We start from the raw sequence: 72,089 nt of genomic DNA, 5'->3' as shown, positions 1-72,089 counted from the left end.
CCTTTCTATAGCCACTAATAATTATTTTGCATTGTATGATCTACAGTTGGCAACATGCTGCTTCCCGTGTTTACCAATAGAATATTTTAAAGCAATTTGCCAGTCTTTGAAGGTTCTGGTGGTGGCATACAGCCCTATAGTTTCGATATCAACTTTGTGATAGTTTATTTTTTGTGCCGCTCCTGTTTATTTTTTGAGCGGCACCAAAAACTGGAATTCCATTTCATAGGAAAAGAGGTAGTTTTGAAAATCTACCTCCCCCTTAAATGTGATGAAAAGATAAAATAGTGAACTCTAAAAAAAATATATATTTTTGAATAGTCAAAATATGTTTTCTTGTTTTATTGCTCATCTACCATTTAGGAGCTCAGGAACATGAAAACTTCCCATGTAATGCTGAGATGCTGTGCTGTCCACTAAACTGAGGGGTCAGGCACAACCTTAAATGAGGTGCTAAGAAGTTGAATAAACTTAGTGATCTGCCAGGAGGAAGCTGAGGAGCTTTAAAATACAGACAAACCTGCCAGGTGAGCAGCTTGGTTTCCACAAAAGTTACTGCTAGAACTGGCAGGTTCCCTTGAAATATCTCAATTCCATTAAATCAGTGTTTTTCCTGGAAAAAAAAAAAAAAAAAAAACCTGTTTAACTGGAAAATTTTCAACTAGCTCTATCAACTTGTACCTAGCAGCAAAATCACCTTGGTTTACTACAGACAGTGAAAAGTGATACTAGCAGCATTCCAGCTCCAGCAACAAAGAGACTTAAAACAATCTCCCTCAAAGTATCACCTCCCCTCCCCTCCTCTTCTTCTTCCTTTTATCATTTTTTCATTCCAACTTTATTCTAATTTTATTCTATTCTATCAAAACTTCCAGAAATTTTGCACAGCGTGACTTTGGAAAGCTGAAGACTTAAAACTTATCTAACACCTATAGTAAGCTGAATTAACTTGCTGTTTTGACTTCGCATTACCTAGTTTTGGCAACACTTTAACCAGCCTCTATAACAAACTGAAGACTCAAGTAGAAAGGAGGAAATTCTGTACCGGCGATGTTGCCAAGGAATTGTAAATTCACAGAATGGCTAAAGATAAAAATTTTTATGGAAAAAAAATCTTCCCCTCTCCAAAGCCAGATGATGATGATGATAATAATAATAGTTATTATTATATGTATATATTTTATATTATATTTATGGAAGCTTTCTATATTTTTATATATATTACATATTATTTATTTTAATATATTTATATATGTTATATATTTTATATTTTATATATTTTAAATATCATTATATATACTAATAAGATATTAGTATATATTTATATACTTTTAACATAAATATATTATAATATATAATAATTAATAATTATTAGTGTATTTATTATAATATAATATAATATAATATAATATAATATAATATAATATAATATAATATAATATAATATAATATAATATAATATAATATAATATAATATAATATAATATAATATAATATAATATAATATAATATAATATAATATAATATAATATAATATAATATAATACAACATATAGTATATATAACATAACATTACATAACATAACATAAATTATAATATATAATATTATAATAATTAATATTATATAATAGTAAATAATAGTAATAAATTATTATTATTATTATCATCATAATCATCATTATAATTATAATTATCATTATTCTTATTCCTGTGTATTACATATAGTGCTGCAGTTAAATCTCCAGGTACACTTCCAACACACAAGGTAACGACCATAGAGTCACTGGTACCTCTTCCATAGTGCTGATGAGGTTCTGAGTGGACTTGCTGATCTCTCCACCTGCCGTCGGCAGACCACTGCCATGTGTGAAGAAAGGCGATCCCGGAGCTGCGTGCCCGTTCATGTCTACAGTATAACTTGCTTTGACAGGGCAGCAAAGTTGGTTGTGCAGGATGAAATACACCACAAAGACATAAAGACCCTGAAACAGAGGAAAAGTGTAGATCAGAGTTTGAAGGTGGTCATGGCGAAGTCCTATGTGATGCCTTCCCTTCGCCAGCAGTTCATGCCTCAAAGGGCTGCAGCGCGTTTCTATGGAAAACAAGAGATGATGCCACTGACTGTCAGAGACCTGGAAGTTATAAGAAAGTTCATATCCTGAGGCCCACAGCTGAACACACAAACACACAAAACCCAATGCAAAAGAGTTATTGAAAATGATTATTTGGTTGAACCCACACGGTTGCAAAGCAAAGCCAAGATCTCAACAATAATAAAACCAACTTTAGTTTCACAGTTGTCATAATAGTGAAAATGTGGTTAAGCGCCGCCCTCACAATAGGATTTGGCTGCTGGCCCCTAGCCACAATTCTTTATTTCCTTACTGACCTGTTGGCTCTTTGAATTCTTGCCCCAATTTCCATCTTGTGCAAACTGCACAGCTGCCGTCACAGCTACCAAGTTGTGACTATAAATTAGGTTCTCTACGATATCCACAAATTCAGCACTGTCTTTCATTTGTGATTACTACAAAGCCCTTGCTGTATCTCTCTGCAGTTCTTCTTTAAAACTTGCTAATTCTGACCTTTAGACTTAGTCAAGAAACAAATTATAACCATGGCTTTTATTTTTTTCTTTTTTTTGCAAAGAAATACAGTAATTGAACTTCTGATTATGACATCTGACTTTCTCGAATTTTTAAGTTGCACTAATACCGAGTGAAAAGAATCCATTTCAATTGATAATCAACCAGTTCAACAATTACTAAAGAAGGGGTTAACCAAAAGAGTACAGAAAGAAGACTTCTGAATTCTTCCCAATTGCTGCAATACAATTACATTTGAATTGGGTTTTTTTTGTACTTCACGTTGTTTTCTAGAACCCTGAAACCAACTGCCCTAAACAGAACAATTTATTGGAAAGGTACTCATTGGCATGAAAGCAATAAATGGGATTATAAACAGTAAGGAGTTTCATCTAATTGTATTTGAGAACTCCTAATGAAAGGAATTTTGAAGATACACAGGGAGTACAAATACCCAAGAGGTATGCTTATTTCCATCCCTCTAGGACAGGCAGCAGCACTTCATGATCCACAGATTTATAATTTCTGATTCCAAAACTATATGACAAAGCATTGTGATCCAAAGTGACATATAACAGAAGTTAATGGGATTTCAGTCTCAGATGGTCAAACACTGGAAATATCCTCATACAGTTGCTATTAAGACATAGAGATCCATGTGCACCTTTTTTTTTAACAGTGGACCAACAAAAAAGTGTTAAAAACAACTATTTTGAGAAAACATTTTTCAATTTTTCTAGAGTATTGTGGTTTTTTGTCACAAGTACCCACAGCAGTTAACTGAAATTTATTTTTGATACATGTAAGTGAATACATTCGAAAAATCTGATGCAAACACATGTTGCACTTAAAAGACACTAAAAAGGAACAAAGATTTCCTTTCATTCTATAAACAAATCCAGTGACTCTGATGTAGGTCAAGCATAATGGGTTCAGCAAATGTATTTCTTTTAATTTAAGATGTTTAATGGATGTGAAAGGATAAAACCCCCAAGAAGAACAGATAACAGTGATGACACTGAATTCAGAGCAGCCTCTGGCGTTTTGGTCCCTGAGGACCTAGCCACAAAAGTTGCACACACATTTCAAGCGATTTTGTACTTTTCAAGAAAAGCCATTAGCTGAAAATGCTGCACAGCCCTGTCTTTCAGAACCACAGGGACATGAGGCACTGGCGTGCAAGGCCCACGCTGTGTCACGCTCCTGAGCAGCCCCGAGTGTGGACACTCACTCTTTTAAAACAAATAAACATGAAATAAAATGCTGTAATTAATAGAATATTTTGAGTTGGAAGGGACCTTCCCAGCTCCCCCAGTGCCACCCCTGCCATGAGCAGGGACATCTTCACCAGCTCAGGTTGCTCAGAGCCCCGTCCAGCCTGGCCTGGGGTGTCTCCAGGGATGGTTCATCCACCACATCTCTGGCCAACTTGGCATAGGCTCTGACCACCCTCAGGGACAACAATTTCTCCCTCGTGTCCAGTCTGAATCTCCCTCCTTTAGTTTAAACCATCACCCCTTGTCCTGTCACAACAGGCTCTGCTCAAAAGTCTGTCCTCATCTTTCTCATGGGCCCCTTTTAAGTAAGAAAAGGCCACAATAAGGTCTCCCTGGAGCTTCTCTTCTCCAGCTGAACACCCCAACTGTCTCAGCCTGTCCCCCAGCAGAGCTGTTCAGGCCTCAGATCATTCCTGTGGCTTCTCTGGCCCCTCTCCAGAAGGTCCATGTGTGTCCTGTGCTGAGGACCGAGAGCTAGACCAGCACTGCAGGGGGTCTCACCAGAGCAGGTATCTCCTTCAGCAGCATCTCCCTAACTCAGCCTGGACTCCTGATTTAACTCTCTGTGTGCTTCAGACATTGCTATTTCTGAGGAACCTACCAGAACAACAGAAATGCATTTTGATATGCAAAACATCCTTGCTGCCACTCCCCCTGCTGCCACCACTTCTGCCCCTCGCTGTCATGCAGAGACTAAGACCCTTGTCCTGGGCAGCACTCTTTGAAAATATTACAGCAATGTCTTACAAACAGAAGCTTATACCTAACAAAACCCAATGCTGCCAAGGAGGTTAGTTGGAAAAAAGATGGAACCTTCTTTGACTCATTCCCATCCAAATCTAGAGTCTCAAGAAGACACACTCTGTAGAGCTGACTTCCTGCGTGCCACCACTGCGGTTTTGTTTGAAGTATCTAAAGGGGTTTGTGGTTTTATTCTCATCACCCTGCATCTCTATTAGAAACCAGTGCAACTGAATGTTGGGAAATCAAAACAAGGCAAATGGTCCTGCCCAAACAATACTGAGTTACCAGCGATCATACACATGAAGATGCCATGGATCAAGTCATATTGATCCATTCTTATTTTATCACCAGCAGCTACCGGGCTGTTTATTCTCAAAGAGCATGGGCAGGATGCAGACACTCGGGTTGTGTCACTGCAACCACAGCTTTCACAGTCTCAGCGGGTTTTTTTTTTTTCAAAAGCACTAGTTTGAGAATTGAATTGTCCTTCATCACACTTTTGACAGTTGTGTTCTTTTTCATTTCGACCTTTAACACTGTAAAAATAGTCCTAAAGCACTATGAAAACAAGACTGTTGGTATTGTAATATTTCTCTGTGTTTATCATATAAACAACTTTGGCCAAGTTGGCACCACTTTATTTTTCCAGAGACACACAGACATCGTCCTCGCCAGTTGCAGCAAGTATGAAATGCAGAGAAATGTCACGTTCTGTTGACAGGTCTGCCAGACCTGCGAGATGTTAAGAGAAGAAACATACACACTCCAAAGGGATTGAAAGAAGGCAGGTCTGGGTATTGAAGTTAGTAATACAGGCAATGACACCTCCGTTAAAAATGTGGTAAATATTAATGTTGTATTCTTAAGAAGATTTCATTAAAATACCCACAAAACCTCAGCCTAGTACTAACAGCCTCTGCTGTTGCATATAAACCCAGAGCCATTTTCTTCAGCCCACAAGCATGCACGGAAAGGCCAAAATAAACTATTGGGTCTCAGAGTGAAATGACTGACCTGAGAGCTTGACCTGGGCTCTGTGGAAGCAGACTGAATGACTAAGCTAAAGAACTAAGGCTCTGGAGGATTTAATTATAATACTACACAATTTCTCTGCACTGAGCCCACAGGGCCGCTCACAAAATATTTAACCCCATGTCATTTACAGTTATGTTATGATAGTACATTTAATACAACATCACAGTAAAAGATAAGAGGAAAAATCGTTAGTAACGCACTTCCCTTGGAAGAAGGTGAGAACTGCTTCAAGCAGACAATTAGGCTGTCCCAAAGGTGGGAGCACAGACAGGCAACATAAAGTTCTTCTCAGATGCGGTGGCCTCTTGAAAAACATCTGTAAGATATTGTTGTTAAAGGCTGTTGGTTATTTTACTGATATGTGCTGATGGAAGACAATTTAAGCTTTTGTTACTTCACCTCAGCAAGCTGCTCTGTACATCTGCTCTTTTGCACTGTTACGTTAAGAAAGAAAATGCCCAGAAAACCCACACCTACATCTGTTTGAAGGAAAGCTCACATGCAAAAGAGTCCACTGGGATCTTTTCAGCCAGCGAGGTGGGAACCCTAACAAGGTATCTTTTCCTTTTAAATATTTAGTAACTTTAGGCTTTAAAAAGTAATTTCCAACATCTAGTAATAAAAGCTAGTGAATAATGTGCCATTAAGTCTGAAAATTCAGGCAAAGGGTAATAAAAGTTTTTTAAAAATTGAACTTGATTTCTCCATAGCTGTTTGAGTTGGCGCTACAGACCTCCATGTTTTTAATTTAAAATATTAAGCAGGAAGAGAGTATACATTATTACGGAATTATCACATCTCCTTTCAAAAAAGGAACATTTATTTTATATTCGAGGTTTTACAGATTCTCTAGGGCTAGGAATAGCAAAAGATAACACCTTTCTCCTTTTGATGTGGAAGACCAATATTGATGTAATTAGGATAGAATAGGGATGATAACCATTGGTGAAGCTGTTGCTCAGGCTGGCAGAGAGTTAAAAGAAGAATTATGGGCAGGACAATGTAGCATCACCATGGGTTTGAAATTAGGGCTCTGCTCCATGCATGCGGTTGCACAGCGGCGATAACGACGGAACACAAGGATTCCTAACGAAGTTTCTGAATATACATTTCCCAGCTGTCCAGTTGAGAGTGGAGACGTATTTGGGGACATGCCTCTGAAAAATTAGAAATGCACCTGCCCACAGAGGTTATTTGATCTTTGTGCATGACCCCATGCTGCTGCAGCATAGAGCCCATGGACAAACAGAGCTCTTGATAGTTATTTATGTTGGGTCCTTGAGTACCAAAATACCCACAGAAACATGAATTCATGGGTTGCGTGGAACTGCGGTAGAAATATTTCTGACATTACAATACCCACTGAAAAGTTCCATCAGAAGCACACAGGAGTTATGTACATGTCTTATTGTTATATACCTTTTGAAGGGACAAGCAATGCTGATAAGAGACCAGACAGCTATCAAAGAGGAGGAAACGGAAGGAAAGGGAAGGGAAGGGAAGGGAAGGGAAGGGAAGGGAAGGGAAGGGAAGGGAAGGGAAGGGAAGGGAAGGGAAGGGAAGGGAAAGGGAAGGGAAGGGAAGGGAAGGGAAGGGAAGGGAAGGGAAGGGAAGGGAAGGGAAGGGAAGGGAAGGGAAGGGAAGGGAAAGGGAATGGAAGGGAAGGGAAGGGAAGGGAAGGGAAGGGAAGGGAAGGGAAGGGAAGGGAAGGGAAGGGAAGGGAAGGGAAGGGAAGGGAAAGGGAAGGGAAGGGAAGGGAAGGGAAAGGGAAGGGAAGGGAAGGGAAGGGAAGGGAAGGGAAGGGAAGGGAAGGGAAGGGAAGGGAAGGGAAGGGAAGGGAAGGGAAGGAAAGGAAAGGAAAGGAAAGGAAAGGAAAGGAAAGGAAAGGAAAGGAAAGGAAAGGAAAGGAAAGGAAAGGAAAGGAAAGGAAAGGAAAGGAAAAGAAGGAAGGAAGGAAAGGGAGGGAGAAAGGGAGAAAGGGAGGAAGGAAGGAAGAGAGAGAGGAAGCAATAAAGAAAGAGAGAAAGAAAGAGAGAGAGAGACAGAAAGAAAGAAAGAAGGAAAAAGAAAGAAAGAGAAAAAGAAAAAAAGAGAAAAAGAGAGAGAGACAGAGAGAAAGAAAAAGAAAGAAAACAAACTTCCTAAAACTTGATGATTTTTGAGTGTATGAATGGAAATAAAACTATATAAAGAGCAGTAAATTTAAGTAACTGAAAAACCTCACATAAATTGAGAAAATATTTCATCTCACTTTTAGCTGTATCTAAACAAAATCCTAACTTTGGAGTGGTGCATCACAAGCAGCAGTCATGACTTAAACAAAATTCTAGGCACACTTTTATATCTGTGTTTTTCATACCACCTGCTATCCTATTGAACCACTGACACAATAAATCCCCGCAGACCTTGTGGGTCTCATATGTTACACGACTTGCTTTCAACATCCTGTTTTACTTCTTGACCCTATTGCGTGAATTGGCGTCTTGAAACTGGCAACATTAATATACACAGAATAGTTATATGGCAATATGTAATGAATAATTAAATGTATTGCAAGGAGAATAAGCTACTTTTTTTTTTTTTTTCTCCATTTAAAAAAATACTTCTGACATGTACATTTTGGAAATGTTTAGATTTCTCCTCAAGGAAACTCCCACCTTTTGAATTCAAATCTAAAATAAATCTGTTATGTGAAACTATATCTTTTTAATTCATCTTTATTTGATGAGGTGTAAGAATTTTTAATACAGGTAAATCAAACATGGTAACACACCCATTTCTCTTGTAAAAACGGCAGAGGAACTTGCACACGATGAATTTGGATACATCTATTTTTATTTCCTCATCATTTCCCTGTTTCCAGACATAATTTTGTCATCTGTGATATACTATCCTCTGTTCTATAAACAGTTCCATAATGTGCAGTATAGCATTGAATGCAGTGTCGTGCAGCACTGAGTCCAGCTGAAGCACTTGCACGTTTAAAATTCTGCAAAAGGCTATTTGCTTTTTTTAAAACTCATAATCAACATCTAGTCTGTATTTGATTTTTTTTCCGACGAAAAGAGCTTTGCTTTATCAATACTGTCACGGAATATTACCCCGAGGTTAATTTAAGGGACAGCAGGGTCCAAAACAACTTTTATTAAACCGGTGAGAACAGGGTTTTAGTATTCCAAAAGTGACTTAAATACAGGTTCAAATATCAGCTGAGGAAACTTATTTAGGGTCAGCAACCACTACCGCAGGCGGTCCACAGAGTGCATGCACGTGGCTTCACTCAAAACAATGCCGGAGTCGCCCCTGAGTCCCGGAGAAGCACACACTTGCCCAAGCCCGTAGCAGAATTATTTTAAAGAGATACGCGTACTTGTAATGAGTACGGAAAGTGTACACTCGTGATTCTGCGAGTGTAAATTTGTAATACACTCGCAATTGTGCGAGAGTTAGTTTACTTACACGTGCAAGTGTGCACGGAATATTACACGTGCTTACGTGGAAGCACAGGAGGAAAACACACTCGCGGTCGTGCGAGGAAATAATTTAAAGTATGTGTGCAAACGTGCACAAAAAGTATAAATATACTCGCAATCCTGCGAGAAGTTTTACTCACAGCCGTGGCGGCGAGGCAAGCGGAGTCTCCATCCCGGGGAGCTGCGGGGGCCGTGGCTCCTGGGGGCAGCGGCCAAGCTCGTTCTCCGAGAAAACTCCAAGGCCAAAGGGAAGTTTTCGATGAGAGTCCCGTTTTATAAGAGACCTTGACCTGACTGCAGTCATTCCTCCTATTCCCGGAAGCCCCCCGAAAACATCCCCCACCCTGGGTGTGGGCGCCCAGCGGCTTTTGCCACTAACGACTCTGGTATGGGTGCTCTGGGGCCAGACAAAGAAGCTGTTAGGCCCACGGCAGCCAGGAGAGAGGGGATGTGCCCACTCCTCCATACTGAAGGAAGGAGGGGGAGAGTGGAGGCAGAGAGGGGGAGAGAGGCGGCGGGGGGGGTTGCATTCTGCCACAAATACGTATACTGCAAGAGAAAACCTAAGCTTTGAGGGTCACCTCTAATAACAACAACAACAACAAATCAATATTATGGTTATATATATGCTTTTTTCTTTTAAGTAGAGTTAACAGATACAGAAAATTGAAATACACAATATTTTTGCAAAGGCTGCAGATATTTCAGTTTTACTGCTATTACTATCCCAGTAATGTATCACATACAAAAGCAAGCGACTTTCCCAGTGTATTAGCTATGAAATTAAGTCTATGCAATTGTACTGCTATTGTTTCAAAACAATGCATCCCTTGGTTTAATTTTATAATTAAATATATTATAATTGCATTTATTTCAGAAATAAACAGAACACAAAATTAATGCTTCTGCTGAAGCTGAGATGCCCAATATATGAGTGAGGGAGACAACCCCCAGCTCTGCGAAAGCACCGAAGGAAAAGGTGCCATCTCTTACCTGCAGGCTGTTGAAGATGATGAAGAAGACCAACATCCAGAGGTGCCGGTAAGCCAGGTGCAGTCCTCACCACAGCCAGGTGACAGAAATCAGGGCAAAGAGGTACAAGACCAAGGGGATCTCTGAAAACCACAAACACAGAATTTCAGCTGTCTGAGCCCTGGGGAAAAAACACTACTTATTTTTAAGCATCACCATTGCAGGACCCAGTTTCGCTGTTTCTGGCCAACCTTGGAGTTTGTTCTGCAGCAATGGGCAGCCCTTCACCTGCCCCAGCAGTTGGGGTTCCCAGGGCTTTAGGGAACCCAAAGAGGACCAGGAGACCACCAGAAGGGCATGGCCAGATATAGGACATGGAGATGGAGGGGCCAGGGGGGCACAGCCCAGCTCGGCAAACTAGGCGTGTGTGGTTTGCAGGTGGGACGAGTACACGTGGGGTCAGAAAACACGCTGACCTCGGGGGGAGCATGAGAGGGCTCCTGGCAAGCACTGGAAATGTCGGGACGAAACACTTTTTCAAGAATTGAGAGGAAAAAGGAAAGGAAAAAAAACCTCCAAACCATTATCAATACAAAAACTGCCATGGCTCTGGCAATTTACAGAATTACATGGAAATTACAAGAATAGCTTATTCTCTGATTTTTTTGTTAATTTTAGTGCAAGCTGAACGTGAGAAGGCATCTGGCCCTACAAAACTTTAAAGTGACAACCTCCACTCAGCCAAGTAGCCCCACAACGACAGACTTTGCACCAGTTAACTCCACTCGCCTTCAAAAATACGTGCAGGATCCATCCTTAAGCGCACATAAATACAACGGCATTTTGTATTCCCCACTGTATTTACAACATGAAAGGAATGCTGGCAGGAAGCCACGTCCGCATGGACAAAGTTTGCAGAAAGGGCAGCAGAAATTACCTTTCGCCCCCACGCACTCCTGTTGCTGACCCCACCGTGTTGACCGTATTCCTGGGGATGCTCCAAAGTCCGTGTTTGAGGAGCTCGGCCTCGCACTGCCCCTCTTTTAATTAATTACGTGGCATCAGCAAAGAGTGGGGACGCACTTTTGGCAGACGGCATTCCCGAAACAGCAGTTTGGGGGCACTTTGGGCATTTGTTTAATACTGTACAAATGCCGAGTACATCCTGAATGCAGGAAAAAGCCAAAGTCAGGCAGTAGATGCTTCAGGGCTGTAACTATTTATTTGGCAGAAATGTGTGTGTATATTTTTATAAACAAGGAAATGACTTGAAGCAAAGCACAATGCGAGAAGATACCGTGTTCCTAAAGTTTATTACAGCCCAGTATCGCTCAGTAAAACCTGGGGTGCAAACCTCAGCCTGGGCTGTTTTGCAACCGCTGCTTGATAGTATGACATAATGTTTAAGAAAGACATGTATTTCCTTAATGAATTATAGTGAGATACTGCGTTACGCATATAAATTAATATTAGCGTAGTGGTAGCCTAGGACTAGAGGAAATAAAACCAAAATATTAAAATAAGCGTAGCTCTTTGGAGCAGTTAACAAAGTCATGATTTTTCTATGGAGAAAAAAACAAACAAATAAACAAAGGCAAACAAAAAACCCCATCAACTTACTCGGTTTTACTGGAATAAAAAGGACATAACAGCATTAAGAAAATCAGATTCCCTAAGGAAATGTGTTTGAAAGCTCAGTTTTAATCATTGCTAAGATACTCCTGTTTTCCCACTGATGTCTGAGGACACGATGTAAATCCTTTGTGGTTTGGTCATTTGTAAATGGTGCTGTTTCTGTGGTCTCCATGGATGGAGGATGCAGCACTGTGAGCAGCTGGGAACCTCCAGTAGGACATGAGGAGGCATTGTAGTGTGTATCGGTGCATTGGAATGGCATTAGAGTCACGTATTTCATGTCACGGGAGATCTAAAGTATCTGTACGTGATCATTACATACAACACAGGACCTGTGGAAGATCTACTACTTATGAAGAGATAGATGGAGGCCAGAACGGATAACCGTGGTTTTCTCAAATGACAGCTGATGCTCATTAAGCAGCTGAATCACTTCTCCCACGGGGAGGTGCGGTCTGGCCAAAAACCATTAATGGTCTGAGACTTCCCGAGAATCCCTGATCCAGAACATAACACTAATAATATATTTGGGTTTTTCAGAGCAGCATCAGATTAAGGCTCTGCACCTCTGTTATTTGTCAGGGAGGAACTTGATTTCACTGGATGAGTAGAATGGAAATGCAACGTATTTCTCAAACCTCACTCCAGGGTCACTAGTATTCCTTACATGCAAAGCATCTGTCCCAAAGTCCCTTGGGCACTATCAAAAAACTCCTTGTTGCCTTGACAGATGTTGAAACAAGCTTTTCTCTAACAGCTACTAACATACATGACCAACATCAAAATGCTTTTACAATAATTGAAAGTGCAAAGTGTTCTAAAGTACCAGGTGGTCCAGTAAGGTGCAGAGCATCAAATATTTCTTTTAAAACCACAGCGTGTACACTAATGAATCCAGATACTTTCTAGATATGTACTTAAAAATATTGACAAAAATCAGCAAAGAACTTGTAATCTCAAAGTACTGAGGTTATAATAATTAAAAAAATTACCAAAATAAAAAAAAAAGAAAACATACATCAAGAAATGTTGCTCTTTGTAAATGTAATTCTAAAGGTAAATTCAGCTATTACCTGTGGAGTACCTAATTATTTGTTCACATATATTAATGGAATGACACAATCTTATTGCTTGGATTGCAAATTAATGCGATAAAATTTAGCTGCTTGTGAAGTTCAACTGAAGGAATGGACAGGCAATTAACTATTGGCAATGCACACAATTCTAATACTGTACATAAACCAAAGCTAAGAATTATAAGAATTATCTCAGGATGTTGAATAATGATTTGGCTTTTGCATTACTTTGCAATGTGGTTCAGCTCAGGTGGGTGGCAGGAGAGGGAAGAAAGCAAATTGTGTAGGACAAATTGCAAGCAGTAGAACATGCCAAAAATTAACACCATGATTTCTGCTGATGTAAATATTACCTGAGGAAAAATAACACAATACTAATCAGAACGCAGCACCTCCAGATTGTTGAAACCAGAGCTCACTGAAATAGCTGTGTACACATAGCTAAAGGAAATGGAGCAATATATCTAGATCATATAATTTTGATGTACAATGCTCTGGCTTTGTTATCTTCAAGTGTAGGTGAGGAGGAAAATTGATAAATTCAGAGCCATTTCATTGGAATAAAGTTAGCACGTGTGATACAGAATCAAGCTCACTGAAGCTAACAAGAACTCCATGGAGAGTACCTTCAGTAATTCAGGTAAGAGTTTATGTAATTAATACTACTCAGTACAAAGAAGTCAATTTATGTATGCATTATAACATTAAAGATGGCCTGAAGATACCTGCTTTTTGCCAGATGCTGAATGTATATATAATTTACAATTCAGCTTTTACTCTGTCAGTAACAATCATTTCATTATCAGTATTGTAAAGGGTTAATACAGAGTTGAAACTCTGTCAGCACTTAAAGTCTCAACTATTTGAGTTCTCTTAACCCATTTTGATCAGACAATTTGTTGTAGTTAATAAAAAAAAAGCACAATTAGTAAAACATATATCAGAAAATCAGCAACAATGTCTCTTACATTTGTAAAACCAGGCCTGCATAAAGTAAAAGGATGCCAATAAATAGGCTTGAAATGAACCAAAATAGGCAGTCTAGCTAGAGGTGGTTTCCTTCAATGGAAAGAAAACCAACGGCTCCCTCCCAAACAAACTCAAAGGGTATTTTTGAGCAGGTGAACCTTCACCGACAAGAATTTTGCTCTAAACCCAAGTGCAAGGAGTCACCCTAAGACTATTTGAGCAAACCTTGGAACATAAAAGACCGCTGTGGAGCAGCCAACTCAGCATCAGTGTGATGTAGGGGAAACATCATCAAGCAGCTCTGTTGGGCATTATATATTCAAATCATGCTGATCCACACTTTTTTTTGACACCATTATCACACCTTTTTTTAGTACTAGGAAAGAAGAAAGGTTATATTTAAGCAACAGTCAGTCCACCCACTCCTTAAATATATATAATATATATATGTATGCATGCATACATCACCATCCTGACTGTTCATGTCTCTCGCTGAAATATCTCCCCTTTTGCTTAACTACAAGCTTGAGAAAAATTGTCTGAGTTGACAACTCAATACAGATAAATGCAGCTTATGCAGAACTAGTTGCAGGTTTTTAGAGCTCGAAAACTTACCATAGTCCAGCTCGTTATTTGATGAGGTGAAATTACATACATTCAATTTACCAAACAACTAAAAGTGTCCACTGTTTCTTGTTTCTTACCCATTGCTGAGAAAATAATATTTTCCTTATTAACTTATGTGTAAAATTTATTTTTCTGCAATGCTTACTGTTCTGAGGGCTGCAGTACACTGGAATTGGTTTTTATGGGTGGTAAAACTGTGGTTTTACTACAGAAGGGGAGTCCTTAGAATAAACTCAAGATTTTGTTCAGCAATTTACATAAAAATAAGGCTGGTGAGAATGTGCAAAATAGGCTGCAATATTTTCATGATGGGTTTGGATTAGATTACAAAATTCCTGAACCAGGGAAAGTATTAAAGTGCTGGAAAAACTGGCTTGCCTCAATGGGAACTTAATAGGAGCTGTACTGGATATGAACAAAAGTTTATCTGGCCTTGCCTCCAACAAGGACCAAAAAAGCTGCCCAGATGTGATATTTCTCCCAGCATTTTCCCCATTTACAATTCGGGAGCTTCCTGAGCCAGACATAGTTTCTATTCAGTAATCTTCAGGGGACTTCTCTTTCACAAACTCATCTTGCACTAATTATGGTGAACTTGGATAATTCAGAGTATCTCGTGGCAAGGAACTCCAAAGAAGCAGTGTAAGATTCAGGTAATAAAATGCCAGAGTGCTGGGCTGCTTGCCTTGTGTTTATTGTTTGATTTCTTTATAGCAGAAGCAAGAACAAGAAACGGAAGGAAACAAGAAGACTTAGAACATTTCCAAACAGCTATACTTTCACCTTTAAATCTGTAACAAAATAAACACACAGAATTATGTTTTTGAAATAAACCTTACAATGGAAAACTACGGTGAAGAGTTTTAAGTTCATCTTCTATTGAGCTACCGTGTACTGACCTATGAAGAGAAATAATCTAATAGTGGGGCTCCTGTCTACACCTTCATTTACTACAACCTGCAGGTTGCAGCAGCTCATCGAGGTCCACAGAGAAGTTTACCACCACAGGACTGTGGTCCAGCCACCCTCTTCAACAGTTGTCACATCTATGTGCCCAAAAGGACTGGAAAAATAGTGAGAACTAACTTTTATAACACTGGATGAGAATGCTTAAAATTTATTCATAGCTGGGGCCTGGAATGGATTCTGCCAGTGAGTAGTGTTGGTTTAGACACTGCAGAGAAAGAAGAGTCAAGGAAAAATAATTTTCTAGTGTCAAAAGTACCCTGAACACTAACACTTCATATGCAGGATACACCAATTTTGGTGCATGGGAAGGAGGTACCTGCCAAACTCTGCCCCTGCACCTGACAGCACTAACAACTCTGTGGCCTCTTGGTAGTCCAAGGATGGGATGGTGAGGAGGGATGAAGAAGAAATAAATGGAAGAAGCTGCAAAGAGGAACAAGAAGGCAACGAGGAGCCTTGCAGTGTTCTCCATGCTGATCCACTATCACGCCTTTGATGGTTCACCTAATGGCAAGTTGAAGATTGAGGTGGAATTATATATATGTCATGGTAATTTCAGCTAACGATGGGACAGTTCACATTGCTGACTTCTCTTATCCCTGTGTAGTGCCTGTCAGTTATGAAAGAATAATCTGATGGTGCCTGCCACAACATCTTTTACCAGGGAAGGAAGCAGCAATGAAAATGCTCCTGCACGATTTCAGTCAACAACAGACTGTGGTTCATAGTAAAATATTCTTTAAAAATGCTTTCTTGCTATATATTTTCTACTTTACAGTTAGGAAAAAACAATGGATGAGCACTTGGGCAGAGAGAAAACCTACTCTATGAATGAACCAACAACTCACTTGAACAAAGGCACCAAAACAGAAATAACTCATAAGACCTATGAAATTACATCAGCTCATTGCTCTGAGAAAATCCATAGCACCACTAGGAAAAATAACTGAAATGAACTCAAAACAACACACTGCTTTTATAGATTGCCAGCACTGGAGCTCTCTTTAGGACATCAGGATTAGTCCCTTCAGAACACCGCGTTCAGTCAAGCAGGTGGGTTTTGATGATGTTTTTGTTATTGCTAGCCAGACAAAAGCATAACTTTTCAGTTCAAATTAGATTATTTACTTTGGAGTGTAATATATTACCTTCCTCCTAGAATAGAAATGTAATTCAAAAGAAAATAAACTCCATATTCTGGAATTGAAAATTTTCCATTTTTTGTCAGTAGAGTTAGAACTATTCCTTAACTTTATGTATTCAGACTGTTTCATTACGAAACTGTCAAGCAGACTACCTGAAGGTTTTCTTCAGTCTTCCATATCTGATATCATAGATAAAATTCTCCAGGACAATGACAACGACTCTGAGCAATGAAAAACATTAGATCAAACAGAAATTAATAAAACTGGAAATTATTAAATACTATTAAAACTCTGAAGTGTAATGCTAAGTGTGCCTTCGCAGTAAACACCTAGACAATTTAACTATGGAAAATAATGCACTATGCTTTAATAATTTATCCAAATGCTTGTATTCTCACCACTGTGTTGGACCATATTACGTCTTTTTTTTATTGCCTGAAGTGTTTGTTTTTTTGTTTTTTTTTTCTAAAAATAGGAAAGTCAATAAGAGAAGCAATTGAATAATATGGATTCAAAGATCTCTGAGTTTACCTATAAATATTTACTATGTGCCTTTCCCTTAGGTTGTTAAACTGATAATACACTTTAATTGCTTTTAATTATTCTTGGCTAGGCATGAAGATCTGCTGCAAAAACTGAAAGATCTTAACAAACATTTTTTTCTAGGTGATTGGGGAGAATGTATTCCTTCACAGAATTTCACCAGTTTGTGGGAGACTTAAATTAGTAAAACATTTACAGACTGTTGCTTAAGAAATGATGGGTTAAACTTAGCAACATAACTATGAAAATACCACAAGACCTTTTTTTTTCCCTGATAAACTTGAATAACCATGTTCCAAATCCTGCTGCCTCCATTTTCAATTGCCTTTGACAACTGTTGTAGAAAGGGAGTTTGATAACATGACTTTGTTTCCAAAACAATGTAGCTAACAGATTTCCTCAGAGTTCAAAGGACAAAATACCACCACCACCACCAACGTGTAATCAGTGACTCATGACAAATCCTCTCATTCCAGATTGGGAATGTTAAATATGTGCAGAATTTAACAGTAGCTGATACCGAAGATCAGGAAGCTGGTAGGCACATGTCCATGAAATCCAACTGGACAAAACTATTCATAATTTTTAAAGACAAGAAGCAGCAAAGCTGTTAAAATATTGGGTTTGCTTCTTTTTTATTTTTTGATCTGCTGCTCCTTGTGACAAGGAAGAGTTTGAAACTAAAGAATACCTCCCAAAAAAGAAGCACACCTCCCATTAGGCATAAAGAATATATACATAGAAGACTGACCTCTCTAACCTTTCCACTAAATCTCAGTTTTTTGGCAAACTTTGTCATACATCTTTAAGACACCTTATGGTATAATCAAATGAAAGACCAACCATCTTATTTTAGCTCATGCTATTACTGTTATATAGGGAAATCCCAGAATTACAGAAAAAAAATTTAAAAAAAGGTTTGAATTTGCTTATCTCCATATAATAAAACTATTCAGAAGTATTATGCAAAATATTGAATGAGTGCTAAATTCACAACTGTACAGACATAACTCATGCAAATTAACTTGCTTCTGCAGATTTCTTTAAAGGAAAAAGCTAATTTGGGCATGTGAAACAGTGCAAACAATGTAAATTACATGAGTGCAGATGATGCATTACGTTATTATCCTTCACAGATCTTTGTTCTTTATTTCAGCTTGTAATTATCCTTGTGCATTTTGTCTTAACTGTGTATGTAAAAATCACAGAGCTAAAGATTTATTTTTCTCCTAATTACAAAAAATATTTAAAAGACCCTGGAGCACTACAAAGACTAAAATATTATATCCAATACATGACCGTGATTAATACTGTGAGTACTTTACATAACTCTTAGTTCAGCAGCAGCCAACATCTGGGTCCTGATTTCTAGATGCATGTTGTCATCTCAAGATAAACGCACCCTTGCAACTCACTGTTCCTTCAGTTTTCTCACACATGTGATATGTATCTTATGATGCAAGATAAAGATTTTAGCATATAGATCACAGGAAAAGGAAGACATGTAACTACACGTTTAGATATACATTCTCACTCGGAATTGAAAGCCCTGTCCTCAGCATCATTTCCTGAGCACAGAAGCATGGTTGGAATGTCCTGCACTTGCATTTTGTACAGTTTGTTTCTTGAGAAGATCAGATGGTAGAATTTATCGCTGGACCATCAAATATGTTCTGTCATGATCTGGAATTTTGTGACAGTAAATACATCAAAGAAATACATATGAAGGAACATGCAAAATGATAGTTAATTTTTTATGGCTAAATATCTAAGGCATTCTTTATGAAGTTTTATTTTGGCAACATAAAGTTTGAATCTTTAAATTATTTCTGGCACATTCACAATTATGATATCTGAACCAGGTAAGTTCTACTGCATGTTTATGTGTAGGGCACAAAAATTATGCCACCACATTTTGTTCAATAAATTGAAGTCATCCATTCACAAAGGTATTATCAGAAAAGTAATGCAGGTGATCTTTCAATTCAAATTTTTCTGTTATATTTTCCAATTCTTTTTGTGAAACTATGAAAGGTTAGCAAACAGTTGGAAAATAAAATAATGTGTACTGGATTGCTGTATTTCTCACCTCCAATTTCTGTATTCACATATTAGGACTGTCAAGAGAAAGCAACAATCTCTTATGTATGTGTATTTCACCCTCCAGTTACTTCAGCCAAGTCCAACCATCCTGATTTTCTACCACCAGACTTCTTTCATAAGCAGTCTTTCCTGTTGCAAACTTAAATATTTGTTCACCCAATGCACGCTTCAGACTTGGCTTCTGTCAAGGCTAATTTTTGAGAAGTTGGCTTCTATATATATAGCAGAATAATCAGTCAACAGAGCATGTTTGCTGAATGGCTGGCAAACTGAACCAGTTCAAACTGAAGTCTCTTGTCCGGCAAACTCGATGTACAGCTTTGGAAGGGTTTAGCTAGAGGCAGAGTTGACATACTTCATAAAACAGTATTCACACTATTTTCCAGCACTCACTTTTGAGGAGGAAGAGCTGCCTGATCTAAGAGATGATTAATTATTGATTGTCCCATTGCCCTTTCTTCTAGCCTTCTGCTTGAGGAAAATTCTCTGACCTAAGCAAGCTACATTAGTCACCACGTAGAACAACATAACTAGTAACAGAGCAATTCTGGAGCAGTAAAAATGAACATGAAAGGGAAACCTCATCTATTTGGTGTCCCAGACAGGGTGATGAGAAGTGTGCATATTGCTTAAATTTGGATTTGGCAAATTCTATTTATTTGTGTTTATTCTCCACTACAACTTTGTTTTAATCCTATTCTTCTATAGTAATATCCCAGGAATAAGAAAAGAGTATGACAAGCTCTCTGGGAAGATTGCAGACTACTGCCAAGAGAATTGACAACTATTACTACAAGCAGAGTTTTGCAGGGCTAGCGGTTCTAGGACCATGATGTTTTCCTGAAAACCTGCAAATGACCAGACCAGATGTGACTCTACTCAAGAGTATATACCCAGGATAAATCCGGAGGACTAGGAAAAACATATACATGACAGAAAAGGAGGTACAACTAATAAATGGCTCTGCCACCCTCACCCCCAACAAGTTTCTTCTCCTTTTTCAGTGGAACCTCCTGTGTTCCAGTTTGCACCCATTGCCCCTTGTCCTGTCACTGGTTGTCACCAGAAGAGCCTGGGTCCATCCTCCTGACACTCCCCCTTTCCATATTGATCCCCATGAATGAGTCCCCGCCCAGTGTCGTCTTGTCCAGCTCCAGAGCCCCAGCTCCCTCAGCCTTTCCTCACACGGGAGATGCTCCACTCCCTTCAACATCTTGGTGGCTGCACTGGACTCTCTCCAGCAGTTCCCTGTCCTACTGGAACTGGAACTGAGGGGCCACAACTGGACACAAGATTCCAGGTGTGGTCTCACTGGGGCTGAGTAGAGGGGGAGGACGAGCAGCCGAGCTTTAAAGCAGAGGTTTTTAAAGCAAAACAAAAATAACGTTCATTTACTTTAAAACTGCATGCAGGAAAATGCTGTTTTTATCAACTGTTTGAGACTGAACCAGTGGTAGGCATTCCCTCAGAGCAGATGACCCTGTCAGCTTTTGCAGTGTCAAAGCCTCCTGAACCTGTCAAATTCTCACCCTGAACACATTATATAGTTCCATTCTTTTTTTGTTTTACATTGCCAATAGCAGCCATTTTCCAGAAATGCACTGAGCACCAAGATTAATGTTTATACCATGTTTTGTTTTCTTCTCCCCTCACAGGGAAAAAAAAAAATGTCAACTGTTTTGTTTGTATGTGCTGTTTTTGAAAACATTGTTTACGTTGTTATGAACTGCTTTGAAGAAAACCAGTAGGAAATGGTATGCTCATCTTAAAGTGGGTAATGTTTGAGATGATAGTCACTGGTTCCTGAGGAAATTCAAGCCATGTTCATACCAGATAAATTTCTGTTTCTAGAGCAGATTTTTTAGAGCTTTCTACAAGATTATACAAAAAATGCATGGTGCCAAAGGGACATGGGTTAATCCCATAGCCTTCACTCCACTTCATGCAGTTTTCTAGATACATTAACAGCACATCACACAACATAATGAAAACACGGACTCAACACATATTAAAATTCAGTGGAAAAAGCATTTAAAGAGAGTAGCCCAATCTGATGTGCTTTATGGCAATGGAGGGTGGTGTAGCACCTGTCTGGAGTATTTTTAAGCTTTACTGCACAGATAGGGTTTGCATCTCAGCCAAAAAACAACTGTGTGTGTAACAGATGCCACCTTGCTACCTAAAACCGCAGCAAGTGTTGGGCTGTGATGGTGTCATGGATGCAGCTACGCGATGGTTTAACGTGAGTGAAAATTTGAAAGTATTTTTGAAGTACCACCAGAAATGACTCACTGTCCATGTGAACCTTTTACTAAAGGAAACTGCACTGTGGCAGAGAACTAAAAAGCTTTTCTCTTCATAAAAAAAAAGATTTTATCCCTACCACACGCTACATCATTACTGCCTGATCTCTGTTCAGCCTGATAAAGAACATGCAACCATTCCTTACTGTTACACTTAATCTTCTGTGGTTCGGTTTACACACATTACATCTTGGCATAGCCCATATGGATGTGGGAAACAGATTTTTCCCTTGTTTGCTGCAACATTTCTTTACCTACTTGTAAATTGCTGCAACTTTCCCTTCTGGTCTTTTATTAACTAAAGAGCCCTAGATCTTTCAGTCTGTCTGAGCACATTTTACATTTAAGACCACCACCATTTTGTTGATGTATTTCTTAACTTATGGGGTCAAGTACCTTTGATAGCATTTCATCTCAGTACAGGACTACAGCAGGATTTTATGTGTCCTTAAGACTAAGTTTCTCCATATATAGGCCAATACTACATCTGCCTATTGTGTCATAGCACAAAGTTGTTATCTCAAGCTCAGTTTATCATCCACAATATACAGAATTTTTTGTGAAGAACTGGTAAACAGCTGGTTATTTGCCATCCTATTTTTGCATAGCCGATTATTCTTGGCAAGATACAATTCTTTCCACATGTTCCCACTGAATACCATGCTACATTTTCAGAATAGATCTCAGATGTTTACGTTTGGACAGATTGTCCCAACAATCTTTTGAAAGACAACTCCACATCAGTGCGAAGTGCTGCTAGAAATTTGACCCTATCACCTTTACTATATGTCAGTATTAATTACAAGTAGTACCATATACATTAATAGAGGTGCTCACAGAGTAACCACCAACAATAGAAATGCAGTTGACCATGAACAAAGAATGAAGAAGTGCCAAGATTCTGTTTTGAAACAGCAAAGAACAGGATCTTCACAAGATTCAGTTTGAGTCAGTGACTGCAACAACAGTCTTGTCAATAAACCAGTTCTATTGCATAATAAAGCAAAAAAGCTAATTTCCTTGTTTTTCTCTACTGCTGCTATTATTGTAGAGCTAAACAGTTGGGAAAAGGGGAAAAAATAAAATGCTTAAGCAATGCTTTCCTAAAAAGAGAACCCATTTGCTGTTGTTTTAGAACAACATGGGCCACTATGTTTCAGTCTTCTCACTATATTATCTTATGGAAATTTCTCTGTACAATTTTATACCTACTTATTTTTCTTTATTGCTTATTTTATCCCTCCTGTGAAAGCAAAGACTAAAGACCATTAATACAGTTTAGGCTTCCAAGGCACTGGAAGCTCTGGAGTCCCAGGTATATTGTCCTAGAAGTCCCAGAAACTTGTAGTCCTCAGCATTTGACCAGCAAAACAAGCTGTTAGAAACCAGCTTGAAGTCTCCTGGAGTGTGGTTCTTGCTAACACTGTAATTTTAAAAATATATAAGAAATTATCTGCCTGATTTAAGTTAATTATTTTGTTCCTATTTATATCTAAGGTTTCTTCCTCATGTGTATCAGTCATCATAAATGGCTTTTTAAAAATCATCTATTATTATGGAGTATTTTTGGTTTTTTTTACTATTCAATATTTCTTACATTCAAGAAAACCACAGAATCCCAGAATCCCAGAATGTGAGGGGCTGGAAGGGCCCTGGAGAGCTCATCCAGTGCAATCCCCCCATGGAGCAGGAACACCCAGATGAGGTTACACAGGAAGGTGTCCAGGCGGGTTGGAATGTCTGCAGACAAGGAGACTCCACAACCCCCCTGGGCAGCCTGGGTCAGGCTCTGCCACCCTCACCAGGAACAAGTTTCTTCTCATATTTAAGTGGAACCTTTTGTGTTCCAGTTTGAACCCATTACCCCTTGTCCTATCATTGGTTGTCACCCAGAAGAGCCTGGCTCCATCCTCCTGACACTCACCCTTTATATATTTATAAACATTAATGAGGTCACCACTCAGTGTCCTCTTGTCCAGCTCCAGAGCCCCAGCTCCTCAGCCTTTCCTCACATGGGAGATTCTCCACTCCCTCCAGCATCTTGGTGGCTGCGCTGGACTCTCTGCAGCAGTTCCCTGTCCTGCTGGAACTGAGGGGCCACAACTGGACACAAGATTCCAGGTGTGGTCTCCCCAGGGCAGAGCAGAGGGGCAGGAGAACCTCTCTGACCTACTGATCACCCCCTTCTAACCCACCCCAGGTACCATTGACTTCCTGGCCACAAGGGCCCAGTGCTGGCTCATGGTCACCCTGCTGTCCCCAGGACCCCCAGGTCCCTTTCCCCTACGCTGCTCTCTAATAGGTCATTCCCCAACTTACATTGGAACTTGGGGTTGTTCCTGCCCAGATTCAAGACTCTACACTTGCCCTTGTTCTATTTCATTAAATTTCTCCCTGCTCAACTCTCCATCCTGTCCAGGTCTCTCAATGGCAGCACAGCTTCCAGTGTCACCACTCCTCCCAGCTTGGTGTCATCAGCAAACTTGCTGACAGTCACTCTGTTCCCTCATCCAAGTCATTGATGAATATATTGAATAATATAGGCCCCAGCGCTGACCCCTGAGGAACTGCACTAGATCCAGGCCTCAACTGGACTCTGCCCCACTGACCACGACTCTCTGGCTTCTTCCCTTCATCTAGTTCACAGTCACCTCACTACCCGCTCACCCAGACCACACTCCCTTAGGTTAGCTGTGAGGATGCTGCGGGAGACTCTATCATTTCTCTTACAGTAACAAAGAGCTCAGCATGGGCTAATTTAACCTACTGAGAAGGTGAAAGAATAGTGAAAGGTGAGAAATTGGCCAGTGAAAAATGCAGGTTTTTTATTTTCTTCCCCACTGGTTCACCTGAGCGGTTCACACAGCATTTGGCCTCATATCCAGATGTCCAAGCACCATTCTGCGCTGAGATCTGGCAACTGTGGTTTGCAAAAGCTTTGAAACCCTAGGTGATCTGCCAGTGAACTGAGGAGAAGAGAGGTGGAAAAATCGGGATAATAGGAAGCAGAAGCTGGAGAGGGAGGACCAGGCTTGGAGACACTTCCAAGTCTGTGCAGAATATAAAGCTCAAGCATTAGGGGATGGGAATTCCACTTCCATTCGTCACATAAACCTCTTCCTCTTAGCACGTCTGACAGTTCAATTACAATTCCCGAACGCTTTTTTCTGGCTTTTCTTAGCTATTTTCTTAGCTATTCCTGCCTGTAAAAGTCTGGTGTTTCAAGTATGTTGTTCTAAGGTTCAGGGCTAAATTCAGCACTATTGAAATAATAGAGGAGGAAGGACACAAGAGATTCATCCAAATGTTCGCTGAAGGTTAAAAAGTTCCTGTTATTTGTAGTGTCACAAGCCCTCATGTTTAAGAAAGAGGGCTCCGTTTTTGGGATCTGTGCCCAGAATGTGCATCAGCAGTGAAAGAGTCGTGCAACCTGGGGAGACTCAAAGCAGAACCCACTATTTTGTCTGACTGGGTTCACTGGCAGGTGTTGGGTTAAAGACAAAACATGACTCGACCTGTAACAAATAATTAAGGTTTACAAGGGACTCCTTGTAAGTTCAGCCAGTAAATAACTGGATACTGTGAGTGCTGTAGCCCTTGAAATAAAACTTAACAAAAAAAGTAGCGTCTGGAAAGACACTTCAGAAAGGTTTTATCCTTAAAACAGCATCAAAACAAATGAAGCTTGGAGAAGTACTTAGACAAGACATCACAAATTATCATGTTTTATGTTTTTGTTCAGGTTGAGCCCTGAGCCTAGACTGCTCTCATCCTCCCACCTATCCTCAATTACTACATTGGTGCCCCCGGCCCCACCCCTCCGGGGTTTCAACACCGAACACAGCTCCAGCAGCCTCAGCGCCGCTCTGCGGGACTCGAAACCTGGGCTCAAGCGATCTGACAGACTCTGCCTCCCATGGACAGCTGGGACAACAGGCGCACGCCACTGCCTCTCTCTGCCTGTCTCCTGTGCCCTTGGTGCTGCAGGCAGAGCCCTCAGCCCTGCTGCGTGTGCAGAGGAGCTGCTCCTGGGCAGAGCTGTCTCTCTGCAGCGCTGCCGCTGCCATGAGCTCCCTGTGTCCCAGGAGCCCAGCCCAGCTCAGCAGCACAGGAGCAGCCCATGATGTCCCTTTCTCTGTCCCCTCTGGGCTCCTCCAGGTGTCCCTGGGGCTCCAGGGGCACATCCTTTCGAACAACTTGAAGTAATCAGTGATGTTGATTCTCTCTCCTCTGCACAGACACTTCTTGCCAGCATTATATTCTTCCTCTTAGAAAATAAACTGGTATGAAAATCATCTCTTCCTGTCCCATCATTAGACAGGACACCAGGAAGGTTACAGCAAAGGATCTAATTTTTCCAAGCTGAAGGAGGAATATCTTCAGTTGAATGGATTTAGTAATTTTATTCTGGATTATACTCCCAGGTCCAGAGAGACATTCATCAGTCTTTGGCCATGTCATGTCTGTGCTCTGCAGCAAAGCCTTTGCACACATGGGCTCTTGGACACTTGGTACCAGGTTTCTTGTGGCAGGTCAGAGCTGGGCTGGTGCCACAGCTAGGGTGGTTCAGCCCAGATGTGAGGCCATGTCCTCAGCCAGAGACCTGACTGGGGAGCTGGAGCTGTCAGTGCTGCAGACAGAGCTGTGACACGGATGGAATGAACTGCCAGGCAGGGTGGCAGAAGTGAGTCCATCTGGTCTGCAAGGACAGCAGCTGCCAGGCACAGCTACAGTCCAGATCAAAACTCAGTCCAGACCTGTAAGGCGATTCAGGGGCCCCATAATGAGCTGTTACTACTGCAGGAACAGTTAAATGAGAAAGAAAGACACTGTGTGGCCACTGATGAATTTAATAAGGGAAAGCAGCAATATTCTCTGTGTCTCTTGTCCTCCTGCAGGTAAATAATGGAAAGTGGCTCAGTGATCCCCTCCGCCAGTTCCCTCAGAACACTCGGGTGTATCCCATCTGGCCCCACAGACTTGTGGTGTAGCAGGTTGCCAACCATTTCCCGTTGGATCACTGGGGCTTCACTCTGCTCCCCATGTCTGTCTTCTGCTTCAAGGGGCTGGGTACCTGGAGCACAACTGTTCTGACTGTTAAAGACTGAGGCGAAGAAGGCATTTAGTACCTCAGTCTTTCCACCTTTTTCACCCCCCACCACCTGGATTCCTCCTTTTGTGCTCTGCCCGCTCCAACAGTTTGTCACTTGGTTATATGGCCAGTTTATCCTCAAGCCACTGAGAGCTTCTGTAAGCGGTGAGACAGCACACAACGCCCATCCCCTCTGCTGCCCACCCTTGGAATTCCCTAGAAATCTCTACAAACCCACTCAAGGAGCAGCTTCACTGCTGTTCAGATCAACCAGCAGGTGAACATGGAGCTCTGGAACATACCACAGGGCAACAGGGCAGTCCCGAGGGGACATGAGGGCAAAGGGGGACCTGGAGACACCTGAGAGCACCCAGGTGCCCAGGGCTGAACTGGCCTGTGCCTCCCAACAGGACATGCTGCCCCTCGCTCCCCAGGCGCAGGGTCACAGTGGCGCCCTTTTTGACCTCACACTGTGACACCCACTGCCCTGCATGTGCTCAGTGCAGCTGCAGCCCCAACCCACACTGTCCGGCAGGACGGTGACGAGACAGGGTGTGAGCACGGAGCTGGCGAGAGCCCCCGAGCGTAGCCCACGTCTTTGATTGAGTTTGCGATTTAGAGAATCTTTTTGGTTGGAAGCGAACCTTTAAGATCATTGAATCCAACCATACCCTCACTTTAGCTGCCCCTGGCAGACTCCCCTCTGCCCCCGGCAGACTTGTGCTGAGGACTCCCCAAGTGCAGCCCACGTCTTTCCCGGCTGCCCTTGGCAGACTCGTGGTGTTTCACCAAGTCTTCCCAATTCCTCACCTATACCTCCTTCCCCAAACCCACGAGATGGCAGACAAACACCCCACCTGCCCCATGGTGGCCCTGGAGGAGGACAGGGCTCCCCAGGAGAGCAGCTCTCCAGCAGAGCCCCAGGAGCTGTGCATGGCCCAGCACCTGGAGATGGGTGAGTGAGGGGCCCTGAGTGTCTGGGCAGGGCGGGGGCCAGCGAGCGCTCCCTGCTCAACACCAGGATCACGTTTCCCTGCACGCTGGCAGGGGGGTTCCACAGGTGTTGGCCATGATGCTGCCTCAAGTCCAGGGCTGCTCCGAGCTGGGAGCCGGCCCCAGCACAGCCTCTGCGGGCAGAGGGGACCCCGCTCCTGCTGCAGGGCACGGGCAGCGAGAGGCAGCTGGGCGGGCAGGAGGCAGCCGTGCTGTGGGACGGGGACCTTTCCTGCCCGTCTCAAGCGAGTTCCTCACCCGCTGCACTGGGCGCTTTCCCCGTCCTGCCTGGCTCCAGCACCGCAGCCCGTCTGCCGGGCACCCTGCAGCCCTGACACTCACGAGGAGACTGTGCCGGGGGTTGATCCAGGTCAAGACTCCAGAGGGAAAGGAAGGTTGCTCAGGGCACAGAAGTCAGAGTGCGGATTTGTTGCACTTTTGGCAAAGTGAGCAGAGGGACACGCTATTTTTCAAAACTGTTCCTTGACCAGGAACTTTCAAGAGCAGTGTTAGGCTTCCCCCAGTGTTTCTGCGTGGGAGGTTAGAGCTTGTTTTCCTGGGTGCTCTGTCCAGAACTCAACTTTTCAATCTGCTTTTGTGCAAGAACATGGACTCATCTCTCTTCCAATGTGGTTTCTTGGCAGTCGTTGCTGAGGGAATGGCTCCGCCGCAGAGGATCCTCTTTCCCCCAGAGAAGATTTGCATGGCCTGGCAGCACAGCCAGAGAGCTGGAGCGGGACTGCACAACCTGGGCAACACGTGCTGGCTCAACTCCGTCCTGCAGTGCCTGACCTACACCCCCGCTCTGGCCAACCACCTGCTCTCTGGGGAGCACAGCCGGGCCTGTCAGTACTTTTGGGAACATTCCTTGTACATCTGTTGAGCAGGGCCCAAGGGCTCCCAGAATCTGGAAGCTGATCTAGGAGAAAAGTGGCCCTTCTTTGTCAGGTCCCTGAGTTGGTGTTCTCTGAACACTCAAGCCTAGAAGCAGCTTGTTGTATCTGGATGTGTCCATCTTCAGAAAGGCACCTCTTTCTATCCCAGGCTCTTGGTCCCTGTTCCTGCTCCTTTGCTTACTGCACAGAAAGCTTCCGTCAGTTCAGCATCCCTCTGAAGAAAGCTTTCTGTGCATTAAAATGTCCTGGGCTTGTTGGGACTTGGGCACCTTGGGAGGAATGGAGAATTCTTAGAACTGCAAGACCCCCCTTAGGTTTCCCATCGCTGTGGATATTTTGCAAACCTCAGGAGCTTCCCTCTCCCGTTCCTCCCTCCCTCTCCAGGTCGCCAGAAAGGCTTCTGCGTGATGTGCAGGATGGAAGTGCATGTTCAACAGGTCCTGCATTCCTCAGCCAGTGCCATCGAGCCTTGGGCTGTCATCGATTTTCTCACAGGTGAGTCAGTGCAGGTGCTGTGACATGATTGATGCCGTTCTTGTAGGAGAGAACTAGTAATTTCTTCTTTCTTAGAAATAGGAGAAGATTTCCAGCATGGCAGGCAGGAGGACGCCCACGAGTTCTTACGCTGCACCGTGGACGCCATGCAGAGAGCTTGTCTGAGCGGAAACAGCGAGTAAGCGCAAGCAAATTGTGTTTCCAGCGTTCCCAAACCCCTTGGGGTCCTTGATGTCCTCCCCTCAAGGAGAACTATGCCCAGGGTTTTCAGACAAAGCCAGACTCTTGGAGGAGATAACTCCACCTTCCCATTGGTTTGCAGCTTGGACATGTCCTCTCAAGCAACTACCATCGTCTACCAGATCTTTGGGGGCTTTCTGAGATCCAGAGGTACTTTTCCACTGCTATTGCTCTCCTTGGAATCGTCTGTGCCCTCCTGTTCTCGCATGCCTGCGATAATAGCCGATGGTGTGACTGGCGCAGTGGGTGTGAAGAGCGTAACCCGGCACAGTCAGTCGACTTCCCCCGTCACTGAGCATTTCCATTTGCCTTCCAGTCACATGCTGGAGCTGCCAAGCAGTTTCTGATTCCTATGAGGCCTTCCTGGATGTTCCTCTGGATATCAAAGTAAGAGAGTTTGTAATTGTGCTTCAAGATGTCCCAAGGCCCCTGTAGCATTCCAGATCCCAAACAGTTGGCTTAAAAATGTATCTGACAAGAGAGGTTGGTGGTGGGCGGGAGGTGGAATGGCCTGTGTTCTGCAGAGGCCATGGCAGTGGTCTCCCTGTCGGTGCTGGTTTCAGCTGGCCAGGCACACGTGCCCCTCTCTGCACTGTGACGTACCCACCTCCTTCTTCCCTTGCCCTCCCTCAACACTCGTCTGGCTCCCAGGCTCGTGGGGGTGTTGTTTCCATCACTGGTGACACCCATACCATCGTAGCTGAACTGTGCAGTGCCACAAAGAGGTGGCTCTGGAGAACCCTGGGAATCCCTGGGAAATGAGGGAGATGTTCAGCATCACACCCTCTTTCTGCCTCCTGGGCACTGCTTGCGGGTTCACAGGGGGTCTCCTCAGCGTCATCAAGCTGGTTTTTTGCGTGAACTCCTTGTAAGTGTTTAGGTGTGGGAATTTCCCGGAGCTCAGGGCTCTCCCTTCTCACTCCTCCAGGCAGCCGCATCTGTCACCGCAGCTCTGGAAGACTTTGTGAAACCTGAGCACCTGGATGGTGAAAACTGCTTTAAATGTAGCAAGTAAGGCTATTATTGATGATGTATTCATACTGGATCCTGTGCGAAGGTGTCATTGAGCAGAAGTCATCTTTTCACATTGGATTAAGGCACAGTAATGAGACGCAGGTTTTTTAACAGGGCGTTATGGTACTGAATAGCCTTAAAAGAGCACAAGGATGTGTGAGACAGGAAAGGCTGTCTGGCCTTTGGGGGAAAAAATGGTGTGTTTCAGCCCTTGGCTCTGTCCTGGCTTTCAAGGTGTGACAAGATGACTGCCGTCTCCAAGAGGTTCACAGTCCATCGCGCGCCCAAGGTTCTCACGGTGTGTCTGAAGAGGTTTGAAGCTTTCACCAGCGAGAAGATCAGCAAGGTGTGTGCACAACTGGAGTGCAACGTTCTCTTCCTGGAGCGAGTTTCCCAAAGCCGGACGCTCTGTCACAAGCTGCTCATGTTGAGGTTTTCACGTTCCCTTCTGGGGACAGTTCCCGTGGGAAGACAAGTGTGTCCTCTGCTCCCACAGAGCTGCTTTGGTCCACATGGGCTTCCTGCCACCCAACTCGGGACATATTGCTGTGCCCTGAAGTGTTCCGGGGTCATTGCTGAGCCCTCCTGGTCTCTCCGTAGGTTGTGGAGTATCCCCAGTACCTGGATCTTCACCCGTACATGTCTCAGGCAGCCGGAGAACCGCTCCTCTACTCCTTATACGCCGTCCTGGTGCATGGAGGTGGCAGCTGCCGTGCAGGACACTACTACTGCTACATTAAGGTGAAAAGTGACTTCCTTCTGAACAAAGGAAAAATGTATCCTGGGGAAAACTGACTTTCCTGGCCGTGTTACTGGCAGCCAAGGATTTGAGGGGAGAAGGTTTCCTCAGGGGCTGGAATGCATATGTTTTGAACACTGCTGGTTCAGCAGTTTTTGGCTGTGTTTTGTGGAGAAGCCGTGCCATTCATCTCCAGATATCGACGCTTTTCTTTGCAGGCCAGTGATGGACTGTGGTACCACATGAACGATGAGACTGTGGATCTTTGTGACAGTGACACAGTCCTCACGCAGCAAGCCTATTTACTGTTTTACATCAGGTAATCACAAGTTTTAAACTGTGTTCAGGACACCTTTCCTTTTCTTGGCTTTGCTATTTTTCTTCTTATCCTGTTGAGTGTTTCTGACATAGCAGAAAATTATCACCTGCATCCTTCAGCCCAACCACATTTCCCATTTGTGGTCCTAGTTGCATCTTCTCCCTGTCATATAAACTGTTCCAAGAAAATGCTGGAACCCGGAGGAGGCTGCAGGAACAGCCCTCAACAGAGATCCCTCTTTTTTTCCCCAGGTGCTCTGATTTGGAAGTTGGACAAAGGGCTTCTCCCTCACCAGCACCATCAGAAGCCCGTTCCCTCCTCAGTCAGTGGGCGGCCGGCAGCAAGCAGGTGGGTTCTGTGGGACAGCAGCATCTGCCCCGTAGGACTAAGGTGGCTGTGGGGAGGTGGTCAGGGCAGCAGATGGACAGCGGGGAGCGGAGCAGATCCCCGCGGCGCCGCTATGATCTCCACAGGCAGTTTGTGGAGATCACGGACTGTGACCCCTCAGCATAGAGGAGGAGGACGAGCAGGAAGGCTTCAGTGTCCTGCAAAGGCAGATGAGGAAAACGGTCGGTGGTGACGGGGGCAGATTGCAGCCTGGATGAGGGAGGACACAGCATCTGACGCCTGTGATGCTGGCGAGGAGGAAGAGGAGGAGGAAGAGTCCAGGAAGCAGCAAAGCTGCCCCAGCAGGACCAAGCTGCCCCAAGGGCACCAGCAGCCAGTGCTGCCTCTGGCAGGAAGAGCTCAGAGAGCCCTTCCAGAGCCACGGGCAGCTCTGCCGGCCGGCCCGCCTGCCCACAGGCCCCTGGAGGAAGAGCTGCGACCTGCGTGCCACGGCTGAGATCGCTGCTCAGAAACACTCACTGCGCACCAGCGGGCAGAAAAGCCAAAGCCACGATTAAAAACAAACTCCTGTTGGCCTCGTGTGTGTCATTCATGGGGTGTTTGCTTCTCTGTGGGTTTTGAGGCAATTGGAGAAATCCCCATTCTGAGAAGTGTCTGTGGTGGGTTTTGGGAGCTGTGTGTTGTGTGTGCCCATCTTGCCGTCCCTTCTGTTTCAATGTGGAGTTGTAAGGAGCCACTGGAAGGGGGAATGTTGTTTTTGGAACTGCTCTGGCACCTGACCCCAGCAGGGGAAGGACTCCGAGACACCAGCCTACGAATCCTTAACGTAAAACAAAGTCCATTGGAAATAATCCCAGAATCCAAACTGATTACTGTATTTAAAAAGTTAATCTAGGGGGAAGGGTAACCAAAGAGCCAGGAATCCATATTTTGAATAAATCAATAAGGTTAGAGGGTTGTTAGAATTAGATGGATGAGACAGGTAAACTGAGGCAGGCAGTGGGTAGTCTGTAAACCCTGCAGCACCAGTCGATGGGAGCAGGGGAGGGATGTGCAGCTGGGATCGGCGGATCTGTGAGCGGGGGCTTTTTGTCCTGTTCCCGGTGCCTGTCTTTGGGCAGAACACCTGGTCTTGCAAAACCGTTTATAAAATACGCTTTGCTGAGGGATGCTGCCCGGGCCTGTTCCGTTGGCAAGGTGATTGTTTCCTACAGCAGGATCTGCAGCAGCAGTTTGGCAGGACCAGAGGGCCCATGCGGTCAGAAAGCGCAGCAGACAGCTGGGACGTGGGGTCACGGGCACCAAACCCAGCTCGGGTGGAACCAAGAGGGTCCCCTCGTGTTCAGGCCCAAAGCGCCATCTGTAGCATCTGCCCGTCCTGTGAGTGCCCAGAGCCTCCTTCTTGGGGCCAAATCCTCATGTTTAGGGTCCCGACGTGTCTTTCATCACCCGTGGCCTTTGCTCAGGGCCCGCAGCTTCATTTTCAGGTGGAGCTCGCTGCCCGGCAACAACCGCCCGGAAGTCTGGGGCCAGTCAGGGGATGAAATGCAGCCAATCACATTGGAGGAGGCGGGGCAAGTCATGTGATTGAAATGTAAGCAGCCAATCAAGCTTTGAGACCTGCAGGACAGTTGGCAACAGTGGAACAAACTGGGCAGCGATCAGGGGCGGGCTGTGCTGGCTCCACCAATCACACCTGGTGGGAGTGTGGCACATGGATGATTGACAAACGGTCTGACCAATCATTTGGTGGGGACAGCAAGCGGGAAATCCCAGACAGCCAATCAGAGGAAACAGTGCCTCAGGGAAGGCGGACACTGTGGAGGGAGTGACCCCTCAGGCAGCCAATCAGAGAGAGGATTGCCTCAGGGCAGGGTGAGCCCCAAACCAGGGCAGAGTCACAGCCCAGGCAGCCAATCAGCTGCAGGATCAGCTCAGGGGAGGAGACTGACAGCCCTCCCGCCCAATGGTGGCGCAGCGCAGGCGGTTGCTCTGCAGGCGGCCAGGGTGAGTTTTGCCATGGGCCTGTGGAGCTGCCCCAAGGCTGAGCAGTCCCCGGCCCAGCCCTGGGGCCCTGGGGATGTTGTTGCTGCCTCTGGCTCAGGTGTGCGTGGGCTGCTCTGGCCTTGTTCTCCTGGGTGGGGGAGGGGGCAGGGGGCACTTGCTGGAGAGGAGCTGCTGGGGCTGGAGCTGAAGAGAGCAGGAGAAGGGGAAGCAGCTGGAGGGTGAAGTGCAGGAGATCCCCACAGCTGCTGCTGCAGCTGCACAGAGACAGCTGCCCCTCTGGGTGAGGAAGAGTCCCTGTGAGCAGCCTCAGCAGAGCAGATCACAAACCTGCACCGCAGGGTCTGTGTCAGTGAGGAGAACGACTGTACGGCCGTATAGTGTGTGTGTGTGTGGTGTGTATCTGGGAAGCCACGTGCTGCAAGAGCTGTCAAACACCGATATGTTCTCTTGGGTGCAGGATGGGTGAGCGACTGGAGCTACAGAATAGGAGGGGAGGAAAAGACAGACAGACAGAAGTGCCTGAACTCCACAGCTTGCCTGGCAGTGCAGAGAGCAGGAACTGCGGTGAGTCCTGTGCCCTTGGGGTCATTTCATCCTGTTTTGTGTTCCAGTCCCTCCCTGCTCCCTCCTCTTTCCTGCTGTGCCCTTCTTCCTCTTCATCTCTTCTCTCTCTGTCCCTCTCTGCTGCTTCCTCACCGTTTCCACACCCTTCTCCATCTCTGTGCAGGGTTTCTCGTATCTCCCTCTCCGTCTCCACCCCTCTGTGGTTCTCACCATCCCTGGTTTCTCTTTGTTGTCACTCTGGTCTGTTGCTCTGTCCTGCTCCCTGCCCATCATTTCTCACGGTATCCCTCTGTCCTGCTCCCTGCACCTATTCCTGTCCCTCTTCTTTTTTACTCCCTCTCCATCTTGCTGCCCACCCCAGGATTTTTTCCCCAATCTCTATCCTGCTCCCAACGCTTATTGTTGTTTGTTTCTCCTGCTCCCTTTCTGTCTTTCTGCCTGTCTTCCCTTTCCCTGCTGCTTCTTTCTCCATCTCTGTCCAGATTACTGCCCCTTTTCCTTCTTGATGTCTTTCTGTCCTGTTTGTCTTTCTGTCTTCCTTGCCTGTTCCCAGCCCCATCCTTTCTCACTGTATCTCCCCTGTCCAGCTCGCTCTGCCTTTTATTTTTCTTCTCTTCCTCTTTCCTGCTCCTCAGCCCTCTTTTCCTCTTCCTCCAGCTCATTGCTACGTGTTTTCCCTTTCCAGTCTCTTCATCTGGATCTGAACTTTGCTTTATTTCTCAGACTTTCTTTTTGTCTCTCCATCTGTACATCCCCCTCCCTGTCTTTCTCTACCCCCTTCCTGCTTCTCCTCCTCCCCCTTCCCCATCCCTCTGTCCTGCTCCTCAGCGCTGCTGTTTCTTCCTCCCTGTCTCATCACGGCTCCTTGTCCCTTTCTGCCTTGATCTCTCCATCTCTCCATCCTTTTCCCTGTGTGTTTCTTTCTCTCTCAGCTCCTCTGTCTTCTCTCTTGTCTCATTTGTCTCTCTCTAGTCCTCTGTCCTTCTCCCCAGCAGCTTCAACTGAATGACCAGGTGTCCGTGCACTCTGGTGTTTCCTCATCCCTGCCCTGGGACAGATCTGTGTCTGTAGGGCTGGGGATCATTTAGGAGCTGGTCTCCTTGAGCAGACGGCAGAGCCGGGGGCACCTACAGCAGAGGTTGTTCTCAGCTGCTGCTTATGCAGCTTGTTGGAAGAGCGGCTGTGGGCCTTCTTTGGAAGGGAGGTTTCTTGTTCTGTGCTTCCTGCTCCTCGAGACCCTGCGCAGGAGCGGTGTTGGGGTCTGCAGGGACGGGTGGGACCTGCTGTTGTTCCTGGTGAATGTGAACTCAACTTGTCCTGATGTCCTCGAATGGAACCAGACTGACTGTAGATGGTTTTCTTGCCTGTTTCAGTTCTAAACTACAAGTTTGGCACTGAAGAACATGAGAGTTTGTGCTGCTTTCCAGATGTCAGTGACTGCGAATCAGCTGAGAACATCACTGCCTTAGGTACCAGGGCAGGTGGTCTGTGATCAGGGATGTGGACTTGCATGGCAGTGCTTTTATGAACATTTTAGGGTCTTGCCACTTGAAAGCCCTTCATTTTCCTAGAAATTTTAAGATGATGTTTCTTATTCAGAGGTTCAGACTCTGGTTGGACTTGATGTTGAATGGTCAGTATAATGGGGTCCATAAAATAAGAATCTCGCTTCCTTGTTGTTTTCTTACACTGTCTGAATTTGGTAAGCGAGAGCAAGAGTGGTTGACAGTGTCTGTTTTTTGAGAGTAACGTATTCCTGACTCTCCCTCTTTGTATGGTGAAGGTTTCTGCCTGCACTATGATTTTGCTGGGCTGTGAGGCTGTGTGGAAGCAGCAGAGGTAAGAAGTGGTGGCTTTAAAGGCATTGAAGCTGTGGTAAAACTAGCAGGTAAAGCTCGTTTCTTCCTAGAGAGCTGCCTGACAAAAACAGTTACAAGTAAAGACCCTTGAAGTTGGCCTTTTTTTTTTTTTTTCTAATTTAGTCTTAATATGGAGCTTTTGGTATTGATTGATTGATTGATTGACTTCTGGGAAGCAAGAAGTGAGAGCCTGTGCACTCCCATAGGCAGCGCTGCCTCCCAAATAGGTGCACCCTTCTCCACTTCTGTTCCTCCCATGCTCGTGTAGAACAAGGCCATGCAGTCGTGTGCAGATGTGGTGATTCCAAGGTGACTATGAGGTCACAGCCCCACGGTGACGTGCTGTGCTGTGTCTCGGCAGCAGCAGCAGCAGCATCATGGTGCGAGCGTGGGGGCCATGGTCCTCACCCTCCTCCTCCTGCTGGTGTCCCTGCCAGCCCGGGAGGCCCAGGCTGCTCCAGCCGAGCGCAGGGAGCAGGTGGGCGGGCAGGGGCAGCACCCAGCCCCGAGCAGCTCAGCAGGGCAGCAGTGGGGCCAGGGCTGGGGCTGGGGCCGGGAGAGCAGCCGGGCTGGGCCGGGCAGGGCGAGCCAGGCAGCACCAGGGTGTGGGCAGGGGTCAGACGCCCCGCAGGGAGGGGAGAGGGGCTGCGGCTGCTTCAGGGGCAAGTTGTGGGCAAGCGGGGGCTGGGAGTGGTGGCACAGGGGCAGAAACCAGCACTGAGTCCCTGTGGGGCCCTCCCTGCCCCCCAGCCCCGTGCCACACGGCCCCATCCCAGGGCACGCTTTGAGCCTTTGGGCCCGTTTCAAATCAAAGCTGGGATTGCTTTGGCCCTTTGGGCCAGTTTTGAGCTCAATCTGGGCACATTTGTGCCCTTTGGGGTCGTTTCTGCCTAGATCTGGGAGCTCTTTGGCTTTGCAGTCCAGTTTCTACCCAAATCTGGGGGTGTTTGGGCCACTTTTGGCCACTTTTTACCCAAATCTGGGCATACTTTGACTTTTTGGTCCAACTTCACCCCAGATCTGGGGATATTATACCCCTTTCTTGCCACTTTTGATCCAAATCTAGTGGTGCTTTGGTTTTGCTGGCTCTTTTTACCCAATATACTCAGGTGCTTTTGCCCATTTTTTCCTCTAATGGAGGCGCTGTGTTCCCAAATATGGATTATTTTCACCTTTGCCAGCAGTTTTGCTCCCAAATGTAGACATTTTTGCCTCTTTTGGCCACTTTTTGCCCAAATACTCTTTTGCCTGTATTGGCCAATTTAGCCCCCAAATATTTGGAATATTTAGTAATTTTTCCAGTTTTCTCCCTAAATAGGGCTATTTCTCTGCAATATATGGGCATTGTTGTCCTAAATATGTTGTGCTGTGTTTTGTTTTGTTTTTTCTCTCTTCTTTATGTCCTCTTTTACCCGAAATGCAGGAGCATTGCTCTGTGAGCCTGGAAACCTCTCTGATCTGTGATGACTCCAGGCCATGGCATTGGCAGAGCTGATCGAGCTCCTCAGCTGGATCCTGTTTATGAGCCTTGGGCTGTCCCAGAGGTAAGTTTCACTGTCTGTCTGCTTGAAGGAATAAACACTCACGTTTTAATAGGTTATTCACGTGTGATTGTACCCAAGATCATCTCAGAGGCTTTCCAAAAGCTTTTTGTGCCTTGGTGGTGTTACACAGACAAGTAATGAATATTCATTTGCCTGAAAACCTGCTAGGTCTCAGCAAAAAGGTCACCCGTGTTCCATTTCTAGCTGTGGGAACGTACACCTTTGTATGTGTCCTGTGTCATTACCTCACCCCCTCCCATCACTGCAGGTGACTGAGGAAGAAGGAGATCACAACATGCCATGGAAGCTCCTCCCCTGTGTTTGACTGCCTGTTTGGTTCCTGCAGTCCATGGTGATCAAGCCTCTTGGTGTAATCCTGTTCCTGAGCCTGGGGACAATGCCAGGGTAAGTGTTCAGTCTTCATTGGTCACTGGCCTTTTGCATTTGTTAATATTTGGTTTATTATTTGTTAATATTTGTTTTATTATTTGTTAACATTTTCCTGCAATAGCTGCGCCTTGCAGTAGCCAGCAGGCTCTTTGCTAGAGGAAACATGGATGATCATTTTTTGCCCTGGTGCTCCATGCTGCCACCGTAGTGTGGGTTTTCTTTTGTGTGTGTGAGAGGTGTCCTGGTCAGAAGGCCCTGAGAGGCCCCATGTTTGTCCATCTGGTCCTTGAGGGGTGTTGCATGTGGCCTGGACACAGTGGTTTGGAAGCTGCCAGGTCCCAGCCAAGGGGTCTGCAGCCCCTCTGCAGCTTTGGAAATTTCAGCATGCATCTGGGTCCCATGTTATTGCCTGATCCCCGTCCAGGCACTGCAGGTCACTGAGGACAAGGTAGATCACAACGTGAAATGACAACTCTTTTCCTTTCTGCTTGTTTCCAGCCGTCCCTGTAGGCAGCGGCTACTTGACTTCTTGACTTGAGTCTGTCCGTGAGCCTCGGGGCGATCCCACAGGTACGACCTTGGAACAAATGAGCGTTTCCATGTTAATTTTCTGTTCCTGTGAAATTTAGCTTGCTACTTTCTTGGCTGATGCTCGGTCACGCAGAGGGGAAGTGGGTCCGCCTCAGTGCTGTGCCCCAGAGGGCTCTGCCTTGCAAAGCTCTTTGCCACCCGCTCCATCTCTGCGCTGCTCGCAGTGCCGGCTGCCGAGCCAGCGGCAGGTTGGGCTGAGTTTAGAGCTGGGTGAGCTCCAGGGACTCCTTTCTCCTGACAGCTCCAGACCTGGTCAGTGGCCACCGCAAGTGCTGGATAAATGTTGGCAAGATGCTCCTGCCGGGAAGGGAGAGAGGAGCTGCCACTGGGATGGGTTTGGATCCTGAGGATGCAGTGATGGGTGACAGGGGTGGCCGTTGCGGAGGGGCAGTGTGAGCTCTGGTGCTGCTGTCTCCAGGTTGGATCACCAGACCCAGGCCACCATGCTGGTTCACCAGATCTTTGGCGGATCCCTGTGGTTCCGTGGTGAGCGCTGGCTGCCAGGTCCTGGGCCTGTGACTCTCAGGGCAGCGGTTTCCCTGAGAGCCTTGCAGTACAAATCTTTTGGGAAAACTGCTGAGTGTGTGTAACTTATCCAGAGGTGCAGCTGGTCAGTCTTGTGGTTCCTGTGGGTTGTGGCGTGTGTTGTAGTGATGAAAAAAGCTGTTGGCTGGGGCCCCCAGCTCTTTGCCACCAGCTGAGGAACCCATGTTGGCAGTTATGTAGCAGCACTTGCTGTCCCAGCACACAGTGGAATTGCACGCTGTGAATCCTGGTGCCGACATCCCAGAGCCCAAAGCTGGAGAGGGGGAACACGGCAGCTGCCTGTGCTGTGCTGGGGTGGTGTTGGGTGCAGGTGTTGTGCCAGGGTATGCTTACTGCTCTTGCTTTTGCAGGCAAGAGCATCTGGGAGAGCTCTGACCCTTTCCTGGACCTGGTGCTGGAGATCAGGTAGTGGGGCAGGGTGTGTGTGGGGGGAGCTCTGCTCTCACAGGGGATGTTCCTGCAGCTGCACCGTTACTGCTCTCGAGGCTGCTTAACTGCCAGTGTCAGGCAGGGTGCAGGCAAGAGGGAAGCAGCTTCTGTTGTTGTGCTGCCTCTGTCTGGCAGAGCAGAGCCTGTTGCCTGAGCATGAGCCACGACTCCTCCATTGAGGCTCCATGGGACTGGGGACAGTACAGCTGTCCCTCATGGCATGCCGGCCAGTGCATGGCTGGGGGCATGCTCAGGGGTTTGGTGCAGTCTGTGGCCCTGTGCTCATGCTCTGTTTTATCTCTTGGGGCCAGCGTCTCTGATCAGGTGAAAAAAGCTGAGACCAACAGACCCAGGTCTTCAGCAGCGACAGGCCAGGTGAGTCCTGAAGGCTGTTCTGGGCCAGAGCTGCAGGAGCTGCTGCCCCTCTTCCTGCTCTGCGAGGGCAGGTGGGCTGCAGCTTGGCAGGGAGGCAGGCACTGCACCCAGTGGACAGGGGTGAGGGAGGATGGCTTGCAGGAAGGATCCTGCTCAGTTAAGGGTTGCTGTGTGAGCTTGGAGGGGATGGGATTGCAGTATCACCCTGTGTCCTTGGCACAGTGATTCAGCCTGGAGGCCCAAAAAGCTGCTCGCCCTCCTGCAGCTGCCTCCTGTGCCCAGAACAGTTCAGAGCTCCTGCAACAGCAGCAGCACAAGTGGGGCCAAAGCAGAGCTGTCCTGGCAGAGCTCCTGGGAGAGCAAGCAGCCACCTACCTCAGCCAAGCTGCTGCTGGAGCCCATCCCCAGCCAGGAGCCCAGGGGCAGTGGGGAGAATGCTGAGACCCTGGAGAGGGACTCCTGCAGCAGCGGTGCTGCCAGCCCAGTGCACGGCACAGCGGGGATCTGCCCAGAGCGTCCCAGAAGGCCCAGGGTGAAACCAGCAGCTTCTGCACCTCTCAGGAATCAGGCTGTGGCATGGACCTCCCTACTGGCTCCAGCACCAAGATGGCTGCACCCAAAGACTCCAAACTGGCAAAATTGAAATAGTCCCTGTTGGCCAGTACTGCTCTGGAGCTGAACATCATCATGTCTCCACCACCAGCCATGAAGCTGGTGCTTTCTGCCAAAAAGTGAGCCTGAGCTTCTGCCTGGAGTCTTCAATAGGTGCCTTGTGTCTTCTGAGCTGGAGATTGTGTTGGGGAGAGTGTAGACTGGGTGCTGGGTGTCTTACTAAGCTGGAGGCAGACAGGGAGAGCCCCTCAGCCCCAGGGCTGCAGCAGTTGCTCTGGTTTGGGGTACAGGGCCAGGTCCCCGCTGTTGTTCCCATCCCTGATTGAGGCTGGAGAAATGCCTCCTGTCTTCTTGCTCAGGACAGAGGGGCGGCTGTGCCAGTCCCTGGAGCGGGGTGGCCTCACCAATCTTCTCTGAGTGTCTTGTCCCCTGGGGTGATGGGAGCAGGTGACTGCCCAACTGGAGGCTGCAGAGTCTCCTCCTCCCCACACAGGGGCTGGGACCGGCCCTCTGGGCGCCGCTGTGCAACCAGGGCTCAGGACAGTGCGCTGGCGTTTCTGTTGTTTAAATTTCCTTCCGTCCTTTTTTCATTTCTGCTTCTGATAGAAAACACTTCTGATTTGTTGACCACCTCCACTTTCCTCTCCCCTCCTGTGTCTTTAGCCTGCCTTTTTCCCTGGGCTCACCTTCTTATTTTCTTCTCTTGGCTCATGGAAACCTCTTTTCTTTAGATCACCAAGTTTGCTGTGTTGTTTTTCATGTCAATAACTGCAGCGCAGCATCCTGTGGAAGACGAGTAGAAGTGACCATTGCGCACCACCTCATTCACAATTTGCCAACCACGCCTACCCCATGGACACCACCCACCCCAACTCCTTGGCCTTTTGGCAAGTCGAGGTAAGTGGTGCCAGTCGCTCCCAGGCTCCTGCACGGCAGCAAGGCCAGTAGACCAGGAGGCAACTGTCTGACATGGCAGATGGCCCGCGGGAGTGATTTCAGCAGCCACCTGTCCTGTTCTCTTGGATTGGCTAAGATGGGAGCAGTTGGGTGCTGTGCTTGTGCACTGTGGAGTGTGGAGGAAGAGGGGGGCTCCTGCTCCTGACCTGGCCTTCAGATCATGTCAGCCTCTTTTCCTGTTCTGCAGGCCGTCCTCATCTGCTCTCCATTGGCCAAATCCTGAAAAGCCAACCTTCAGCTTCATCCTCAGCTCAGCCCTTTGGCTCCCAGCCTCCCCGTGACCACCTGTTCCACTGCCCACCCTTCGCACCACCTTCCTCCCTGCAGCAGCGAGAAGGAGCCCAGCCAGGTCACCGCTGGTTCCTCCAAAAAGAGGCAGTGTAAGCAGCCCCATGGAGCAGACAGCAGCCCCTGTGCTCTGGCTCTGAAGGACAAGGATCAAGTCTCCAGCCCCCAGGGAAGAAGAAGAAGAATCTCGCAGGAGGGCTCAGTGTCCCCCGGGGGAAGGAGGTGGCAGGCAAGGGTCCCAGCGGTGGCAGGGAGGCACCCAGCTGTCAGCACCGAAAGATCAGGCCCGTGGTGCAAGTGTCAGGCCCCAGGACCTGTCTGGACACAGAGCCCATCTGCCCCCTCAAGAGGAAGAAAAGGAGGAGATGGAGGAGACAGAAGAGTGCTGCTCAGGGTTAGAATGAGGTTTAGCATTAGGGTTACAGACTGTGGGTAAGGGTTACAATGAAGGCTTGGGTTTAGCTTTAGTGTTTAGGGTTTGAGTTAGTGATAGGGTTAAAGTTAGGTTTAGGGGTTAGGATTAGGATTAAAGTTACAGTTTGCTGTTAGGTGCTAGGGTTAGACTTGGGAATAGTGAAGAGTATTATGGTAAGTAGTTAGGGTTAGGGGTAGGGACAGATTTGAGGTTGGGTTTTGGTTAGAGGTAGGTTTATGGTTTAGGTTTAGAGTTAGTGTTAGTGGTTAGGATTAGGTAGGGTTAGGGATGAGGAATTGGCATTGTAGCTAGTGGTATGGTTTGTGGATAAGGCAAATGGTTAGATTTTGGGTTTGGGATTAGGATTAGGCGTCTGGTAGTGCTTGGAATAGTGGTTAGGGTTAAGAGTTAGTGCTAGAGCGATGGATAGAGTAAGGGTTGGAATTTGGGGTAGAGCTGGGGTTAGCGGTTAGGACCAGGATCAGAGTTTTGCTTAGGGTTATCATTTGTTGGTGATTGTTTCTTGGCTAGTGTGTATTAGTTAGGTTTAGAGTTAGGATTATTGTTTAGGGTTAGGTTACAGTGTTAGGATTAGAGGCTAGGGTTAGAGGATATGTTAGGTTGAGAGTTAGTGCTACAGGTTAGAGTTAGGATTAGGTTTGTATTAGCGTCAGAGGGGGCTAGTGTTTCGTCAGATGTAGGGATAGGGCTTTGGGTAAAGCACAGGGTCAGGATTAGAGTTACCAGTTAGGGATTAGGAGTAGTGTTAGGTTGAGATAAGGTGTATGGTGAGGCTTAGATATGGGTTAGGGGTTTGGGTGTAGAGTTAGAGTTAGCATTAGGTAAGGTTTCAGGTTAGGTTTAGATTACAGGTAGGTTTAGGGGTTAGGGTTCTAGTTAAAATAAGGGTTTGCGGTTAGGGTTAGTGGTTAGTTTTCGAGTTCTAATTAGAGGTAGGGTTAGACTTAGCCTTAGGGAAAAGAATTAGTTTTAGGGATAGGATTTGGGTTAGTGTTACGGTGTAGGGGTTATTGTTAAAGTAAGTATGAGGTTTAGAATGAGGCTTGCAGGCTAGGGTTGGGGTTAAGGTTTAGGAGTTAGGTTTAGAATAAGTGTTAGGGGTTTGTTTTTGTGGTTAGAGTTAGAAGTAGAGTTAAGGACAGGGTTATAGTAGGCAGTTAGGACTTAGGGTTATGGTTATAGTTAGGCTTAGGGTTAGATTAGGGTTATTGTTAGGGTTTGGTGCTAGGGCTTTGGTTAGGGCTAGAGTTAGCATTAGGTTTCAGGTTTAGACTTAGGGTTAGGATTTACAGTAAAGGTTAGAGTTAGGGTAAAAATTAGGGCTTAATTTAAGGGTTAAGTTAGGGTTAGATTGAGAGTTAGGGTTAGAATTTGGTTTAGGTTTAGCATTTAAATGAGGGTTAGGTTTTAGATAAGGTTGAGGGTTAGTGTTAGATAAGGTTTTGGGTTAGGGGCTAGAGTTAGGGTTAGAGTTTGGGATAGGCTTATGGAGCATGCTTAGGGTTAGTGTTTGGGGTTAGGGTTTAGAGTGAGGGTTATGGGTCAGGTTTTGGGTTAGAGTTAGTCTTAGAGCTGGGATTGAACTTTAGGCAAGAGGTTAGAGTATAGTGTTAAGGGTTAGGGTTGGGAGTTTGTGTTTGGGTTATATGACGTTTAGGTTAGGGTTACGTGGTAGGATTAATGCATAGGGTTAGATTTAGGGTAAAGGTAAGTGTTAGGAGTTACAGGTAGGGTTAGGCTTAGGAATTAGGGGGTTGGGTTAGATTTTGGGGTTAGGGTTTGAGCTAGGATTAGGGGGAAGGTTTACATTTAGGGTTAGAAATAGGGTTAAAGGTAGGGCAAGGGGTCAGAGTTAGGGTTAGAATTAGTTTGTTTGAGTTAGATGAGGTTGAGGATTAGGGTTATGTGTTAGAGTTAGGCTTTAGGGTTAGGAGTTATGGTTAGTGCTAGAGTTAGGAGCTAGGGATTAGTCTGAGAGGTAGGGTTTGAGGTTCGGGTATGTGTTTGCATTGGGGTTTGGGTTAGGTGTTCAAGTATTAGGGGTAGGATTTGATTAGTGTTGGAGTTGGAGAGTAGTGTCAGTGGAAGTGGTTAGGGTTAGGGGTTAGTTTTAGGAGGTAGGGCTAGGGTTAGGGTTATGTTTAGAGTCAGGTTTAGGGTAAGAGTTAGGGGTAGGGTCAGGGTTTGATTAGGATTAGGGTTAGAATTAAGGTTAGGGCTTTTGGGTTTGGGTTAGGGGTAGAGTTTGGTTTTAGGTTTAGGCTTAGATTTGTGATTACAGTAAGAAGGCTAAGCATTAGGTTTAGAGTTGGAGTTAGAGGTAGGGGTTTGCATTAGTGTTCCATTAGGGTGAAGAGAATTGGGTAGAATTTAGGGTTAGGCTTAGGGTTGAGGGAGTAGCATTAGTGGACATAGTTAGGAGTAGCTTAGGTGTAGGAGTTGGGGCTTGGGGTAAGATTTAGGGGTTGGGGTTAGAGTTAGGGATAGGAAATATAATTAGGATTAGAGTAAGGGTTAGATTAAAGTTTAGAGGTTAGGCAGTCGTGTTAGAAAAGGTGGTTAGGGTTAGGTTTTAGAGTTCTGTTGGAGATAGGGGTTCGGGTTCATGGTTAGGGAGTACTGTTATTGTAAATGGTTAAGATTAGTATAGGAGACTAGGTTTAGGGGTGAGGCTAGAGTTAGGGTTAGAGTTAGGGTTAGGATTCTGTTTAGAGGTCAGGTTAGGGTTAGATTTCATGTTAGGGTTAGTGTTGGGTTAGGTTGGTTTAAGGGTTGTGGTTAAAGTTAGGTTAGTGATAGGGTTATGGTTAGGTTAAGGTTAGGGTTTAGGTTTAGTGTTAGGACTAGGTTTCAAATTAGGGTTAGAGTTAGTATTAGGGTTTAGGCTTACCATTAAGGTTATAGTTAGTGTTAGGCATCAGCATTAGGGTTATCATGTTTATATTAGGGAGTAGTGTTACGGTTAGTGGAACTGGTTAGGGTTAGGTAGGGTTAGTTTCAGGGTTTAGGGGTTATTGCTCGAGTAAGGGTGAGGTTTAGATTGATGGTTACTGGCTAGGGTTAGGGTTAAGGTTTAGGGCTGAGCTTTAGAGTCAGCTTTAGGGGGTTGGTGTTAGGCTTAGGTATTAGGGAGAAGAATTAGGGTTAGATTGAAGATTAAGATTATGGCTAGGATACGTGGTTAGGACTTAGGTTTAGGGTTACAGTTCCTTTTAGGGTTAGATTGGAGTCGGTTATTGGGTAGCATTACCAGTCAGGGAGAAAGGTGAGAGTTAGGGTTTGATGTTAGCCTTAGATTTTGGGTTGGGGATATTGTTAGGTTAGGGTTTGGATTTCTGTTCATGTGATGTTAGTCTTAGGGTTAGAGTTAGGGGTTTGACTTAAATTTTACTATTAGATTTAGGATTAGTATTTAGGTTTACATTTAGGCTTAAGTTTTAGGATTTGGTTTAGGGTAATGGTTGGATTAGGGTTAGCGTTAGGGGTTCCAGAGTTGTCTTAGGGGTAGAGTTAAGTTTTGGGGTTAGATTTAGGGGTAGAGTTAGATTAAGGTTTAGATTTAGAATCAGGGTTAGGGTATTGAATTAGTTGTAGAGTTAGGGTGAGAGGTTGGTCTTAGATGTAGCCTTTGCTTTAGGATTACAGTAAGTGATTGGACTAACATTAGAGGTTTAGATTTAGGGATAGGTGTTAGAGGTAGTGTTAGGGTTATTATTAGGGTTTGATTAGGATTAGGTTTAGGGTTTATGGGTAGGGATGTGGTTAGTGGTAAAGGTTAGTATTAGGGTTAGTGTTAGAGGTAAGAATTAAGGTTAGGGGTTAGGGAATAGTGTTAGTATAAGCAATTAGACTTCATGTTTCGGGGAAAAGGGTAGGAATATGGTTAAGGTTAGCACTATTTGTAAGTATTACAGTTATAGTTAGGTTTAGGTTAGGGGTGAGTGTTAGGGGTTAGAGTTAGAATTAGCGTTAGGGTTAGGGGTAAGGGTTAGAGGTCAGCTTAGGGGTTACCATTATAATTTTGATTAGATTTAGGGATAGAATTAGGCTTAGATTTTAGACTTAGAGTTAAGATTTGAGTTAAAGATAGGGATTAGGATTAGGGTTGGGGTAAGGGGGTTGCATTAGAGTTAGATGTTGGGGTTAGGAGTTTTGTTATTTGGATGGTCAGGTTTAGGTTTTAGATTTATATTGAAGGGTTAGGGATAGGACACTGAGTTAGGGTTAGAGATAGTGTTAATGTTATTTTTGGGATAGCGGTTTAGGGTTAAAGTGTATCATAGAATGATGGGTTAGGATTTAGCATTAGATTAGAGATAGGTTTAGGTTAGGCTTTAGGGTTAGGCTTAGAGGTTGAGTTAATGGTTAGGGTTAGATATTAGGGTTGGGTTAGTGTTAATTTTAGTCTAAGTGCTTACGGTTGGTGGCTGGGTTCATGGGCTAGGGATATGAATGGGGCTAGGATTATATTATGGTTGTGTTTAGGTTAAAAATTGGTTTAGAGGTGAATTTAGGTGTTAGGTGTAGATTTCAGTTTAGAATTAGGGTTAGTGTTGGGTCTAGGTTAGGGTTAGGTTAGGGTGGTTTCGGCTTACCACTAAGGTTAGGTTAGTTTCGGGTTAGAGTTTAGTATTGGGGTTAGGGTTTAGGGTTTCTGTTAGGTTTAGAGTCAGGGTTAGGGCTCAGTTTTAGATTTATGGTTAGAGTTAGTGGTAGAGGTTAGGGGTAAGGTTAGGGTATGGGTTGGAATAGTGTTATGTTTCGGGGTTAGGATGTAGTTTGGATTTACATTTAGGGTCTGGTTAGTGTTCAGGTTAGAGTTAGGGTTAGCTGTTAGTTCTAGATTTACAGTTAGGGTTACGTTTACAGTTAGGATTAGATTAGTGTTAGGATATAGTTAGTGTTAGGGCTAAGCATTAGGTTTCAGAGTTAGGGAATAGTGTTAGTGTAAGCAGTTAGGGTTAGGTTTTAATATTAGAGTTGAAGGGTAGGCCTAGGGTTAGGGTTAGAGTTAGGATTATGGGTAAGTATTAAAGTTAGATTAGGTTTAGAAGAGGGTTAGAATGTAGGGTTGGAGTTAGCGTTAGAGGTTAGCTTTATGTTTTGGGTTAGAGTTAGGATTACGTTTTAGCTTTAGATTTAGGTTAGAGTTAGGGATGGGGTTAGCATTAGATTTATGGTTAGTGTTAGGCAGTAGTGTTAGTGGAATGGTCAGAGTGAGGTTTTAGATTTATATTGGAGATTGAGGGCGGTTTTGGCATTAAGGGTTGCAATTCTGGTTAGTGGTTAGGGGGTAGTCTTAGTGTAAGTCGTGAGGATTAGTGTAAGGGTAAGTTTTAGGTTTAGGGGTTAGGATTATGGTTAGGGTAAGGGATGGATGAGTGTTAGGGTTACGGCTTAGAGAGTTTTGTTATTTGAATGGTCAGGTTTAGGTTTTCAATTTATATTGAAGGGTTAGGGATAGGACACTGGTTTAGGGTTAGAGGTAGTGTTAGTGTTATTTTTGGGATAGGGGTTTAGGGTTATAGTTAGAATGATGGGTTAGGATTTAGCATTAGATTAGGGATAGGTTTAGGTTAGGCTTTAGGGTTAGGCTTAGAGGTTGAGTTAATGGTTAGGGTTAGATAATGGGGTTGGGTTAGTGTTAATTTTAGTCTAAGTGCTTACAGCTGGTGGCTGGGTTCATGGGCTAGGGATATGAATGGGGCTAGGATTAGATTAGGGTTATGTTTAGGTTTAAGGTTTGGTTTAGAGGTGAATTTAGGGGTTAGGTGGAGATTTCAGGTTAGAATTAGCGTTAGGTTAGGTTAGTTAGGGCTTACCATTAAGGTTAGGTTAGTGATAGAGTTAGTGTTAGGTTAGGGTTAGAGTTTAGTATTGGGGTTAGAGTTTAGGGTTACTGTTAGAGTCAGCGTTAGGGCTCAGTTTTAGATTTATGATAAGAATTAGTGGTAGGGGTTAGGATTAAGTTTAGGGTATGGGTTGGAATACTGTTCGGTTTTGGGTTAGGGTGTAGTTTTAGGGTCAGATGAAATGGTTAGGTTTACAGGTTAGGTTTATGGGTTAGGGACAGGGATAGGGTTATGGTTAAGTTGAGATTTAGATTTAGATTTATGATTAAAGTTAGAGGTAGGGTTAGGGTTTGAGTTTAGGCTTAGACTCAGGCTTTGATTTAGGATTAGAGTGAGGGTATGGGTTAAGCATTATGGTTACATTTTTTTAGGGATAGATGTTAGGGGGTAGGCTTACATTTAGGATTAGGTGGTGAATAGGGTTAGGGTTTGGGGATGGGGTAGAGATTAGGTTATGGTTAGAGTTATGGTTTAGAGGTTAGGATCAGGGTTGAGGTTTAGCGATGAATGTTCATATATGTGGTTATGGTTGCGGGTTAGTTTTTTGGGTTAGGGGAAGGGTTAGTGATTAGGGAGATGAGTTAGTATTATAGTTAAGGATAGGGCTAGGGTTAGCAGTTATGACTTAGGGTTAGGGTTTCAGCTAGGGTTAGATGATGGTTAGCGTTAGAGTTCGCATTACCAGTTGGGGGAAGAGTTAGAGTTAGGGTCTGGTGTTACGGTTTTGGTTAGGGGTAGAGTTAGTGTTAGATGTTTAGGGTTAGACTTGGAGTTAGGGTTAGGAATTACAGTTAAGGTTAGTGTTAGGGTACAAGTTAGGGCTTAGTTTAAGGGTTAAGTTAGGTTTAAGAGTTAGGATTGCATTTAGAGTTAAGGTTAGCACTAGGGTTATCATTTAGATAAGGGTTAGTGTTGGATAAGGTTTAGGGTTAGGTTTAGATTAGGGTTAGGGAGTAGAGGTAGAGTCAGGGTCAGGGCTAGAGTACAGGTTAGGTTTAGGGGTAAGGGCCTATGGTTAGTGCTTGGGGTTAGGCATTTGAGATAGGGTTAGGGGTTAGTTTTCAAGATAGGGTCAGGCTTACTGTTAGGGTTAGGCTTAGGGTTAGGAGTTAGGGTTAGGGTTAGAATTGGGTAAGGGCTTGGGGTGACAGATTAGTTTTAGGTTACTGTTAGGGTTGGTGGTAGGGGTTTATTAGTTTTAGGTTAGTGTTAGGGTTGGTGGTAGGGGTTTATTTAGGGTTAGGGAGTAGCGTTATTATAAGTGGTTAGGATTACTGTAAGGGGGTAGGGATAGGGGTGGGTATAGGTTTAAGGTTAGAATGACAGGTTAGGGTTGCAGTTAGGGTTTGGGATTAGGGGGTAGAGTTAGGTTTCGGGACAGGGGTTTGAGGTTCAGATTAGAGTCAGGGTTAGGGTTTAGGATAAGGATTAGGCTTTTGGTAAGTATTGGGTTAGTGTTATGGGTTGGGGGTACAGAGTAGTGGTTAGGAGTAGGTTTAGGTACTAGGGTTAGATTTCGGGTTAGAGTTAGGGTTTGGATTTACATTTTGGCTTTAGTTAGTGTTCAGGTAAGAGTTATGGTTAGTGGTTAGTTTTAGATTTACAGTTAGGATTAGATTTAGGGGCCAGGGAGTTGAGTCAGTGGAAGTGGTTAAGGTTAGGGGTTAGTTTTAGGATTCAGTGTTTGAATTAGGGTTAAGTTTCAGATTAGATTTAGGGTGAGGGTTAGATTAGGGTTAGGGGAAGGTGTTTACAGTTAGACTTATGGTTAGGGCTTTGGATGAGGTTTATAGTTAGGATTAGATTAGTGTTAGGATATAGTTAGTGTTAGGGCTAAGCATTAGGTTTTAGGGTTAGGGAATAGTGTTAGTGTAAGCAGTTAGGGTTAGGTTTTAATATTAGGGTTGAAGGGTAGGCCTAGGGTTAGGGTTAGAGTTAGGATTATGGGTAAGTATTAGAGTTAGGTTTAGAAGAGGGTTAGAATGTAGGGTTGGAGTTAGCGTTAGAGGTTAGCTTTATGTTTTGGGTTAGAGTTAGGATTACGTTTTAGCTTTAGATTTAGGTTAGAGTTAGGGATGGGGTTAGCATTAGATTTAGGGTTAGTGTTAGGCAGTAGTGTTAGTGGAATGGCCAGAGTGAGGTTTTAGATTTATATTGGAGATGGAGGTTGGTTTTGACATTAAGGGTTGCAATTCTGGTTAGTGGTTAGGGGGTAGTCTTAGTGTAAGTCGTGAGGATTAGTGTAAGGGGTTAGGGGTCGGGATAGCTTTAGGGTTAGGATAATGGGTTAGGGTTTGAATTAGGGTTAGTTTAGGGTTAGAGTCAGTCGTAAGAGTGGCAGGTTAGGAGTTCGGGTTAGGGCTTGGTTTAGTGTAGTGTTTGGTTTAAGGCTGGTGTTAGTATGATGGGTTGGGGTTAGTTTTAGGATTAGGCTAGGGTTATGGGTTAGGGTTAGTGGTAACATTAGGGTGATATTTCAGGTAAGAGTTAGGGTAAGGCTAGGGTTAGGTTTAGTTTTAGGGTTAGGGAGGATTTGGTCTAGGTTAGATTTTGGGCTAAGAGGTAGGGTTAGGGTGGTGGTTGGTTTAAAGTTATGATTAGTTTTAGGTGAATGATAGGTGTAGGGTAAGTTTGAAGTGCAGGGGTTAGGATTAGGGTTAGGGTAAGGGATGGGTAAGTGTTAGGTTAGGGCTTAGGCAGTGGTGTCAGTGGAAGTGGTTGGGGTTGGGGTCTGGCTCAGGGTCCCAGGGGGATTTGTGAGGTACCAAGGCCTGGATGAAGAGCTCCCTTCTTGGTCGCACACATCCCAAAAGACAGGGACACGTCTGTGACTGATCTGCCTGGCGCTGTCCCACCAGCAGTGGCAGATGCATCCTGGAGAGGAGTGGAGCTGCCAGGCACTGTCAGAGGATCTCCCTGAGGTGCCACTCGCTGCCCACCCAGACTCACACACTGTCCCTGGCTGGGACAGATACACCAGCTACGAGCTCTGGACACAGGACACAACAGTCCAACAGCAAAGACCATCTCTCCTGTCCTGACAGACTCTTATGACCCCTGGAGCCCAAAGCCATGGACCACATGAACTCATTGGACATTTTAGAGGCGGGGCCTATAGACTGAGGAATGAGATCTGTGTGTATATCCAGAGATAGGAAAAGCGCTGTTGATTAACTGGAATGTATTGGAGAGTGTGGGACCCGGGCACAACACAGATGGTACAGAATAAGGGGGGGGGGGGGGGGGCACTGTCCTGGTTTCAGCTGGGAGAGAGTTAATTTTCTTCCTAGTAGCTGGTAGAGTGCGGTGTGTTGGATTTAATCTGAGAAGAATGTTGATAGCACAGGGATGTTTGGTGGTTGCTAAGCCATGTTTATACCAAACCAAGGACTTTTCATCAAGGAGGTTGGAGATGCACAAGAAGCTGGAAGGGGCACAGGCAGGACAGCTGGCCCAAGTGGCCAAAGGGATATTCCACACCATATGATGTCATGCTTAGCATGTAAACTAGAGAAAAGTTATCTGGGGGACCGCTGTTTGGGATCTGGCTGGGTGTCACTCAATGGGTTGTGAGCAATTGCATTGTGCGTGACTTGGTTTATATCTCCTGTTATTATTATTACCATTTTTGCAATTACTACTATTACTACTGCCATCATTATTATTATAATTACTATTACTATTACTATAATTATTTTATTTATTATCATTATTATATTATATTTGTTGCAGCTGTTGCAACTGTTGCAGCTATTGTTACTGTTGTAGCTATTGTTGCTATTGTTGCTATTGTTGCTATTGTTGCTATTGTTGCTATTGTTGCTATTGTTGCTATTGTTATTGTTTTGCCTTTCTGTCTCATTAAACTGTCTTCATTTTAACCCAAGCTGTTTCTTTCTTTCCTGATTCCATCTCCCATCCCACTGGGCTGGAGGGAGGAAGAGAAGGGCTGTGTGTGATGTTCAGCTGCCCGCTGGGTTAAATAAAACAGTCCTGGTCAAAGGAGTGATCATGCAGGTGTCCCAGAGGAAGAGGTGAACCTGAGGAGGGCACAGGGTAACAAGGGCCCTTCAATGCCAGGACAGGCTGTGAGGAGCCAGGATGCCAAAAGATGTCAGACTGGAGAATGTTTCAGGACACCATCTTGGTTCAGCCCTCCCCTGCCCTTTGTGCCATGAGAGACACCCCATGGTCCTGCCCAGCCTTGTCCTGGGCTCCTGAGCCAGCTGGGAAGATGGAAAGGGCTCAGCAGCAGTGATCCTCCTCCAGCTGGGTCTGTTTCCCAGCCCAACCAGCGTGGCCAGAGCAGAGTCACCCATGGCCCCAGGGCACCACAGCCCCTCGCTCTGCAGAGCAGCATGGCCAGCTCAGGGCCCTGTGGGGAGCACAGGGAGGGAACCAGGACCAGCCGGCCAGGCCAGGCTGGACACCCTCACCTGGGGAAAGGGATGTCCCTGGAGAAGAGCAAGGCAGCATTTCTGTGCCTGCAGGGAGGAATCCAGGAGCAAGAGAAACCTCTTTCTGCAGACACTCATTGGGGTCAGGCTGCTCTGTTGCTGGAGCAGGACTCTTGTTCTGGTCTGAGGAGAGGGGCTGGCACTGATGGACACAGGTCATCTGTGGTGGGGATCTGCTGGAGTTGAATCTGCTTTTCCTGTCTGTCCACACCTCCTCAGGAGACACTTTGCGTCGGTATCCATGGGGGAATTCTTCTATCACATGTTCAAAGTGCTCACTGCTCAAACAGTGTCATCCTGACCAACTTCTCTGTCATCCTCACTCACACAAGATAAATCAACCTGTTGCCCATGTCATTGAGCAGCTCCATAGATCTGAGCTGATCCTTCACACAGGGGGATCCCTCTGTCCTCACTCTCCCTGGGACTCTCTCCAGCAGACCCTGTGTCCTTCAGCTGAAACACCACAGCTCAGCAAGCTGCCCCACCTCACCTCATACAATCCAAAACTGTCACAGTGTTTGACAAGACATGGGGCACCTCCTGGCAGTGGATGTTCGGAAGCTTGTTCAGTGCTACACCACCTGGGTTTCCACCATCCAGAGGGACATAGATTGCCTCTGTGATACCCCTCTTGTAGAGCCAGACCTAATGAACAGCATTTTAAACAATACATCAGACTCTGAGTGCATTTCCTTCTGGGATCATACCAGACCAGCATCAACTGGGGAAAAACACTCTCCCAGCACTCTTGGATGCAAACCCTCTGGTCCCAAGGGCTGGTAAGGCTGCAGTTTGCTCATGAAACCCCTGGCTTGATCTCCATCCACCACAGTTGTTGCCCTCCAGAGTTCTGCCTGGAAGCACAAAGGCCTGGAAGACTTTGCTGGTGACAACTGATGCAAAGACACGGAAACATCTCAGGTCTACCTACACCTTGTCTTACTAAATTCAGTAGTAGTCTCTCAGTATTTAGGATTCTCCTTTAGCTGTTTCTGAATTTGCAACAGCTTATCTTGATGACCTTCAATTCCTTTTGGAGTTTTAATTGTGTTTTGATCTGAACCATTGCTGTGCCTGGAGGACGCTGTCCTTGAAAACTAGATGTATCCAGGCATATTGTGAAAGTATTTGGTCTTTTTGTTGATTGTATCATCAAGAGACTGAGTGAAGATCCGTGTGTGATGTGCTGCTTGTCCATGCAATGCCGGCAGCTGTTGGGTAGAGAAGAGACCAGCCTTGCTTTTCTGATGACATCTGATGACTGATGTCCCTGGGGAAGCAATGGAACAGCTTATCCTTGGTGCCATCTCAAGGCACATCAAAGATAAGAGGGTTATTAGGGGCAGTCAGCATGGCTTCACCAAGGGTAAGTCATGCTTGACCAACCTCATAGCCTTTTATGAGAATGTAACAAGGTGGATGGATGATGGCAGAGCGGTGGATGTGGTCTACCTTGACTTCAGTAAAGCCTTTGATACAGTCTCCCACAGCATCCTCAGAGCTAAGTTGAGGAGGGGTGGTCTGGACAATAGAGTAGTGAGGTGGGTTGCAAGGTTGCAAACTGGCTTAAGGAGAGAAGCCAGAGAGTGGTAGTCAATGGTGCGGAGTCCAGTTGGAGGCCAGTATCCAGTGCAGTGCCTAAGGGGGCAGTACTGGGGCCAGTATTATTCAATATATTCATTAACTATTTAGACGAGGGAATAGAGTGACTGTCAGCAAGTTTGCTGATGACACTAAGCTGGGAGGAGCGGCTGACACGCCAGAAGGCTGTGCTGCCATCAGAGACCTGGACAGGCTGGAGAGTTGGGCAGGAAATAACCTGATGAAATTTAACAAGGGCAAGTGTAGAGTCCTGCATCTGGGCAGGAACAGCCCCAGGTTCCAGTATAGGTTGGGAAATTACATATTAGAGAGCAGCGTAGGGGAAAGGGACCTGGGGGTCCTGGTGGACAACAGGATGACCATGAGCCAGCACTGTGCCCTTGTGGCCAGGAAGCCAATGGTACCTGGGGTGGGTTATAAGGGGGGTGGTCAGTAGGTCAGAGAGGTTCTCCTGCCCCTCTGCTCTGTCCTTGAGAAAGGGTTTAGTTCATATACTGCCAGTATATACTTGGGGAACATACATATATGTAATATATACAGCCAGAGCACCCTGAGAATGGCTGGTCTGGGAAGGGTCAGGTCTGGTCAGTGCTTGGATGGGAGACCATATAAATATATATGTATATATATATATATACACACACAGCCATAGCACCCTGAGAACGCCCCATCTTGTCTGATCTGGAAAGCTAAGCAGGGTTGGGCCCGGTCAGTGCTTGGATGGGAGACCAGCTGGGTGCTGTGGGCTGAGCCAGCACTGGGACCTTGTAGCCAGGAAGCCAATGGGACATGGGGTGTATTAGAAGGGGGGTGGTCAGTAGATCGAGAGAGGTCCTCCTTCCCCTCTACTCCGGCCTGATGGACCCCATCTGGAATATTGTGTCCAGTTCTGGGCCCCTCAGTTCCAGAAGGACAGGGAACTGCTGGAGAGGGTCCAGCGTAGGGCAACAAAGATGATTAAGGGAGTGGAGCACCTCCCTTATGAAGAAAGGCTGAGGGAGCTGGGTCTCTTTAGTTTGGAGAAGAGGAGCCTGAGGGATGACCTTATTAATGGTTATAAATATATAAAGGGTGAGTGTCATGAGGATGGAGCCAGGCTCTTCTCGGTGGCAAACAATGATAGGACAAGGGGTAATGGAATCAAGCTGGAACACAAGAGGTTCCACTTAAATCTGAGAAAAAACTTCTTCTCAGTGAGGGTGATGGACACTAGCCCAGGCTGCCCAGGAGGGTTGTGGAGTCTCCTTCTCTGGAGACATTCCAACCCACCTGGACACCTTCCTGTGTAACCTCATCTGGGTGTTCCTGCTCCATGGGGGGATTGCACTGGGTGAGCTTTCCAGGGCCCTTCCAATCCCAAACATACTGTGATACAGCATCCCAGATACAGCATCCCAGATACAGCATCCTAGATAGAGCATCCCAGATACAGCACCCTAGATACAGCATCCTAGATACAGCACCCTAGATACAGCATTCTAGATACAGCATCCTAGATACAGCATCCCAGATACAGCATCCCAGATACAGCATCCCAAATACAGCATCCCAGATACAGCATCCTAGATACAGCATCCTAGATACAGAATCCCAGATAGAGCATCCTAGATAGAGCAACTCAGATACAGCATCACAGATACAGCATCCTAGATACAGCATCCCAGATACAGCATCTCAGATACATCACGCCAGATACAGCATCCCAAATACAGCATCCCAGGTACAGCATACCAGATACAGTATCCCAGATAAAGCATCCCAGATACAGCATCCCAGATACAACATTCTAGATATAGCATCCTAGATACAGCATCCCAGATACAGCATCCCAGATACAGCATCCCAGATACAGCACCCTAGATACAGCATCCTAGATACAGCATCCTAGATACAGCATCCCAAATACAGCATCCCAGATACAGCATCCCAGATACAGCATCCCAGATACAGCATCCTAGATAGAACATCCTAGATACAGAATCCCAGATAGAGCATCCTAGATAGAGCAACTCAGATACAGCATCACAGATACAGTATCCTAGATACAGCATCCCAGATACAGCAACCCAGATACAGCACCCTAGATACAGCATCCCAAATACAGCATCCTAGATACAGCATCCCAGATACAGCATCCTAGATACAGAATCCCAGATAGAGCATCCTAGATAGAGCAACTCAGATACAGCATCCCAGATACAGCATCCTAGATACAGCATCCCAGATACAGCATCTCAGATACATCACGCCAGATACAGCATCCCAAATACAGCATCCCAGGTACAGCATACCAGATACAGTATCCCAGATACAGCATCCCAGATACAGCATCCTAGATAGAGCATCCTAAATTCACCATCCCAGATACAGCATCCTAGATTCACCATCCCAGATACATCATCCTAGATACAGCATCCCAGATACAACATTCTAGATATAGCATCCTAGATACAGCATCCCAGATACAGCATCCCAGATACAGCACCCTAGATACAGCATCCTAGATACAGCATCCTAGATACAGAATCCCAGATAGAGCATCCTAGATAGAGCAACTCAGATACAGCATCCCAGATACAGCATCCTAGATACAGCATCCCAGATACAGCAACCCAGATACAGCACCCTAGATACAGCATCCCAGATACAGCATCCTAGGTACAGCATAATAGATACAGCATCCCAGATACAACATGTCGAGCTGTGCTCCTCTCCCGCACCAAGTGCTGATCGTGGGGCTCAGGGTGAGGGGGGGCAGGGAGGCGGGGGGGTCCGTGGACTGGACTAGGTTTTGTTTGGGGTTTTACAAACGCCTCTGCTGACACGTCGTATAAAAACCGATTGATGCAGTGCTAAGGAATGAACAGGAGGATGAGCAACAGACTGCAGAAACTGCTTGGGTTTTGGTTTATTGAAAAATTCTTATTGAACTCAAAAAGCAATACGATCTTGCAGTGGTCTTCTAATACCTAGTGACAGCTTTTAATGTACTGGTTTGGAACTTTGAGATGAGATTTCAGATGAAGGGCTGTTCCATTGTGGAATATTGCAGGAGTAAACTCTTGCATTTCAGCATGCCTGGCAGATCTGCAGCTTGATAAAGCCCTCAGGCTGTTTGGTTTAATCAGACTTTTGTAGATCCCACCTTCACTGGTCAAAGCACCGGCTGCCAATGTGTTTTCTGGTGTTGTCACTTCTTTCTGACCAAAGACGGCAGAGGCAGCAGCTCTACTGGTGGTGTCTGTTTTATTGAAACATGGGGATCTACAGGAACTTTAACCCGAAAGCTCAGGAAGCTGTGGTCCGTGGTCTATCTTTGTAATGTTTGTAGATTCTTCTGCAACGTTTGTGAGTGTGAACTGCTGTGCAGGTAGAAGGAAGAAAGATGTGTGAGCTAAAGCAGCAGGAAGGCTGCAGCCGTGTAAGCCGGGGGTGCAAGCGGCACGAAACGGGCTGCAGCGGCGGAGCTCTCGGTCCCGGGTCGTCCCGGGCAGGCGGCGGAGCCCTCGGTCCCGGGCCATCCCGGGCAGGCGGCGGAGCCCTCGGTCCCGGGCCGTCCCGGGCAGGCGCAGCCCGAGCGCTCCCGGCCTCGCTGCCGCTGCCCCGCCGGGGCCGGGGCCGCGCTGCGGGCGGACAGCGCCGCTCTGCGGCCGCCGGCAGCTCCGGGCCGGGAGGGGGGGCGGGGCCCGGTGGCGGGTGCGGACGGGATTGGCTCCTGCGCCGGATGGGCGGGACCACGCTGCGTAAGTGCGGGGGCGGAGGAGTGCGTGTCGTTGGTGCGGCGGCGGGGCCTGCGGTGAGCGAGAGGCGGGCGGACACCGGGGAGACCGGCCGGGGCCGCCCCGGTCCCGGCTGAGGGGGGAGGCTGGAGGGGGAGGGACGGGCTGGTTTGGACAGGAGGAAGGCGAGGGGCAGGCAGCCGCAACAGCGCGGCCCCGGGCCGGGCCGAGCAAGGGGCGAGGGGGAAACACGCGGGCGGCTGTGAGGGAAGGGAGCCCCGGGCTGAGCGCTGCGCGGGGCTCGGGCGGGGCCGTGGGGCGGAGGGGGGAGCCCGTGGTGCCACAGGACAGAGGGAGGAAGGCGAGCGGGAGGGGGCGGCGCCGGGGCGGGAGGGGGCGGCGCCGGGTCGGGAGGGGCCGGGAATGGGGGGAGCGACGGAGGAGCCTGAGGGCGGGACGGCGCGGAAGGAGCTTGGGCGGGAAAGGCTGAGGGACCTCAGGGAGGGGGTGACATCGGGGAGGCTTTGGCAGGAAAGTCTGAGGGACCTCAGGGAGGGGGTGACATCGAGGAGGCTTTGGCGGGAAAGGCTGAGGGACCTCGGGGAGGGGGTGACATCGGGGGGGCTTTGGCGGGAAAGGCTGAGGGACCTCGGGGAGGGGGTGACATCGGGGGGGCTTTGGCGGGAAAGGCTGAGGGACCTCAGGAAGGGGGTGACATCGGGGGGGCTTTGGCGGGAAAGACTGAGGGACCTCAGGGAGGGGGTGACATCGGGGAGGCTTTGGCGGGAAAGGCTGAGGGACCTCGGGGAGGGGGTGACATCGGGGAGGCTTTGGCGGGAAAAACTGAGGGACCTCAGGGAGGGGGTGACATCGGGGAGGCTTTGGCGGGAAAGGCTGAGGGACCTCAGGGAGGGGGTGACATCGGGGGGGCTTTAGTTGGAAAGGCTGAGGGACCTCAGGGAGGGGGTGACATCGGGGAGGCTTTGGCGCGAAAGGCTGAGGGACCTCGGGGGGGTGACATCGGGGAGGCTTTGGCGGGAAAGGCTGAGGGACCTCAGGGAGGGGGTGACATTGGGGAGGCTTTGGCGGGAAAGGCTGAGGGACCTCAGGGAGGGGGTGACATCGGGGGGGCTTTGGCGGGAAAGGCTGAGGCACCTCGGGGAGGAGATGGCGTCGGGGAGGCTGCAGGGGGCAATGCTGAGGGAGCTCAGGACGGGATGGCACTCAGGTCTGGTTTCAAAGGGAAATGCTGAGGTACCTTGAGGAATGGACGCTGGGCTGGGAGCTATGAACACATCAGACTGGTTAAGAGAGTGTTCATGACAGAAATTTGTGCAGTGAAGTATTCCAGCAAAGAGAGGGAGAAGAGCCAAACTTAGATCAGGCCTCCTAGGACGCCTGCAGGTTTGGGGACAGGGATGACGAGGTTGTTAATTCGGTCCAACTGTTTCTTTCTCTGTCCCTCTCTTGCAGCACCTGACTGAATGGAGGAGCAAGTGGACGGGAAGTTCCTGCGCCACACACAGATCACATTTATCGCTCTCGCCCTCAGAGACCCGGAGATCCAAACCGTTTGCATCGTGCCTTGAAGCAGCCTGTGCTCATGCGCTTCTCCCAGGGAGAAGGCGGAATGGCAGCGACTGGCCACGTTAAGCCGCAGGGTGCACACTGTGCAGCTGTCAAGCCCAGCTCTGCGTTAGCTCACACCTGCGGTTTTGCGCCGCACACGCAGATTTGAGTTGTCGCTGGTTGTTGCAGCGTTTGGCTTTGTTGAGGACAGCGTGTGTTTGTCAGCAGTTGGTGTAGGTGGAATCTGGAGGAGAAAGCGATATTTCCGTGCCAGAACTGGTTGGTGTTTGCATGGTATTGTGGCGGTTGTTCCTGCAGGTGATGAGTGCTGGAGCATTATTGCAGGATGAGGGGATTTTGGAGGCTTGTCTGTGAGATGCACTAGAGGCAGCAGTTGAAAGCGAAAGGCTGAGATTTGGAGGGTTTGTCGGTGGGTTTTGGACGGTTGTCAGCTGAAGAGTTGGCTGTTTGCAGGTGAGGTGTAGGGCAGAGGGTGAAGCTGACTTTGCCTGGGCAGTGCAACTGGCTGGGTGTGCAGAGCTGAGGAGAGCGGGCTGCTGCGGGTGACCCTAAAGCTGGAGAACCAGCCGGCAGCTCCAGACGCTCCCGCTGCCGGGCAGGGCCGTGCAGGCCAGTGCCCTGGGGCACAGCGACGTGACCCTCCGCAAGTACCAAAGAGCAGGTGAGGACCGTGGGCATTTGTACTGAGCTGTGACATCTCTAACCCGTGACATTGGGGTCCAGCCTGAGCAGGGCACCTGCGGAAGCTGTGCTGCAGGGAGGGCAGAGCTGAGGGGAAGGGCTATGCGAGGGGCTGGTGCCAAGGCAAGGTGGGCGCGCTGTGGGGTGTGGGGAGGTGTCAGTCCCGGACTCAGCCCCTGTCTGACTGTAGTGCCCTTGGGCTGGTGTAGCTCAGTCCTCTGTGTGTTTCTCTTCAGGGGGAGCAGCGTGCAAAGGAAAAGCAAGGAAGGAGGTGAACCCGTGAGGAAGAGTGATGGATAAAGAGGGTTGGAGCACACCTGCCAGTCAAGAGGGATCAAGAAAGAAGACAGCAGTGGTGGAACCGCAGGTCAGGAGAGCTCAAGGAGGGAGAAAGGTGACTGTGGCTGTATGGGTTTTTCTAGCTCACACACCAGTGAAAACAGTTTGGATAATAAAAGAAATGTATGCAAACCCAATAATTAAAGGCAGAGAATGTTTATATGCTATGTATGGGGTAGACCTGAAGGTATATTTCTTTCTACAAGGAAGGAGAATTTGCAATACATGCTGCTGTCAGCAGCGACCAGTAAGCGACAAGACTGTATTTACTGATGCCTCTGGTCGCTCACGTGAAGTTGTAATTACATGGCTAAACTCAGATACCCAGTGCTGCAAACACAAGGTAGAAAAAGAGACCAAGGGTCAAACAAGTTCTTGAGCTGACAGCTGTTAGGATCGCTTTGAGGTGTTCTGTAACGAGCCTTTGAATGTTGTCACTGGCTCATATTATGCAGCTGGCATACTTAACCGCCTGGAAGCTTCTTTTCTTAAGGAAGAGGATAATGCTCTTTCGATGGCTGAATTGAGAATGCTATGATTTCTAATAAATCATTGACAGCATGGTTATTATGCAATGCACACCCGCTCTCACACGGCCCTTCCAGGACCTCGTGCGGAAGGCAGTAGGAGGGCCGATGCACAAGCTGTACCGCCCACTGTGCCTAAAGCCTTGGAGCAAGCTAAATGATCACATAAATTCTTTCACCAGAGTGCAAAGGCATTAAAACGACAATTTCAAATGAGAGTGGATCAGGCCAGGAGCGTTCTTATGTCCTGCCCTGGTTTCCAACAGTTGGTGCCGGTGCCATCCACAGAGGGTGTTAATCCAGGAGGGGTTACTGCCAATGAAGTATGGCCAGCGGATGTAACGCATTGTTCTGAATTGGGTAAATACGTACGTGTTTCTGTAGATGCTCATTCCAGATTTCTTGTTGCTGCTGCACGCGCTGGTGAAAGAGCACGAGACGTCTGTAACATTGGTTGGCATGTTTTGCTGTTTGAGGAGTTCCATGATCTGTAAAACCAGAGGAAAGCGGAACACACGCTCAATTAGAGGAGCGATCCCCCAGCGCGCTGTAATAAAAGTGCCTGCTTTTTTAACACTTTCAAAACAGTGTTAAAGAGTCTATTTGCCGACTTTTCGGTATCATTTCTGGTGACGAGGATGGGATAATCTGCCTGATCTCCCGTGGATCCCAGGATCTCTGGGACCTTGTGCCGGCACCGGGGAATTCCTGGAAGGGACCACAGCTCCTCGGACCAGCTCGGGACGTGGGTAAAACCCCATCAATGAGATAAGGCACTTTGATTGTTTGGTTTGGTTTGCATACTGCCTACAGAAGACGTGTGGTGAAACCAGGGCCTTGGGTCTTCATTTGCATCTTTGCAGATGTGTAGTACAGGTATGCATTACATGCAATGTATAATAAGATATATATTTTAAATCATATGTTGCCTATTCCATAAGGCATATTACACAATACATAATGTTACATATGCATTGTATTTATCCCCTTCAGATCCATTTGTTTTGAAAAAGGTTAATCAGGGAAAGAAATGGAAACCAGTAAAAGGCTTGTTGAAGAACAGCTATTGGTGTAGAATACACAGAGAACATGAGATCAAAATTGTCCCTCAGTCAGTCCAGGGTGGACGATTTAGACTGTACTTACCGTTGTAAAAACAAAGCTTCCCCCCCTTAATTTTTGTCATGTATTGTAATTAGAATTAATAGAGATATTGGAGCCCGTCCTAGCTAAACTGGAAAAAAGACAGCAGCCATGTGTATTTTTAAATAAAGATTAAATCAAATCTGCTAGCTCATTATCTGTTAGCGTTTTACTGTGATCACCTCCCTCCCAAGGTTTTGTGTCTGTTGTATCAAGGCCTGACACCCACGGCCACAGTGGATGAATCACCATGGGCACAACACCAGGAACCTGCCTGTTTGTCTCCAGGATATCCACTCCAGCAGACACTTTTTAGTAAAAGAGCACATCATGGAACTGAAAAACCATCTAATTGTGTCATTATACACATTCACTGCTCTTTTTTCTGCTTTATACCCATTGTAGCTCTTAAAAATTCAATAGTTTGAAAAGGATTTCTATTTTGGCTCTGCACACGGAGCCTGATTTTCCTTCTCTAGGGCCTTTCACCTGGTTCACCGCACTCATGTGATCATTGCACTGCACGTGGGCAAAATCAGCCGTGCCCTGTGTTTCTCCTGTAAAATAGTAAGAACGCTAATATAATCGTGCCAGGAACTGCCTTCACAGTGAATATTTGAAGGAACCCACTGCTAATGTATTTTCAATTGGTACTTGCATTATGGATTAGATGCAACAAAAATCCATACTTTCTTTTATCCTTTGTATACAGGAGGTGGTTGAACTTTTCTATAGCAGATTCAATCACTTGTTGTAAAGCAATGAAATAAATAACTTAGGCTTTTTCTATGGATAAACAACATTTAATCCAATTCCTTAATTGTATTCCTTAAACATGTGTTCATTAGAGTATAAGCAAAACAGCGCTGGGTGTGCGGGGCATTCGCTCCGCCCAACACGCACACCTTTAAACAATAAGAGGTGTGCTTAAATACAGTAAGGTGTTACATATTCATAATGACCCCAGGAACGCCTGTACATATTCATAACCTTTCCCGCTTCTCATTCAAATGAGTCTCAGAGAACCATTTCCATAGTCTCCTCCTTGACCCGCTCCTGTTGCGCCTGTGCAGTGTCACTTGGTGGCTTTGAGGAGGGATCTCTGTGGTCTCTATGGTCTCTGTGATCTCTATGGGACTCTATGGTCTCTGTGGGTCTCTATGGGTCTCTGTAGTGTCTGTGGATCTCTATGGTCTCTGTGGGTCTCTATGGGTCTCTGTGGTCTCTATGGGCTCTATGGTCTCTATGGGTCTCCAAGCTGCCAAGTCGACCGAAACCAGATTGGCCCCCCTTTTGCTGTAACTCTTGGCTGTCTTGTCTCCTCAAAGTTACAGCTGGTGCTGTAAAACTTCTGATCTCGGCACTCGATGAGGTTCTGGTTTTTCTTAACACAACTGGTTACATACAGCTCTAAACTAGATATTCATGATGTGGCTTCAAGTGTTAGTTCGTTAGTAGGCCCTTTTTATGCGGTTGGTTAACCCTGAAAATGTTAGCTCCCTCTATCAATATAATCTCATAAACAAGTTTCAGAACTTTTTACATAGAACTTACCCACCTTTTCCTTTTTGCAGGTTCAGAGCCCGTATCAGAGTTGTATCTGTAAACATGAAACATCTCAGCACGAATCACAACTGCATTTCTCACAGACAGAAGTGCCTGAACTTCACAGCTTGCCTGGCAGTGCAGGGAGCAGGAAGTGCGGCGAGTCCTGGGCCCTTGGGGACATTTCACCCTGTTTTGTGTCCCAGTCCCTCCCTGCTCGCTCCTCTTTCCTGCTGTGCCCTTCTTCCTCTTCATCTCTTCTCCCTCTGGCCCTCTGCTGCTCTACCTTTTCCTCCACCCTTCTGAATCTCTGTGCAGGGTTTCTCGTATCTCCCTCTCTGTCTCCACCCCTCTGTGTGGAGGTGGTCTGTGATCAGGGCTGTGGACTTGCAGGCAGTGCTTTTATGAACGTTTCCTGGTCTTGCCATTTCAAGCCCTTCCTACTCCTGGAAATTTAAGACGGCATTTCTTACTCCGAGGCTCAGACGGGAGTTGGACTTACTGTTGAACGGCTGATATAATGTGCTCCCTGAGGAGCACATCTTGCTGTTTTGTTGTTGTTTTCCAACACCGTCTGAACTTTGGTCAGCAAGAGGAAGAGTGGTGACAGAGTCAGTTATCTGAGAGCAACGTGTTCCTGTACATTTCCCGTCTTTCTGTGGTGAAGGATTCCTTCCCTTGCAGACAGGACTGCGAGACCTGCGCCTGTCAGGTGGGACTTTCCCTCCAAACGTGGCGCAGCCTCGTCCATTGTGACATCAGCCACTGCCGTTGTGTCACAAAGCAGCGTCAGCGCTGAGGTCGGCACAGCAGGGTATAAGACCAGGGGTCTCCCTGCGCCTCGGTCGCTCTCGATCTTGAGGGAACTGAGATCGCAGAGTTTCTGGCTCACTCCTGAGCGAGCAAGATGCTTGTTACCTGCATCTCAGCAGGTACCAAGAGACAGATGGAGACGGCTGAACGTCGGAATGGGTATGTTTGAAAAATCCTCCTCCCCTTTCCCCAGGTGTGTTTTCCACCTCATGAGCTGGGGTGGGTGGCGGGTGGGCAGGAGAGGAACACGAGGGCAGCCTGAGAGCTGGGTCTGGAGCTGCTGGAAGGCAGCAGCCGCCTTTCAGTCTCTTCATGAACACAAGGGCTGGGCCCAGAAAGCCCTTGATCTCTGCAGAATGAGGGACAGCTCCATTTTGGATGGGACAGAGAGAGTCCCAGGGGTGGCCCAGACACAGCCTGCCGCAGTGATTGTGAGAGCTCAGCCCCGTCCTGTGTTGTGCTCTGCAGGGTGGGTTCTGTCCCTGAGCCTGCTTGATTTTCCTCTCCACGGGGACCAGCAGGACACCAGCGTGTCCTCTGTTGGCCGCGGCTCTGACTTGTGTTCCTGACAGAGGAGGATTCCTTGGGAAACCTGGTCAGCTCCTCACCAGGGCTCTGCCTCAGGAAAGGGGCTCGAGAGCCTCAGAGGGGTGCGAGGAGTTCTCTAGGAGAACAAAAGGGATTGTTTATTCCTGATGAGTGTCACTGTGAGCCTGTTGAGAGCCTCCTGGAACAGGCAGGAGGAATTTCCCCCTTGCAGAGCGGTGTGTGCTGTGTCTTGGCAGATCAGGCTCAGGGCAGCAGGGCCTAGACATCAGAGGGTTTCTTTGGCGCTTCCTTGGTTGCCCGTTGCTTGCCAGCACGCGTTGACATTCAGCCGCCCTCCCTCTTTCCAGTCTGCATTTGTCTGCAGTTCTGCCAAGAGAAGGGCCAGAGATAACCTGGCTACTAAAGAAACGCTGCGAGAGGGGAAACACACACCCCCCTGGCAGCTGTTGAACTGTAGGGGCACAGGCTGAACCTTCTCTTGAGAGGGTGGACAACAGGAGCAGCACAAGTGTCCATCGGATGCTGGGCAGGAGAAACAGGCATTCGTTATGTCCTTCCATTTCCAGAGAATCCCTCTCCAGCCCCACAGACATGAAGTGTGGACACAGCTCTTGTTGCAACTCCTGCTCTTAGTCCGGAGTCAACCTTGAGCCCTTTGTCCCGAAGGAAACAATCTTTGCCGTGACAAATCCCCCACTGGTGCAGCTGGTGACACCTCCAGCAGTGACTGGAGCTGGTGCAGGACCAAGCCAATGCACACGGCAGGAAGGCCAGGCTCCAGGGCTGCAGTCCCTGCTGCTGCTCTCCAGTCTGCTGCTGATCTGCACGGGAACCGCCAGCTTCACCAGCCTTTTCTTTATCTGCTCTGCAGGACGATGAAGGCTCTCAAGGCAACGACCCTGGTGCTGCTTCTCGGTCTATTCTCTTTCGGTGAGTCTCTGCAGATCTTGACCTGAGGACGGTGCTTTAGGAGATACTCGGGGCTCCATCCTGCCCTGTTCCGCTGTGAGCAGAGGAGCTCAGCCAAGAGCAGAAAGTCCCCGCAGAGCTGTGCCGGTCCCTGCTCCAGCAGGACGGGTGTGGGTGAGGAAGGGCTGAGTTGCCTTCCTCAGGAGGGCTGAGCCAGTTCTCTTCAGCCCAGGGAGAGGCCGTGGCTCAGCTCTCCTGCCCCAGGGGCTGAGGATCTTCTGCAGGACAAGGAGCACAGTCCAGGGCAGGGAACGTCCATCTATTGTGGAGCCTGTACGCCATGATGGCCACTGTCAAAGACAACAAGAGGAGAGACAACTATGGCTCTTTGGAGAGACACAGAAAGGGGAGCGGGCAGCCCAAGGCACAGCCCAGCCTTAGACCGAGTTCTAAGCTCTGGTGTGTGTCTGACAGGTGTTTACCATGTGGGACGACTCGGCACCTTAACCTGGAGCACCACAACCGCATTGGGAGACCTCAGCGAAGCCCTGTCCCTGCCCATTCAGCTCTGTAAGCTCCAGGAACAGCTTTATCATCTGCGCTGGAGCACAAAGGATGTCACCGAGCGGGCTCTGCAGGAAGGACTGAAGCAGGCAAAGCTCACAGGCGTTACCGGACGGGTAAGGGCACAAGGCAGAAGGATCTGCTCAGGGGTTTTATCCTCCATCCGCACGTATCCTACTCCATTCCTGTCACAGCCAACAGGCTGGTGGTGCTGGAACAAGTGCTGCCATGGCCACGCTTCCTTTTCCTGTTGCTCCACACTTCCTTATGGGGAAGAGAGAGCGTGACGGGAATGACAGCTGTCTGAGTCGGACCTTCCTCTGCGCCCAGATCTCGGGTCCTCCTCAGGGGAGCGCTGGAAAGAAAGAATGGTCTCAGAGGTCCAGAGTTAAGCCAGGCCTATCTCATGCCCAGAAGGCTTGTCTGTCCGTGCTGCCTGGCCCGGGGCCTCTCCACAGGAACAGCCCCTTCCCACAGCTCCAGCATTCAGAGCACTGGAGTGAGCAGCCCCCCTTTCTGACCCCGACAATCAGAGCAAACCTGGGAGGCTTCCAGGCAATGTGGGCGTTCCCTCCATCTGAAACGGGCCTTGTCCCCGCTCACCTTGGCTGGCCTTGCAGGGGAGCTGCTTGCCCCGGTCCTTCTCCTTCCAACAGGCGCTCTCCTTTGTGTTCCTTCCCAGGCTGTTCACGAGATCATCACTCAAGCCCTGGAGAAGCTGGAAGAAATGCAGGTCTCGATGCCGGATTACGCCCTGAAATCAGCAGGTGCCGTGACATTGTACAAACAAACCAGTTTCAAAGCACGTCCTGTCCAGATTGACAAGATGGGCATTAGAATGTGCCCAGGGGTAGGAGAGAAGGAGCGAGAAGTCACAGGTCACCTCGTGTCCTAAAAGTGCCCCCACTGACAGAGCCTGTAACGGGCCAGACCCCATGGGAGGAACAGAAAGGCTGGTTCACATTCTTGCCTATTTCCACGGTCAAATATGACAGTTTGATGACTCACTACTGTGTGTTCCAGAGGGGTTGTGCCAGCAAGACAGAGGGGAACCCACTGTAGGACATGGATGACAACTGAGAAGCCTTTTCCAAGTCAACAGTGTAATATTCCTTTGACACTGTCTGATGATTGTGCTCATGTTTGAATTTCCAGGGGCAGCCATCATTCGGTCCAAGACTTCTCCATCCCTCCGGACTGACAAAGCAAAGGTGTTCTTGTATTCCCTGCCATTGATGGATTACATGAGGTCTCCTGAGCTGATTCTGGAGGTAGGAGCACCAAGAAGCAGTAACACAAAGGCTGGGAGAATGAACCACACACACTGCTCCGAGTGTCCTTCCCCCCGTCTTTGCTCCTCGAAGCTTCTTTTCCTGCCCCCTTCCCGCATGAACCTGCTCTCCTCCTGTGTCTCCCTGCTGAGTGTTTCTTGTCCTTTCAGCCGGACAATCATCCTGGCAACTGCTGGCCCTTCCCAGGGAGTCAGGGACACGTCTTCATCAAGCTGTCCATGCCGATTGTTCCCAGAGCCGTCACCATGGCCCATGTCTCAGGGACAGCGTTCCATGGAGAAAGCATCTCCGGAGCTCCCAAGGACTTTGCTGTCTACGTAAGTGATTTCTCTGGAGTCGGGGGCAGGGGTTGCACAGCATTGCTAAGCAGGGGGTGAAGATGGGTCAAAGATTCTGGTGGCCTGAAGCTTCCTCCTGTCTCTCAGAACAAACAGGCTCCTTGGAGTTGCTCCCTTCCCATTGTATTCCTCTTTTATTCAATGTACCACTCAAAGCTTCTGGGACAAGATGCTACTCCAGGAGCCACAGGGAAAAGGAGCTGGACAGTGCATGGTCCTAGACCTTCTTGTCTTCCAGTCCCAGTGCATTTGTGATCCTCAGGTCACCTCCCTCTCACTGGGAGCGTCTGCTCCTTTTCTGACAGGCAGCCTGGACTCGTTGAGTGGGCAAGTGTGACGTGCTGCCCACACACAGCTTCTCATCTTGTCCTTGTGCTCATGGTCCTTGGACTCCGTAGCTGAAATAACCCCGTACTTCACCAGCTGAAGTTCAGTCTCCCATGGTGCACCAGACGCTCTTGTTTTCTCCACCGCTGTTGTTCTGTAGGGCTTCAAGGAAGAACACGAGGAGCAGGGAACGTTCCTGGGACAGTTCACTTTCCTGGCGGCGCTGAATCCCAGTCAGACCTTCCAGCTGAAGGTATGGGGACACAGAGGGAGGAGAACTGCAGGAGAGGAGGAGAAATACGGCTGGATAGGGAGAGGCTTCCCTGCCAAAGGGTACAGGCAGCCCTGTCCTTGAGCGAGTGCCACGCTGCCTTTCTTCTGCTTTGACTTCCTGGTGGCGAATGGCTGCACTGCCGTCTTCTCTTTCATTTTGGGGTTAAACTTCAGTGCTTAGAAGCACCACAGTTGAAGCTGGAATCAGCTTGACTGTCTGGACCCCAAGTGCACACAAGCGGCCACATCCCGTAGGATGCGGGACTGCTGGTCTGCCAGTTAGAGACCAGAAATACTGGGCTTCCTGAGGGTTCTGTTGGTGCTGGCAGTGAGCAGTGACAGGGAGGCCATTCTGTTTCCGTGGCTTTCTAGAGAAGGCAATGAGACATGTTGGGGCTGCCAGTTGGGATAAAAGCCATTTTTGGAGCTCCCCATTGGGATTAAAGGCAGTGTTAAGGTTCCCCGTTGATCCCCATTGACTCCCATTGACTCCCATTGACCCCCATTGACCCCCATTGATCCCCATTGACCCCCATTGACTCCCATTGACTCCCATTGATCCCCATTGACTCCCATTGACTCCCATTTGTCCCCATTGACTCCCATTGACTCCCATTGACCCCATTGAGAAATTTGTTGGTTTCAAGCCTCCCCAGAGCAAAATTTGTCAAATTCGAGGTGAAATTTGTCAGTTTTGAGGTGAAATTGTACGCCAGCACTGGGTCCTCTGACTGTGGAAGCCTGTGCCCCAAAGCAGGCGAGAACTTTCCAGTGTATTTGCTGAGGCGTCTGGTCGCTGCTTCTTCCTTTGCTGTTCTCATGGCCCAATGAGGGAACATCTGCACCACGACAGGTCAAAGTCCCCACGGGGCAGCAGGAAGGAAGCTGCTGATCGAGGCCGTCGCTGCGGCACTTCTGTCAGTGCTCACGGGCCAGAGAGGAAAAGGCGACTCATTTCTTCTTGTCCTTGCAGAACGAGCTCCCTGGGGTCGTGAATTACATCAGGCTGCAAGTGCTGAGCAACTGGGGCCACCCGGACTACACCTGCCTGTATCGGTTCAGGGTGCACGGTGATCCGCCCAAAGACGGGGGAGACACAGCAGTTGCATCTGTCAATAAATTCCATTAATGTTCACCCAGTCGAGTTCCCGTCTGCTTTGCCTGTGATGCTGCCTGGTCCTCCCTGAGCTCATTGGAGCTCCCCGGCCTTCTCTACACCCACCAGCTTATGGGAGACTTCAGGACTCCACAGCAAGATTGTCCTTGTTAGGGAAAACAGGAAAACTCAGTCACAAACCTGCAGGAAGCCTGACATGCACACACTTGCTGCAACACAGGAACATCAAGAAGGCCCTGACTGTACACCAAAGATTAAATTAATGGACAGGTTTCCTGTGCAGGAAGCAACTAAGGATCCACTGAATGGAACCATCTGTTGTTACCTGCTTTCACAAGAGGCACGTGCTGCTTCAGCTGCCATCTTTCAGTCTGTTGCCGATGAGAAAATGGAAGTGTGTGTTTTTGTAAGAAGGAAGCCTTAATTGGAAAGTTGGTTCATGGACTTATTTGCCCCTCTGGGCACATCTCGAGTTAATAGCCCAGGAACTGTTACAGAGTGATTAGTAAAGCAATCCCAGGACACTTAAGAGATCCCATACCCACATGAGTCTGTCCTTCCTTTTCACCTGAGTTCCCCAATCCCCAAGGCCACAGAGACCCATAGAGACCCATAGGGACCCATAGAGACCCATAGGGACCCACAGAGACCCATGCAGACCCATGGAGACCATAGAGACCCATAGAGACCCATAGGGACCATAGAGACCTGTAGAGACCATAGAGACCCATAGACACCCATAGGGACCCATAGAGGCCACAGGCAGGACCAGAGGGTCCGTGAGGTCAGAAAGCACATCAGAGCACTGGTACAGTCATGGTGACAGCAGAGGGAGAACAGAAAGAGATGCAGTGACCTGGCTGGGACAATGCTGCTGATGTGCCACCTGCCACACAAACACAGACACAGATGCATCAGCACATGATGCAGAAGGCAGAAGTTAGAACACATGAAGCACCGTGGGTCAGCTAGGGACCTTCCAAACTACATGTGGGAAGGATGATCTACCTGGAGACAAGAACATCACCTGCCAAAGGACGCAACAGGAGAGCACTGGAAAACGAAAGATTAGATAATGTGGAGCAGCAGGTGACCGAACAATATCAAACTAAGTACAAATTCTGGGTGGTTCCCTATGGACACAACAAGACATGCGTAGAAAGAACTGAATAGGGAGAATAAATCAATTGGTATAGTATGTGTGAGATGGCAACAGCGCACAGAACACGCCCTCCTGGTAGAAACTAAAGCTGCACTATTTTAAGGAACATTTAATGAAGAATTGTTGTTTTTACATCACTGAGGATCTGGCACCTGAGCCCAACATGGGGGAAGGACTGAGAGACATCGGACTATGAATCCTTAACGTAAAACACAGTCCTTTCCCAGAATATATACTGACACCTGTATATATACTGATACCTGTATTGACAAGTTAATTTAGGGGGAAGGACCAAGAGACATCAGACTATGAAGTCTTAATGTAAAACACAATCTCTTCCCAGAATATATACTGATACCTGTATATATACTGACACCTGTATATATACTGATACTTGTATTGACAAGTTAATTTAGGGGAAGTGCAGCCAAAGTACCAGGAATCCATATTGATAAGGGGAAGGGTTATTGTCTGCGCCGAGGGAGTCTGTAAACCCTGAAGTACCAGCCAATGGGGAACAGGGAGGGAAATTGCGGCCGGGATTTTGGGGAGATATAAGCAGGGGCTTTTAGTCTCTATAGGGACAGACAGAGGCCTCGGTGGGTCCTGGAGGAGGTGGGAAAGGTGCCTGGGAGGGAGGAGAGCACAGGGAGATGGGCACAGAGGTGCAGACAGAGCAAAGAGCCGGTGCTGGCACTGAGGACACTGCTGCTGTGCAGGTGCTGCTGGGGTCACAGCTCCAGAGCAGTGACAGACATGAAGGGGCCACAGGCTTGTGCTGGTCCCTGGTGGAGCAGAAATGCCCCTGCAGCCTCTGGAGCTCCACGCAGGAGCAGTGTCGCCACCACGACGGTCCTTTCTGCACCCCTTGTTCCACCCCATGGACGTCAGACTCAGGTCCCACACGACCCAACACGTCCTCACCAACCACCACTCCCCTTCCCGCCCTTTGATGTCACACACAGACAGCTGCCCGCAGTCCATGGGCCGCCCCTGTGAAACGTCCATGAAATGTCACAACAGCCATTGAGCTCATGGAGTCCGTGGCTTTGGGCTCCGTCTGTCCCTTGGCCGCTCCGGGCAGCACAGGTGTCTG

Source organism: Nesoenas mayeri (genome assembly GCF_963082525.1).
Source record: "Nesoenas mayeri genome assembly, chromosome: 12".
Lineage (NCBI taxonomy): Eukaryota > Metazoa > Chordata > Aves > Columbiformes > Columbidae > Nesoenas > Nesoenas mayeri.
Note: the sequence above shows the minus strand (reverse complement) of the source record.